Below are 60339 nucleotides of genomic sequence, written 5' to 3'. Positions count from 1 at the left end.
GGAGATCATGTCTCGCTCCATCCACCAGCGCCACGTTGCACCACAGACTGTCCAGGAGTTGGCGGATGCTTTAGTCCAGGTCTGGGAGGAGATCCCTCGGAGACCATCCACCACCTCATCAGGAGCATGCCCAGGCGGTGTAGGGAGGCCGTACACACTACTGAGCCTCATTTTGATTTGTTTTAAGGACATTACATCAAAGTTGGATCAGCCTGTAGTGTGGTTTTCCACTTTAATTTTGTGTTACTCCAAATCCAGACCTCCATGGGTTGATTTCCATTGATAATTCTTGTATGATTTTGTTGTCAGCACATTCAAATATGTAAAGAAAAAATTATTTAATAAGAATATTTAATTCATTCAGGTCTAGGATGTGTTATTTTAAGTGTTCCCTTTATTTTTATGAGCAGTGTATATATAGTATACTACAGAAATACTATCTTATTACATCAAAAACAAATATCTTGTTGTTTTTGTCTATTACTGTTCTGTCATGTATTTGTACATTTTATGTGGATCCCAGGAAGAGTAGCTGTGAGCTGTTGGTCAGAGCGCATGTCTCAAGACCAAAGCAGGCACATTCGCTATTTAATGCAACAGTTTTTGTGATAAACCTCATCGGTAGAGTTGAAAATGCTATGGAAACAAAACGTTTTATTTGGTACACGAAAACTTAAGTGAAAAGGTACATTTTGTGTGCACTACGTCATCACACTGATATTTTTCCCGTCCAAAATGACCATGTTTTATTTCTGCAGATTCTAGAATATTCACATGAAAATCTGTCACCAATTGGATGGAAACATCGCTAGTGACTGACATAATAGAAAAATTGTTGATGCACAACCAAATTTGGAACTTGCAAATTGACAGCTGGACTGAGTTTATGCTGCTTGTGCCTGGAGCCGCCCTGAAGATAAATCTAGTCATTTTAAATAAAAATCCGTGTCCCCACCTCCTCCACACTACCAAGGAAATTTGTAATGATAAATTGTAAATCAAAGACAGTTATACATACTATGACAGGGAACATTACGAGACATCTCATCACATTGAATTACTCAAGGCTGCATTATGATAGTGTCTGGTGAGCTATACTGTCAACCAGTACCAGTAGATCTAATCATATTTGCCAATAAAAACATCTCAGCAAGGCCTCATTGCACTGTGTTACTGTCTATATTAAATAAAACAATTCAGTTATTGTATCATATGACAGTAATGAAGAACTGACCCAGATAAGACATTCAACTATAGACATTAGTAAAACTAGACATCTTATACCAGATTTCTAAAACAATCATGAGATACACTTGCAGGCACTTTCATACAACAATCAACCCCCCCAATAAACAATCATTATGTAAATATATTTCTGATGTTTCACATTTGCAATTGCAAAGTTCATCACCCTCACCAGCATCATCTCAATCTTGGTCACTGTTTTTATGGAATTAACTTTGAAAAGTGTTGGTGCAGAATGTCAGAGTATTCTGTATGACATGTACATCTCAGTATTTGACCGACACCAAAAACAGGCTATTCACCACTACGTAATTAGTAGAATGAATAGCAATTAAACACTGAGTTCTAATTCTATGGGCACAACAATTATGGTTACTACATATAGGGTGCGTTCGTAAATTCACTCTGACTATCTACTCCGATTTCAGAGCACTCTGGTCTGAATGTGCCACAGAACAGAATAACTGACAAATTTACGAACGCACCCATAATAGCATTCTACCATAAAGATATCTCTGAATATAACAATCTATAAGGCATTGTGATGTAATAGCACTCAGGTATGTAAAGCAGCTAAAACATTTCAGACCTGCATTAAACCTGGACATTAAGACTCATATGACCCGTGAACAAACAGACATGTCTGTTATACTGCTATTAGGGGAAAACGATGGTCTCTACCAGACCCATTTCACCAGGTAATACCATTTCCTGTTAAATATACACCTAGGCCCTTGGAGTTAAAAGCCTCTGAGATCCTCCTCTGTCATTTCAAGTGTTTTCTGTTGATCTACATCACATTATTTGGGGTTTTATAAGTATCATTTCATTTTTGATTAAGTCAAGTATGTTAACGTATAACATAAGATGATAACAATAGCCATTAGTGAACTGAAGCACCGTCCGTCTACGACACAGTGTTCCCATATTTCAGTCACGGAGGCCCAATCCCTCACCCTACCCCCTGTGCCCTTGCTAAATCCCCCTTGCGGATCTTAAGAAGATCAAAGACAGTAGGTATAACCAATATGATAGTAGTGTCCCTGATAAGATCCTATAGCACCCTAGGTGAAGTACACTCAACCATAAAAGTAAACAAGGGTAGGGGACAGAACAACTTTCTGGAATAAAATACAGAGAGCCGTGTCAGATCTGTGAGGAGGTTGCTAGTCATAGTAAACCTAAGGAAAGGGCAAAAGGACTGGGTTTGGAATCAGGCCATAGTTATGATGTCAACAGGCCTTCCAGGCCGTTCCCTGCTCCGCTGGTCGTCACAGAAATGTGGTCTTAGTCCGTCTTCCAGACTTTGTTGAGGACTTTCACCACCTCCTCATAGATGATGAAGACGATAGCTACGTCCATACACACCCTGCCCAGCCTGGGGACTGTACCCTTATAGAACCTGGGGAGAAAGGGAGGAAATAATGAAGGAACGAAGGAGGCGAAGGGCAGACAGGGTCAATACCATTATCAGTCTGATAGAAATAGATGAAAATGAGACAGGTCACAAAGTTAGTGTGTACAGAGATACTTACGCTTTAGGTCCCTCATGCTTCATGATCTTGACGGCACAGTCCATGGTGCTTTTGTACTTGTGAGCCTCCAGACCCTGTTAGAGAAGAGACAGACGGGGTTCACTTAACAATATGATACAATACATGTATAGCGAAATATCTACAATTCACTGCATGTGACCAGGTCATTAATCATGGCAGTGTCTACCTGCATCCTGGTTTTGATGACATCAAGAGGAGTGTTTCCAAACACACTGACAGCTCCAGCGAAGGCTCCGAATGCTCCCGTGACCAGAGGGTTAATGGCCTTGTTAGGGTCATCACCTAGGAAACAGACAGGGAGAGAGAGCAGTAAGACTCTCTGGATACACACACAGGTAAATAACACACACATACACACAGGAGACAAGGATTCAAACTAAGTCGGTCACACACACACACACCTTTGTACCAGTTCCTTAGAGAGGTCATAACGTAGAAGCGGATGGCCTGGTTGGATCCCTGTTTCAGTACTGTGGCTGTCAGACCCTGGTACGTCCCCCTCAGGCCTGGAAGAGATATTGACAGCACAACATCAACACACATCAACACACAGCCAATAACCATCCCACAATCTTCCGTCCAATTACCATAAAATAACCATCCAACGGCCATGTCAGTTATGGTGAGACCAGAACAAATAACTGTCCAGCAGATGGCAGTAACTACTCCCTCATCCCTTCACTAGTCTCTTTCAACCAGTGGAGAAAGACTCCCCTCTCATTGAAGCCACGGAAGTTCAAGGCCAAACTTAGTACCACAGATAGAACAATGAGTCAGATATTTCACCTGATGTATAAGTGTGAAGCATCCGCTTGGTGTTTCCACACATTACCAAATATGGTGATGAGAGGAAGGCCAGTGGCCGGCAGTGGGAGAAGACATAGCGAGATGGATTTTGGCTGACATAATGCTAATTTTCTCATTGAGGAAACATTTTATCTCAATACAGTTTTTTGTTCCCAAAACCAGAATCTGTTACGAATAGACTGGACAAAGTTGTGTAGATTTTACCATTTTCCAAGGGGGGAAAAAATGCAGTTGTTTAGAAAGAGTGCAAGGGCTAATTGAGTTACTGCACATCACAGAGTAGACGTTCCTTAATGGAAATATGCAAATACATGCTAGAACGTGCCAATAGGATCTCGCTAGCTCATGCTTGGCTCTGCACCCCTCCTTGCTTGTTCTGCCCACTATGACTAATTTGTTCCCATTGGAAACGACAGGCTGTGATGTATCTTGGATTAGTTATAGAAATTGGCGGTACTGCAGGCATTGTTAGCAGAAAACAGGATCCCCCTATTAGATGAATGGAAAAATGTCAATCATCCTGTTACCTTCGGTTCTGATGATCTCCCCGACTCCATGGAAAAATCCCCGGTACTTTGGGTTGGCTGACGACTGGTCATGGATGAACTTTACCTGAAATGACACAAGCGGACGACACGGATTCAAATTATATGCAGATCTTTATTGATATCGACACCAACACACATGCAAATAACTGTTTAAGATTTCCTAAAACATTTTAAGACACACATACCTTGACCGTCTCCATGGGGCAGACCACCACCACAGCCTCAGCCATTCCTGCCCCCAGACCACAGAAAAGACCCCGGGTACTGTCCAGCTTCCCATTCTCATCACGCATCTTATTACTGAGGAACTCAAACATACCAAACCTGATAGAGAGAGCGGTTGTCAGGGACATAGAAAAGATATACAGAGACAAATAAACAGTGTGTGGTGTAGTGTGGTTGTATGTCTGTGTGTAGTACCTGACAGCTGCTTTGGGTATGGAGCCATAGAGCAGTGAGCTGAGCCCTCTGTACAGACCCCTCACCCCATGACCGTCTACCGTCTGCTTCACACAGTCAACTACAGGGAGGGAAAGGAAAAGGGACAGAGAGAATCAGGGTGAGAAATGACAAACATACACAGTCAACTGCAGATATTTCAACTCGGCTTAAGGTATTTTGTGCATAGTGTTTTGTGCACGTTACATGTGGAACATTCAATAGTATCACCAAAAAGTAATGCATGGATATAGGAAAGTGTTAGTGACAGTCATGGTGCTTGCATCTATGTAGGTTGGCATTTGTTGTCATGACTCATGTACTGGAGGCAGCTCTGCAGAGTGGTCACTACCTGGCACAGTCACAAAGTCAGCAAATCTGATGTTATCCCGAGTGGCGCAGAGGTCTAAGACAATATATCTCAGTGCTAGATGCGTCACTACAGACCCTGGTTCGATTTCAGGCAGAGTCCGCATAGGGCGACGCACAATTGGATCAGCTTCGTTTAGGTTAGGGGTTGACCGGGGTAGTCATTGTAAATAAGAATTTGTTCTTAACTGACTTGCCTAATTAAATAAAGGTTAAATAAAACACATTTTTAAAAAAGCGTTTTGCCACACTGCTAACCTAAACTTAAATTAAGACGAAAAAGCGAACTTTTGTCTTCATAAATGTTTACAATTTAAACAATTTTGACTTTGAAGCCGGCACATCTAGCAGAAGGCGATGAGTTTTACCCTGAAGGCAGAACTGATGACAAACATCAACTTGCAGCTTCTACAGTTAACAGTTCATGAGTATGAACTCAGAACTGACTGACAAACATGTTGCTCAGGAGCGACTCCAACCAAAGTCCACTGACTCTAAACACACATAACACAGCTAGGCGCACACACACACACACACACACACACACACACACACACACACACACACACACACACACACACACACACACACACACACACACCTCAGGAAAGTGTAGACCCATTTAGTACAGATCCCTGGTTCAAGGCTTTTCATTAATCAGGTCTACTGCAAACAGCTATCTCTGTTTCAATGTGTGCCAATGATGGACTGTTACTGCTATTACTGGTAACAATATAGGAAATCATGTAAAAGTACCAAAATAATTCCCTTTCCTGTTTGGGAGAAACTGTTTGAACAGATACCCACCAATGCCTTTATATCTGGGAGGGTTGGCCTTCTCATCCAGCTGCAGCTGAGTCTTCACATACTCTGTAGGGAATGTAATACAGATCTCTATTCCTCCAGCAATACCACCTAGAGAGAGCGAGAGACAGAGAAAGTGTTAAGGTTGGGCTGATCACTATACCCCCTGCTCAATCTGAAACAGTCACAAGTTCTCAGTTAAAGGTACAGTGCCTCCAAAAAGTATTCATATCCTTTGACTTATTCCACATTTTGTGTTACAGCTTGAATTCAAAATTGATTAAATAAAATAAAATTCTCACCCATCTACAAACACCCAATAATGACAAAGTGAAAACATGTTTTTAGACATTTTTGCAAATGTATTGAAAATGAAATACAGAAATATTTAATTTACACAAGTATTCACACCCCCAAGTCAATACTTTGTAGAAGCACCTTTGGCAGCGATTACAGTGGTCTTTCTGGGTAAGTCTCAAAGAGCTTTCCACACCTGGATTGTGCAACATTATTCCATTATTCTTTTCAAAATTCTACAAGCTCTGTCAAACTGGTTGTCGATCATTGCAAGACAACAATTTTCAAGTCTTGCCATAGTTTTTACTTAAATCTACTTGACAATCTAACTAGACCACTCAGGAACATTCACTATCTTCTTGGTAAGAAAATACAGTGTAGATTTGGCCTTGTGTTTTAGGTTATTGTCCTGCTGAAAAGGTGAAGTCAACTCACAGTGTACGGTAGAAAGCAGACTGAACCAGCTTTCCCTCTAGGATTATGCCTGGGCTTTGCTCCATTTAGTTTATCTTTTTTATCCTGAAAAACTCTTCCGTCCTTAACGATTACAAGCATACCCAGATCACAATGCAGCCACCACTATGCTTGAAAATATTGAGAGTAGTATTCAGTAATTTGTTGTATTGGATTTAACACTTTGTATTCAGGGTAAAAGTGAATTGCTTTGCCTCATTTTCTGCAGTTTTATTTCAGTGTCTTGTTGCAAACAGGATGCATGTTTTGGAATATTTTTATTCTGTACAAGCTTCCTTCTTTTCACTCTGTCAATTAGGTTAGTATTGTGGAGAAACTATAATGTTGATCCATCCTCAGTTCTCCTATCACAGCCATTAAACTCTAACTGTTTTCAAGTCACCATTGGCCTCATGTTGAAATCCCTGAACAGTTTTCCTTCCTCTCCGGCAACTGAGTTAGGAAGAACGCCTGTATCTTTGTATTGACTGGGTGTACTGATACACCATCCAAAGTGTAATTAATAACTTCATCGTACTAAAAAGGGTATTCAATGTTTTTTATTAATCCATCTACCAATAGGTACCCTTCTTTGCAAGGCATTGCAAAACTTCCTTGGTCTTTGTGGTTGAATCTGTGTTTGAAATCCGCTGCTCGACTGAGGGACCTTACAGATACAGTGAATCCAATCGAGAATCTGTGGAAAGAACTGAAAACTGGTGTTCACAAATGCTCTCCATCCAACCTCAGAGCTTGAGCTGTTTTGCAAGGAGGAATGGGGAAAAAATTCAGTCTCTCGATGTGCAAAACTGATAGAGACATGCCCCAAGCGACTTACAGCTGTAATTGCAGCAAAAGGTGGCGCTACAAAGTTTTAACTTAAGGGTGCTGAATAATTTTGCACGCCCAATTTTTCAGTTTTTGATTTGTTAAAAAAGTTTGAAATATCCAATAAATGTCGTTCCACTTCATGATTGTGTCCCACTTGTTGTTGATTCTTCACAAAAAAATACAGTTTTATATCTTTATGTTTGAAGCCTGAAATGTGGCAAAAGGTCGCAAAGTTCAAGGGGGCCGAATACTTTCGCAAGGCACTGTAGATAATTGTATGCGTGGGGTACAGAGATGAGGTAGTCAATCAAAAATCATGTTAAACACCATTACTGAACACAGAGTGAGTCCGTACAACTTATTATGTGACTTGTTAAGACATCCTCCACAAACTTAAGGCTTGACACAACAAAGGGGTTGAATACTTATTGACTCTAGACATTCCAGCTTTTCATTTTTTATTAAATTTCAAAAAACATTCTACTTCGACATTATTGGGTATTGTGTGTAGGCCAGAGACAAACAAATATATAATAAATTCAGGCTGTAACAACAAAACATGGACAAAGTCAAGGGGTGTGAATACTTTCTGAAGGCACTGTAGATGGGTCTTCTCTGCTAGCTGAATGATGTCATCCTTTTATGTGTTATTACCGCATTCACAAATAAAATATGTAATAATATTATAAAGAATCAAAGTGTTTCAATAACTTAACAATTCAAAAAGATGAACAGTGTAGGACTTCTCTGTAACTGTAGTTTTATTGGTAACCTCATAGTTCCACCTTAACAGCAGTAGCTCCACACATCTGCAGTTGAACAGCAAACAGAAAGAAGGTCTCTGATTGGTTCAACTGGGATTCTGCCCACAGGATACTCCCCTCTGTGCTGTTCCTGATCAGTGGGGGTGTGACTAGTTGTCTCTAGTTACCACAGCCACAGTCATACCTGCCTATTTCTACAATGCATCATCTTTAAATGTGATTTTAAACCTAACAATAACCTTAACCACACTGCTAACCTTATGTCGAAGCCTAACCTTAAATTAAGACCAAAAATCTTACGATAAATCCAATTTTGACTTTGTGGCTGTGGTAAGCGGTGTTCTCCACTGGAACAGAGAAAGTAGTACACACATAGGGTGCGTTCCTCTTGCCTGGGCATTAGTGACGCATGCCAGATCTTACAATGCCGGATATGTATTTTACATATCAGCTAACCACATCATGCTGTATGTTATAGCAATCTGGCGCCCGCGGCACAGGCAATGATGTGGCACACAACCAGCAACAGAGCTTCATCAACCTCAGGAGGCTGAAGAAATTTGTCTTTGTCCCCTAGCCACAGCCTCTTCCCCCGCTATCATCTAGAAGGCGGAGACAGTACAAGTGCATCAAAGCTGGGACCGAGAGACAGCTCCTATCTCCAGGCCATCAGACTGTTAAATAGTCACTACTAGCCAGCTTCCACCCAGTACACTGACCTGAACTTTAGTCACTGTTACTAGCCAACTACCACCCGGTACTCTACCCTGCACCTTAGAGACGCCTGCTCTGTGAACATAGTCCTTGAAATGCATTCTAGTCAAGGCTTATCCTGTATAACTACTGCTGTATACAACTTTTCTATTCATATACTTCCAATATCTGTCTATACAAACCATCATATACATAATACAGTTGAAGTTTACAAGCCAAATGCATTTAAACTCAGTTTCACAATTCCTGACATTTAATCCTAGTAAAAATTCCCAGTCTTAGGTCAGTTAGGATCACCACTTAATTTTAAGAATGTGAAATGTCAGAGTAATAGTAGAGTGATTTATTTCAGCTTTTATTTATTTCATCACATTCCCAGTGGGTCAGTAGTTTACATACACTCAATTAGTATTTGGTAGCATTGCCTTTAAATTGTTTAACTTGGGTCAAACGTTTTGGGTAGGCTTCCACAAGCTTCCCACAATAAATTGGGTGAATTTTGGCCCATTCCTCCTGACAGAGCTGGTGTAACTGAGTCAGGTTTATAGGCCCCTTTGCTCGCACACGCTTTTTCTGTTCTGCCCACAAATTTTCTATAGGTTTGAGGTCAGGGCTTTGTGATGGCCACTCCAATACCTTGACTTTGTTGTCCTTAAGCTATTTTGCCACAACTTTGGAAGTATGCTTGGGGTCATTGTCCATTTGAAAGACCCATTTGTGACCAAGCTTTAACTTCCTGACTGATGTCTTGAGATGTTCCTTCAATATATCCACATAATTTTCCTTCCTCATGACGCCATCTATTTTGCAAAATGCACCAGTCCCTCCTGCAGCAAAGCACCCCCACAACATGATGCTGCCACCCCCTTGCTTCACGTTTGGGATGGTGTTCTTCGGCTTGCAAGCCTCCCCCTTTTTCCTCCAAACATAACGATGATCATTATGGCCAAACAGTTCTATTTTTGTTTTATCATCCCAGAGGACATTTCTCCAAAAACTTCGATCTTTGTCCCGATGTGCAGTTGCAACCGTAGTCTGGCTTTTTAATGGTGGTTTTGGAGTAGTGGCTTCTTCCTTGCTGAGCGGCCTTTCAGGTTATGTCAATATAGGGCTCGTTTTACTGCGGATATAGATACTTTTGTACTTGTTTCCTCCAGCATCTTCACAAGCTCCTTTGCTGTTGTTCTGGGATTGATTTGCACTTTTCGCACCAAAGTACGTTCATCTCAAGGAGACAGAACGTGTCTCTTTCCTGAGCGGTATGATGGCTGCATTGTCACATGGTGTTTATACTTGTGTACTATTGTTTGTACAGATGAACGCGGTACCTTCTGGCATTTGGAAATTGCTCCCAAGGAGGAACCAGACTTGTGGAGGTCTACAATTTATTCTCTGACGTCTTGGCTGATTTCTATTGATTTTCCCATGATGTCAAGCAAAGAGGCACTGAGTTTGAAGGTAGGCCTTGAAATACATCAACAGGTACACCTTCAATTGACTCAAATTATGTCAATTAGCCTATCAGAAGATTCTAAAGCCATGACATTTTCTGGAAAATTACCAAGCTGTTTAAAGGCAGAGTCAACTTATTGAATGTAAACTTCTGACCCACTGGAATTGTGATACAGTGAATTATAAGTGAAATAATATGTCTAAACAATTGTTGGAAAAATTACTTGTGTCATGCACAAAGTAGATGTCCTAAACGACTTGCCAAAACTGTAGTTTAACAATGAATTTGTGGAGTGGTTGAAAAACAACTTTTAATGACTCCAACCTAAGTGTATGTAAACTTTTGACTTCAACTGTCCATGTATATATTTTTATTCCGGACTCTGACATTGCTCATTCTAATAATTTGATATTTCTTAATTTCTTTATTCTTTTTTTGGGGGGGGGGGTTGCCTATATCGTCAGGCATTTTCTTTTAAATAGCCTAGCTGTTAGAGCGTTGGGACAGTAACTGAAAGGTTGCTGAATCGAATCCCCAAACTGACAAGATAGAAATCTGTTGTTCTGCCCCTGAAGGCGGCGGTTATCCCACTGTTCCCCAGTAGGCCCTCATTGTAAATAAGAATTTGTTATAAACTGTCTTACCTAGTTAAATAAAAGGTTAAATGTATTAAATTTATTAAACCTTTATTTAACTAGGAAAGTCAGTTAAGAACAAATTCTTATTCACAATGACGGCTTACCCTGGCCAAACCCGGAGGATGCTGAGCCAATTGTGCGCTGTCCTGTGGGACTCCCAATCACGGCCAGATGTGATACAGCCTGGATTCGAACCAGGGACTGTAGTGATGCCTTAGACCACTGCGCCACTCGGCAGCCCAGTGGCACTGCACTGTTGGGCTAGGAACATAAGCATGTCGCTACACCTGCGATAAAATCTGCTAAATATGTGTACGCGACCAATAGAATTTGATTTGATGCATGCAACGTCTTAGCAGGGGACCGCGAGCTAGAGCTACACACACACACTCAGTGAAAGAGTCATCACAGACATAGAGTTTGTTGCTGGTAGCAACCTAAAAGTTATTTGATAACTTAGCATTCTCAACCACTGATCTCTAACCAGTTGTAACTAGGCTAAAACACTCACCATGGAAAAAAATCTGTTAGATTTGGAGTTGGGAAAGCTGAACCTAAACCTGTGTGTTTGGGAAACGTCCTGGTTGAACCTAAACCGCAACCCAATGCTGCGGCATTTGTTGAGGCTGTGAACTCCAAGCATGCATTTCACCTGAACACACAGACATGCTGGTCTGTCAGTCCCACACAGGAATGGACATGCAACAATCTCCACAAACACACAAACGCTCACGCAAATAATCTTGTTATTACACAGTAGGCTCTAAATTCTGCCCAGTGCCCAGCACCTTCCGTCATAAAGTTAGATATTTATAATTAGACATGTCTAACGGTTTCCTCATAACAGGACAGGAGAAAGACAACCAGTTTGTCAGGTCTGACTACTGAGATTGCAATCGTCTCTGGGCTAATAGACAGCTTTGCTGACTGGTCTCTGGTGGGAGGGAAACATTCAAGCACACACGCACTTATATTCTTGCAAAGGAAAGTGTGCAAGCAAAACACGCTGAAATAAGTGATCGTGCAACAATGATACTTCAATATGAGTTGACTTTTTAACTGACCTACTACAACTATCTATGTTGAGAAAGAAAGGCTCAGATTTAAAGATGAGGAGCAAGCCAAAATACTGCATAGCCAGATATAATGTAATCTGTGTAGATGAGGGTGTTGAAGGCCATAGTTTATGCTCAACAACATTACCAATTCATTGATTTACATTGGACACATTTTACTGGGTCTCAGAGTGCTTGCATTCTTTGGGGGTAATCAAGTTTTAAAAAATGCACTAAGAAGTGAACAGTGAAGAAAGAAAATAAAAAATAAAAATGAAAGGACAACCATACCTTCTGCATGCGTCCCTGGCCTGAGCTGGTCGGGTGAAAGGATGTTGTAATCCAGCTGCACGTGTGCATGTGTGTGTGTGCTCTCTGAACTGCAGACGTGTGTGGATTTATGCTGTGTCATCATGGTTCATGGATTCAGTAACACAGCACTGCACTGCAGGCCCCAGCCCCCTGCCAAGCACTCACATTATTGGGTGAATCTCGCTGTATTCCTTTCATCACCTTTCCTTCATTTTGGTTTGACTGTGAAAGCACTATCATATCGCTCTCATCTATTCTGTGAGTTAAAATGAGTGGGCCCCTATAACTCCCGTATCACTCCAGGTGAAAGCATAGTAGTTGACTAACACCGATAGACATTTAAAAAAAAAATTGTCCTGAAAAATGTGCCAGAGATCTGAGAGACAGACAAATTATTTCAAATCACCTAAAGTAGATAGTGATATTTCCAGTCAATCAGGGCATTGGAATGGGTCTGTGTTCACTTGTTCTGAAATAGCTTCTGTAGTTAGAAACATAAGCATTCCGGAAACATTATTTTGTTGAAATATCATTTGATCTCTGAGAAATTAAGCTACTTGATTGCACCCAAATTGGACATATTTATTTACAAGATTTACAGATGAAGTCAGAAGTTTACCTTAGCCAAATACATTTAAAAACTCAGTTTTTCACAATTCCTGGAATTTTATCCTAGTAAAAATTCCCTGTCTTAGGTCAGTGAGGTTCATCACTTTATTTTAAGAATGTGAAATATTTACTTCAGCATTTACTTCTTTCATCACAGTCACAGTGGGTCAGAAGTTTACATACACTCAATTAATATTTGGTAGAGTTGACTTTCAATTGTTTAACTTGGGTCAAACGTTTTGGGTAGGCTTCCACAAGTTTCCCACAATAAGTTGGGTGAATTTTGGCCCATTCCTCCTGACAGAGCTGGTGAAACAGTCAGATTTGTGGGCCTCCTTGCTCGCACACGCCTTTTCAGTTCTGCCCACAAATGTTCTATAGGGTTGAAGTCAGGGCTTTGTGATGGCCACTCCAATACCTTCACTTTGTTGTCCTTAAGCCATTTTGCCAAAACTTTGGAAGTATGCTTGGGGTCATTGTCCATTTGGAAGACCCATTTGTGACCAAGCTTTAACTTCCTGACTGATGTCTTTAGATGTTGCTTCAATTTATCTACATAATTTCCCTTCCTTATGAGGCCGTCTATTTTGTGAAGTGCACCAGCAGCGAAGCATCCCCACAACATGATGCTGCCACCCCCGTGCTTCACGGTTCGGATGGTCTTCTTCAGCTTGCAAGCCTCCCCCTTTTTCCTCCAAACATAACGATAGTCAGTACAGCCAAACAGTTATATTTTTGTTTCATCAGACCAGAGGACATTTCTCCAAAAAGTATGATCTTTGTCCCCATGTGCAGTTGCAAACCGTAAACTGGCTTTTTTATGACGTTTTGGATCAGTGGCTTCTTCTTGCTTAGCGGCCTTTCAGGTTATGTCGATACAGGACTCCTTTTACTGTGGATATAGATACTTCTGTGGTGTTATAGTTTCGTACCATTGTTTGTACATATGAAAATGGTACCTTCAGGAATTTGGAAATTGCTACCAAGGATGTACCAGACTTGTGGAGGTCTACAATTTATTCTCTGAGGTCTTGGCTGATTTCTTTTGATTTTCCCATGATGTCAAGCAAAGAGGCACTGAGTTTGAAGGTAGGCCTTGAAATGCATCCACAAGTACATCTCCAATTGACTCAAATGATGAGAATTAGCCTATCAGAAGCTTCTAAAGCCATGTCATCATTTTCTGGAATTTTCCAAGCGGTTTAAAAAGGCACAGTCAACTTAGTGTATGTAAATTTCTGACCCACTGGAACTGTGATACAGTGAATTATAAGTGAAATAATCTGTCTGTAAACAATTGTTGGAAAAATGACTTGTGTCATGCACAAAGTAGATGTCCTTACCCACTTACCAAAACCATAGTTTGTTAACGAGAAATTTGTAGAGTGGTTGAAAAACGAGTTTTAATGACTCCAACCTAAGTGTATGTAAACTTCAACTGTATATAATATTCAAGAATTATAGTACCTAGCAAAACATTTGGTCCAAATTGGATGTTAACAATGAGTAAGACATGAGGGGTCCAAGGAAGTGGTCAAAAGCCCTACACACCAAGCCAATCCCACCCCAACAATGAGTATATAGTATCATTACTTATCTTTGACAAGTAGTATACAGATGCAGTTTGGAGTATTGTTTCTTTATCCTATGTACTGTATTCTCAGCAACAACAACAAAAATATGTTTTATTCATGTTTAGAGAAATTAGCCATTGAAGTTGTTGGGTTTATGTCCCAAATTACATATTGGTTCTTACAAGGTAAGTCTCTGAACCAGGTATGACAGCAACCCATTGTTTGGTTTTGTTTACCTGGCCACTGCTTCAAATGCTAACTTTAAATAATTTGTGGCACAAATCCAATGCAAGTCAATGGTACCTATGCTAGCATTTTTGTGCTTTATATCCAAATGATCCAAAAGTTACACAATACATTTTTAGATACGTTAGGTAGATTTAGACATGAAGCATGAACAACAGAAATTATTTCACAAGAATCTGATATGTTGAGTGTCAAAATAAAATTTTTTTGGTGCTTTTTGAGGTTGAACAACACTCTTGCAAAAAGCAAGATACAGAAGCAATATAGGCAGTTAGGCACAAATGTATGCCCTCAGCTATCACCCATGAATGCCCCCAGCTATTACCCATGAATGCTCTTAGTTATGATGTAAAAGAGACAAAACAAGTAGTAGAACTGCATTCAAGGGTTCCTTGATTTTTTAAAATCTGTTGCATGTGCTGCAATGTTTCCATCCAAGGACCTTCCTCCCCAGACTGCATAAGAATACATACGTATTTTGCTGCACCTGCGATAACACCTGCAAAATTATGTGTACAACCAATAAACTTTGACTTGATTTACATGTAAACTTAGATAAGCCTTACTATGACTACAAATATCTACACAGCCGTGCAACACAAGGCAATAGCCAGGTTCAGCGTATACAGTCATGGCCAAAAGTTGAGGATGACACAAATATTAATTTCCAAAGTTTGCTGCTTCAGTGTCTTTAGATATTGTTGTCAGATGTTACTATGGAATACTGAAGTAGAATTACAAGGATTTCATAAGTGTCTAAGGCTTTTATTGACAATTACATGAAGTTGATGCAAAGAGTCAATATTTGCAGTGTTGACACTTTTTCAAGACCTCTGCAATCTGCCCTGGCATGCTGTCAATTAACTTCTGGGCCACATTCTGACTGATGGCAGCCCATTCTTGCATAAACAATGCTTGGAGTTTGTCAGAATTTGTGGGTTTTTGTTTGTCCACCCACCTCTTGAGGATTGACCACAAGTTCTCAATGGGATTAAGGTCTGGGGAGTTTCCTGGCCATGGACCCAAAATATTGATGTTTTGTTCCCGAGACAGTTAGTTATCACTTTTTCCTTATGACAAGGTGCTCCATCATGCTGGAAAAGGCATTGTTCATCACCAAACTGTTCCTGAATGGTTGGGAGACGTTGCTCTCGGAGGATGTGTTGGTACCATTCTTTATTCATGGCTGTGTTCGTAGGCAAAATTGTGAGTGAGCCCACTCCCTTGGCTGAGAAGCAACCCACACACATGAATGGGCCCAGGATGCTTTACTGTTGGCATGACACAGGACTGATGGTAGCGGACAAGCTTTTTGACACTAAGCCATCTTCCAAAAGTCTTTGCCTCACTGTGCGTGCAGATGAACTCACACCTACCTGCTACCATTCCTGAGCAAGCTATATACTGGTGGTGCCCCGATCCTGCAGCTGAATCAACTTTAGGAGACGGTCCTGGCGCTTGCTGAACTTTTTTGGGTGCCCTGAAGCCTTCTTCACAACAATTGAACCGCTCTCCTTGAAGTTCTTGACGATCCGATAAATTGTTGATTTAGGTGCAGTCTTACTGGGAGCAATATCCTTGCCTGTGAAGCCCTTTTTGTGCAAAGCAATGATGACGGCACGTGCTTCATTGCAGGTAACCATGGATTTATTTATTTTTTATTTTACCTTTATTTTATTAGGCAAATCAGTTAAGAACAAATTCAGGGTTAACTGTCTGTTCAGGGGCAGAAAGACAGATTTGTACCTTGTCAGCTCGGGTATTCGAACTTGCAACCTTTCTGATACTAGTCCAACGCTCTAACCACTAGGCTACCCTGCCACCCACAGAGGAAGAACAATGATTCCAAGCACCACCCTCCTTTTGAAGCTTCCAGTCTGTTATTCGAAATCGATCAGCATGACAGAGTGATCTTCAGCCTTGTCCTCGTCAACACTCACACCTGTGTTAACGAGAGAATCACTGACATGATGTCAGCTGGTCCTTTTGTGGCAGGGCTGAAATGCAGTGGAAATGTTTTTTTTTTGTGATTCAGTTCATTTGCATGGCAAAGAGGGATTTTGCAATTAATTGCTGATCACTCTTCATAACATTCTGGAGTATATGCAAATTGCCATCATACAAACTGAGGCAGCAGACGTCGAAAATTAATATTTGTGTCATTCTTGTGTCCCACCCACCCGCCAACCCTTCTTTTACATTACTGCTAATCTGTTCATCAAATATGCATAGTCACTTTAACCATATCTACATGTACATACTACCTCAATCAGCCTGACTAACCGGTGTCTGTATGTAGCCTCGCTACATTTATAGTATCGCTACTGTATATAGCCTGTCTTTTTACTGTTGTTTTATTTCTTTACTTACCTATTGTTCACCTAATACCTTTTTTGTACTATTGGTTAGAGCCTGTAAGTAAGCATTTCTCTCTAAGGTTGTATTCAGCGTATTCGGCGCATGTGACAAATAAACTTCTATTTGATGTGATTCTCAAAACTTTTGGCCACAACTGTACTCCGAGAAAGGGATAGAACAGCCAACCATTATCTGTGATGGCACCAAGTGTTCTACAAAATCCAAACAAACTCTTTCCTATGTTGGAACTTTGTAAATGTTTTGTGTCTGAAACCAAGTTGGCCAGATTCTGTAACTTTAGTGTTACGACACACTCCACTCAGCCCCCATTCCTGTGAGAGGAAAGCCTGCCTAACTTCCATTCATAAGCCATGTTAACCAAGATCTGCTGGACTGAGGAGAGGGGGATTCAGTAGGATCATGGGGTCAGTAATTATCAGAGAAAAAGGACCACCACATGCATCTAATTAACTTTATACACCCTGGAACTTTCAGCCAGAGCATGTGTCCTTGATTAGAACAGACACACAGCTCACTCACACACACATTGAAGTAAAGGCTCAAAGGGCAAATTGATAGTAGTAGTTCAACGGATGGAGCCAGAACCAAATTCAAAGTGAGTAGGATTTTGCTGAATACTTCGAGGTTACTACAGTTTAAAGACAACCCAGGCTTAGACATAGTGGATTCTTATTTTAGGTTTAATTTCCAAACAATTCAATACTGTCTTATATTCTTTCAGTCTCATATGCGTTCAATAATCGGCACCCTGCCAAGAACAGCACATGTGGGTTGCTATATTGTAATCAAAGTCTGACTCTCGAAGATGCCGTCATGAACTGACGCTAAAGGTGGTTAGCGTCTATGAATGGGCTACTTACTCCCTAGCAACTGAATGACATGTAGTTCATGACTAAATTAAGAAGAAAATGACTGAATGGTTTAGTACTCTCAAATAACTCACTACACTAACAAAGCTCACCTCACACCCCCCCCCCATAGCAAGCACTATAGGCAGGCAATCGTGTTTAAATATATTGCTACAATATAACACTCGACAAAAGTAAAAAGAAACCCATGTAGAATACCAGGCATTGTCACAGTGACAATGACTTGCAGTGTTAGAATGTAGCAGGGTGCTGGAATGAACACTATGAAAATGTGATACAAAGTCAGCAGCTTTACACAAGGGAAGAGGAATGACTTCATCCTTACCTGCAAGAATGGCTTTGCCCGGGTGGGTGAGTTTGGCTTTCCCTGCTGGTGCGGCTGCGGCCAAACAGCGGGGTCTGTGGAAGGGACTCACAAATGTGGGATTCCCGGACATATTGGCAACAATCGCGCCCCAAAAAACAAGCTAGAACTTGTTCTATTCTACGACGACACTCGTTCTCTCTCCCGATCGTCAGCCTCCGTGCACTCTACTGCTCTGTGCACGAATTGCTGTGCGATCATTTACAAAGGCGGTGTTGATCATTGGACTTGGCACAGTACAAAAGATAATGTTGAATCTGCACTTTTGACAGACGAAGTTTCCTCACTCCTCCATTGCCAGTACTCTAGTGCATCGGCCCATCGTGGTCAGTGTTTTTAGGGCGGGGCGCGGTGTTTTCACCCTCATCAAAGCGCCATATTTTTCACAAACGCAAATCCGATTTAAGGTGGAACGGGACTTGGTTTTATATTCAACAGACATTCAACAGACATTCGCCAAAAGCCGAAAGACATTTAAAAGTGTACAAATCTATAACTAATTCACCGTTTGTCACATAATCGTCAAACTAGATATGATTTATTCTATAAATGTCTAGCATACTTTTACAACCTATGTTTTGAGTAGAAATTCCAGTTTTGACTTGATAGAAATACATAAAATATATAAATGGCATTTAAAGCAGTATAAATCAATAACTAATTCACCGTTTGTCACAGAATCGTCAAACTATGTATGATGTATTCTATAAATGTCTTGCATACTTTTACAACTTTTGTTTTGAGTAAAGAAATCCAGTTTTGATTTGATAGAGGGCATGTAGTCCGTCTAAAGGGTGTGTGGTCAAAGTTCTAACCATTCTGTTATACCCTATTAGAAGGGGCCTGGCATAAACTTCTGCATCTTCAGTCATTTTAAAATAGATAACTGGAATAAACTACGGGATGAAGGGGTCAGGCCTGACTAACAAAGACAGGTGGATGTACCAAGAGGATCAACATGGACATTCCACAGGGCCACAGAAGGTCACAATGGAGATAAGGAAAACTAAGATTGAACCATAACATACACTACCGTGCAAAAGTTTGGGGCCAATTAGAAATGTCCTTGTTTTTGAAAGAAAATACTAGTTTTTGTCCATTAAAATAACATAAAATTGATCAGAAATACATTGTAGATATTGTAAATGTTGTAAATGACTATTGTAGCTGGAAACGGCTAATGGAATATCAACATAGATGTACAGAGGCCCATTATCAGCAACCATCACTCCTGTGTTCCAATGGCACGTTGTGTTAGCTAATCCAAGTTTATCATTTTAAAAGGTTAATTGATCATTAGAAAACCATTTTGTAATTATGTTAGCACCGCTGAAAATTGTTGTTCTGATTAAAGAAGAAATAAAACTGGCCTTTAGACTAGTTGAGTAGCTGAAACATCAATATTTGTGGGTTCGATTACAGGCTCAAAATGGCCAGAAACAAAGGACTTACTTATGAAACTCGCCAGTCTTTTCTGGTTCTGAGAAATGAAGGCTATTCCATGTGTGAAATTGCCAAGAAACTGAAGATCTAGTGCAACGCTGTGTACTACTCCCTTCACAGAACAGCGCAAACTGGCCCTAACCAGAATAGAAAGAGGAGTGGGAGGCCCCGGTGCACAACTGTGCAAGAGAACAAGTACATTAGAGTGTCTGGTTTGAGAAACAGACACCTCACAAGTTCTCCCAACCAGACTGTAAAAATAGCTCCCAATGCTGCCTCTCCAAATATCCTGCTGTAATCTTTATCAGGGTGGCCACTGGCCTAAAGTGCAGGTGTAAATGACAACAGCTATTGTGTTTTTCACCACTGTGGCCCTCACACAAATTATACTTTTGACCCTAACACAGCTATTGGGCCCTTTGTAAGCATTACATTCCCCATTTCCTATCCCAGTGAGCACAATACTATTTTCCACGTTTTTTCAACGTATTTTCGACGTATTTTGCTCATAGGGGGGGCTACAGTGATGATGATTTATCTTTCTCATCTTATTATTTGGCACAAAAAAATCCATTTTCGTCCGAATATAATGATGTTTCAAACTGTAGGCAGTAAAAAAGGCTGTAAATTGCTGACATTTGAGATGCACTTCGACTAATATAAATACAATCATTGAAACTACTACTGTTTTAGAAAATGCTGGAATTCATTGAAGAAATTTGGATTATGTACCCGCAGGTAAATTGCATATTTCTGCAGTCGTTCAAACAGTCGCCCCTGTGAATTGCGCATGCTCCCTGTGTCTCCTTCACTGTGCCCTATCTTTGCCAGGCCGACAGATGCTAGCTTTGACAGGGTGAAAAAGGAACAGACGCTTTGCAGATATCCATCTCTCCTTGCTTCACATCATAAAATCGGTAGCTATGAACATTTAACTGTTGATGTAGCTAATATAAAACATGAATGTTTTTTTTGTTTTTTTAATAATGCCATTCATGGCATGAATGAATCATTGACAGTAAATGTCACTACACTAGTTAGCGCGGTTGTCCAAGGTTAGCCACTGCACCAACTGAGCAACTAGCTAATGTTAGGTAGCTCGCTACAAGGGCCTATTCCAATGTCCATCTGTTTTAGCTAATGTGGTTAACATGCTAACCTTTTAGCTAGCAGCTATTACATAATGTTGTGCTGTATAATCCCAGGTAGAGTTGTGTTGCAATTAACGAGATGAAACTATTTAACGTTATTTTAACGTTTTAAAGGATTAACCGTTGGTTTTTAAAGAAATAAGGGGCGTGTACCATGATTTTTCCACTATTAGTTACTGTTAGTTAACTAGCTAACGAGGTTCACTTGCTGCAATATTTATCAAATTAAGTACTTAACTTTTTATATAATACTTTTTGTCGTTGTTGGCATATTTACTCTTACTGATTCCAGTCATCCCCAATGCATCATGCAGCTGTAACGTTACCTACGCTAGCCAACATTTCAGCTGGCTAATGTTAACCAGTTTGACTAGCCTGGCTAACCACCACAACTGACTCTCTTAAACGGTCCCATCTACAGTCCTTTGTCAGAAATAGACAGTGCACAAAATATGTTCGCCCGCCACTCGTCTTGCAAACAATAGAACAATGAAAATGTAGCTGTGGAAATATATTAACTAGCGAGCCATCTAGGTACTTTCATTTGTGCTGGTGGCGTTCATTTACAGGAGGACCCTCACCTTGGCAACTGATAGCTATGACCCTCACCTTTAAGATGAACACACATTTTTCTGGTTGAGTCTATCTTGCTAAACTAAGTTGCGTAGCTGTCGTTGCGTGCTGAAATTAGAAGATAATCAGCCAAGTGAATTAACCAGTGCCTTACTGTTAGCTGGTTGGAAGGATGACATAACATTACACTTAAAAAAAAAATGTATTCATTATTAGATGCATCTAGCTAGTTATCTACAATTGGCTCATTCATCCCCCACCCTGTGTGTTCTGTCAACTTACCTGGTTAAATAAAATAAAAACAATTATTATTAACCTGACATATATTTAGGCTTTGTGACAGATCAAGGAAACTCAAAATCCACCTGAAAATAAAGTTCTAAGTAAAAATCAACTATCTATTTGTTTGGTATTGTGATAACTGCAAATATTGTTACAATATGTGCCTATGTCCAGTCCTGTCAAACCACAAGGGCCTAGATTTGTAAATACTACAGCCTGTTCTGCAAGCTCCTGTTGTCCTCAGTCAAGAAAATACATGCCACCTCTGACTTCAGTTTATCCTTGAGATGATAGGTTTGGAAACTTGCCTAGAATGGCATGTAAAAGCATCTCCTTACGGTTATGTAGGTCAATCAAAGCTATAGGCTAATCCAGTGCTGTGTGTGTGGCCTGGGTGTGATGCTGGTGTCGGCCTAGCTAGCTTCCTCCCAGAAGAAACAATCTGTTCTCCAGCTGAGCTCACTCACTGGGAAACCAGTCACATGACCTAGGTACCCAGCCTCCCAGCACTCTGGTTGCCAAGGATATGTGACAGGGCATCTATTCTACACTGATGATTCACTAGGGGAAAAAATGGCTGCTGCAGGAAAGTCATGCTGCAGAATAGTCCCTGGCACACTGCAGTCCTTCTGGACTGCTTTGCAAAATGGGAGGGTCCTGAGATTTCTAGTGACAACTTCCAAATCAGTCCTGAAGGTATCATGTCAGCTGTATGCAACGTTCTAGAACATCACACACTGAGTCAAGTATTGCAGTGGGACATAGTTACGGCCAAATATATTGGCAGCCTTGCACTTTTCTTAAACATCTCTTATTGATCCATTCCAGGGTGCTTTTTGATTTGTGTTTGGTGTTGCTGTCCAGCTGGAAGAAGACCCACAACATTCAATGGAGACCCAGTTTTTGGACACAGGGTCGGTCCAACATTGGACTACAAAACACCTAATAATCTTCTGATTTCATGATGCCTTTTGCACGTTCAAGGCCCCCCCGTACCAGAGGCAGCAAGGAAACCCCACAGCATTATCAAACCTCCCCGTCTTTGATTGTTGGAGGGTGTTCTTTTCATTGGCTGCTTAATTTGGTTGTCAGTAAACACAGTGCTGATCTGTATTGCCAAAGAGCTCTGATTTTGTTTCATTGGTCCACAGAAAATTTCCCCAGGATTTAGGCTTGTTTAGGGGAGTTTTTGAGAAGTTCAATTAGGCTTTCTTGTGTCTCCTTCAGCAGTGGGATCTCATGTTTACCAACGACTAAATAAAGCATTCAAAGAAAATAACACCCTCCCTAAAATCAAACGTGGGGCGGTTTGGTAATGCTTTTGGGTTGCTTTGCTTCCTCTGATACTGGGGGCATTGAATGTGTGCAAGACATAAAATCAGCAGATTATCATTGTGTTTTGGAGTGTAATGTTCAACCCATTGTCCAAAAACAGTGTCTCTGTTGATGGTTGTGGGTCTTCCAGCAAGTCAACAACCCCAAAAATACAACAAAAGCACCCTGAAATGGTTCAAGAAGTATCACTAGACTGTTCTGGCGCGGCCAGCGATGATCTAGATCTGAATCACACCGATAACCTATGCCGAGAGCTGAAAACAGCACTTGGTGGGCTCCCCTCAAACATAGAAGAATTAGAATTAGAGCAGTTTGCTGCTAAAAAAGTGGGCCAACTTGCCAGTAGAAAAGTGCAGCAAGGTCATTGATGGCTACAAGAAACATTTGTTGGCAGTTCTTTTGGCCAATGGCTGTGCAACCAAGTACCAGCTATGGGTTGCCAATAACTTTGTCCATGCCATTTGTCTTTATTTTCAAAAATCAAATTGTTAACTTAAGTTTACAAAAATAAAAATGCTTCTGCAATGTTAAATCGAATAGCAAGGTAAGGAGGCCATTTTTCTCCCCAACTTATTTTAGAAGAAATGGGGAATATATTGGCAAGGGAACCAATATATTTGGCCGCAACTGTATATGGCTTGCATGTGTTGACCTTCCTGACTTGTCTCCTCCTCTCCAGGTACAATGGCTGTTCCTCCTTCATACTCAGACCTGGGCAAGGCTGCCAAGGACATCTTCAGCAAGGGCTATGGTGAGTTACTAACTATCTTCAGCAAGGGCTATGATAGGTTACTAAATAGTAAAACCATTTGCACACCTGAACAGTTAGCTTACCAAGGAGAAGCCAAAATTCCACACATGACAAAGAATGACAGTCAGAGGAGTTAGCTGAAGCATGTCATAACAGATAAAGTTACTGTTTATAGTCTGGTTGTGGTAGAATTTGATACACCAAAGTCACCTGGGAATCAGCCTTGATCCCTGTTTTAAAATGTTTTAGATGCAGCTGCATTGGTCAGAAAATATATTAAAACGTTATGAATCACTAATTCACTCTTTGTGCTTACTTTCTACCTTCTGAAAATACAATTTTTTTTGTAACACCTGATGCGTCTTCTCCTTCAGTGTGGAACTAAGCATGTAACTGCGTTGACAGTCATTGCTCTTCAAGTCCTTTTACCTGCTGAACAATCCCAGGGACAATCAGTAGCCTTGTCAAACTACATACGGTGTCTGGCACCTTCAGCATTAAAATCCCCAAATGACTAGCGCAATATAAGGTTTTATTTGTAAACTGACAACCAATGCAATTTTCTAAGTTATTATCTATGCGCAGTTGAAAAAATGTATTTTACCAGACTAAAAGTAAGCTGCCGGAGACAACTCTCATCTGGCTATAGGCTCTACCTGCTGAACGGGGCCTACAATGGATTTTATGATTATTCAGTTTCACCAACAGCAATACTTTTGGTAGTTTTGCAATTACTGTAATAGTGTAATATGGTATTATTTTTGATATACAGAGCAGTGGTGATATTAGCATGTAAATCTTGCTGGGACAAACGCAAAACATTTTAGATGCATGCCAGCAAAGCCACAACACGAAACAATACATTCATTGCACTATAACACTGACAAACGGTGGCCATAAACTGTTAGGTACTACAGTACATAAAACTGTGCCAACAGCAGAGCTTTCCTTTCAGCTAGAGGTCAACCAATTAATCGCAATGGCCGATTTAATTAGGGCCGATTTCAAGTTTTCATAACAATCGGAAATCGGTTTTAAAAAATTACACCTTTATTTAACTCGGCAAGTCAGTTAAGAACACATTCTTATTTTCAATGACGGCCTAGGTACAGTGGGTTAACTGCCTTGTTCAGGGTCAGAACGACAGATTTTTACCTTGTCAGCTCGGAGATTCAATCTTGCAACCTTACAGTTAACTAGTCTAATGCTATAACCACCTGCCTCACGAGGAGCCTGCCTGTTACGCGAATGCAGTAAGAAGCCAAGGTAAGTTGCTAGCTAGCATTAAACTTATCTTATAAAAAGCAATAAATCATAATCACTAGTTAACTACACATGGTTGATGATATTACTAGTTTATCTAGCGTGTCCTGCGTTGCATATAATCGATGCGGTGCGCATTCATGAAAAAGGACTGTCGTTGCTCCAACGTGTAGCTAACCATAAACATAACATTGAAGCCTTTCTTAAAATCAATACACAGAAGTATATATTTTTAAACCTGCATATTTAGCTAAAAGAAATCCAGGTTAGCAGGCAATATTAACCAGGTGAAATTATGTCACTTCTCTTGCGTTCATTGCACGCAAAGTCAGGGTATATGCAACAGTTTGGCCCGCCTGGCTCGTTGTGAACTAATTTGCCAGAATTTTACGTAATTATGACATAACATTGAAGGTTGTGCAATGTAAAATTAAAATTTAGACTTAGGGATGCCACCCGTTAGATAAAATACGGAACGGTTCCGTATTTCACTGAAAGAATAAACGTTTTGTTTTCGAGATGATAGGTTCTGGATTCGACCATATTAATGACCCAAGGCTCGTATTTCTGTGTGTTATTATGTTATAACTAAGTCTATGATTTGATAGAGCAGTCTGACTGAGCGATGGTAGGCACCAGCAGGCTCGTAAGCATTAATTCAATCAGCACTTTCGTGCGTTTTGCCAGCAGCTTTTCGCTGTGCTTCAAGCATTGCGCTGTTTATGACTTCAAGCCTATCAACTCCTGAGATTAGGCTGGTGTAACCAATGTGAAATGGCTAGCTAGTTAGCGGGGTGCGCGCTAATAGCATTTCAAACGGCACTCGCTCTGAGACTTGGAGTAGTTGTTCCCCTTGCTCTAACGCTGCTTCGACGGTGTCTGTTGTCGATGTGTTCCTGGTTCGAGCCCAGGTAGGAGAGAGGAGAGGGACGGAAGCTATACTGTTACACTGGCAATACTAAAGTGCCTATAAAAACATCCAATAGTCAAAGGTATATGAAATACAAATCGTATAGAGAGAGAGTCCTATAATTCCTATAATAACCACAACCTAAAACTTCTTACCTGGGAATATTGAAGACTCATGTTAAAAGGAACCACCAGCTTTCATATGTTCTGAGCAAGGAACTTTGACGTTAGTGCAATATGTGCCATGTAAGAAAGCTTTCTTCTGCAACACTTTGTTTATGCATTATTTAAACCAAATTGAACATGTTTCATTATTTATTTGAGGCTAAATTGATTTTATTGATGTATTATATTAAGTTTAAAAAAGTGTTCATTCAGTATTGTTGTAATTGTCATTATTACAAATACATTTAAAAAAAATAGTCAGAATAATCCGTATCGGCTGTTTTTGGTCCGCCAATCATCGGGTATCGGCGTTGAAAAATCCTAATCGGTCGACCTCTACTTTCAGCACCATGGAGTGAATCCTTAACACCGCTACACCTGGCTATCAGCTGAGCCTTGTCTAGCAGCACAACAGTTCATCAAGCCTTATTTACTGCCTTTTTAAAAACTATAGCTGATATGACTGACTTGCTTAAACAAATGTGGTTACTACTGACTCCTTGTGGATATGTGTAAGTCTATTAGAACTGCATTCTCTTTAAATAATAACAAACGCCAAAATGAGTTGACTTTTGAACCATACACAAACATGATTTTAATGTATGTTCAGTAAATTCACAATGTTTATTCTTATCATTAACACTTAGCCTTAAATATAAGCAAGTGCAAGCAAACAAGGGCCTATCCATTCAGCACTTTCATAATGAACACCAACAGAAATTCAGATATTAGTTCAAATAAATTCAGCAAGATGTTGAGCCCTTAACTTTACTCTCACACAGAGAGGGAGAGCGAGCGAGACTTGGTTAGCCTACTATTTGAAGTATTTTCTTAGGCCTATGTGGTATAAAAAATTTAAAAAAACAGAGACCTTATTTAAATAAGTATTCAGACCCTTTGCAATGAGACTCAAAATTGAGCTCAGGTGCATCCTGTTTCCATTGATCATCCTTGATGTTTCTATAACTTGATTGGAGTTCACCTGTGGTAAATTCAATTGATTGGACATGATTTGCAAAGGCACACACCTGTCTAATATAAGGTCCCACAGTTGACAGTGCATGTCAGAGGAAAAACCAAGCAATGAGGTTGAATGAATTGTCCGTAGCGCACCAAGACAGGATTGTGTCTCGACACAGATCTGGGGAAGGGTACCAAAACATTTTTGCAATTTTTAAGGTCCCCAAGAACACAGTGGCCTCCATCATTCTTAAATGGAAGAAGTTTGGAACCACTAAGACTTTTCCTAGAGCTGGCCGCCCGGTCAAACTGAGCAATTGGGGGAGAAGGGCTTTGGTCAGGGAGGTGACCAAGAACCCAATGGTCACTCTGATAGAGCTCCAGAGTTCCTCTGTGGAGATGGAAGGACCTTCCAGAAGGACTACCATCTCTGCAGTACTCCACCAATCAGACCTTTATGGTAGTGGTCAGATGGAAGCCACTCCTCAGTAAAAGGCACATGACAGTCCGCTTTGAGTTAGCGAAAAGGCACCTAAAGGACTCGTGAGAAACAAGATTCTGTTATCTGATGAAACCAATATTGAACTATTTGGCCTGAAAGCAAAGCATCACATCTGTAGGAAACCTGGCACCATCCCTACAGTGAAACGTGGTGGCAGCATCATGCTGTGGGAATGTTTTTCAGCGACAGGGACTGGGAGACTAGTCAGGATCGAGGGAAAGCTGAATGGAGCAAAGAACAGAGAGATCCTTGTTGAAAACCTGCTCCGGTGCACCTCAGACTGGAGCAAAGGTTTACCTTCCAACAGGACAACGTCCCTAAGCACACAGCCAAGACAACGCAGGATTGGCTTCGGGACAAGTCTCTGAATGTCATTGAGGGGCCCAGCCAGAGCCTGAACTTGAACCCAATCAAACATCTCTGGAGAGACCTGAAAATAACTGTGCAGCGACGCTCCCCATCCAACCTGATAAAGCTTGAGAGGATCTGCAGAGAAGAATGAGAGAAACTCCCCAAATACAGGTGTGCCAAACTTGTAGCGTCATAACCAAGGAGACTCGAGGCTGTAATCGCTGCCAAAGATGCTTCAACAAATACTGACTAAAAGGTCTGAATACTTAAGTAAATGTGATATTTCCGGGTTTAAAAATAAATAAATTAGGAAAAATGTCTAAAAGGCACTGTACTTCATAGACCGACTTCATAGACAAGCATCATTTACACATACCCACAGAAGTTAGCTCAGACAGATTGCGCTCAGGGGTCTTATGAGCTCCATCAGCAGCAGATTATAATTTAGAATGGGTGTACACTTTATTTGAATGGTCCATAATGAACCATTTATAATGTATTTACAATCCAGTTGCTCTCAATTTATTTATCATTACTCACACATTTGTCAATGTTAATATGCTAGTTATTTACACGTGTGTGTGTGTTTGTATGTATATATATATATATCACACACACACACACACACACACACAGTTGAAGTAGGAAGTTTACATACACTTAGGTTGGAGTCATTAAAACTACTCCACCAATTCTTGTTAACAAACTATAGTTTTGGGATGTCGGTTAGGACATCTACTTTGTGAATGACAAGTCATTTTTCCAACAGTTGTTTACAGACAGATTATTTCACTTATAATTCACTGTATCACAATTCCAGTTGGTCAGAAGTTTACATACAGTAAATTGGCTGTGCCTTAAACAGTTTGGAAAGTTCCAGAAATAACGTCTGGCTTTAGAAGCTTCTGATAGGCTAAATAACATAATTTGAGTCAATTGTAGGTGTACCTGTGGATGTATTTCAAGGCCTACCTTCAAACTCAGTGCCTCTTTTTGACATCATGGGAAAATCTAAAGAAATCATCCAAGACCTCAGAAAAAAATATTGTAGACCTCCACATGTCTGTTTCATCCTTGGGAGCAATTTCCAAATGCCTGAAGATACCACTTTCATATGTACAAACAATAGTACGCAAGAATAAACACCATGGGACCACGCAGCCACCATACCGCTCAGGAAAGAGACGAGTTCTGTCTCCTAGAGATGAACATACTTTGGTGAGAAAAGTGCAAATCAATTCCAGAACAACAGCAAAGAACCTTGTGAAGATGCTGGAGGAAACCCGTATAAAAGTATCTATATCCACAGTAAAACAAGTCCTATATCGACATAACCTGAAAGGCCGCTCAGCAAGGAAGAAGCCACTGCTCCAAAACGTCTATAAAAAAGCCAGGCTACGGTTTGCAACTGCACATGTGGACAAAGATCGTACTTTTTGGAGAAATGTCCTCTGGTCTGAGGACATTTTGGCCATAATGACCATAATGACCAACTGTTTGGCCATAATGACCATCGTTATGTTTGGAGGAAAAGGGAGGATGCTTGCAGGCCGAAGAACACCATCCCAACTGTGAAGCACGGGGTTGGCAGCATCATGTTGGGGGCACTTCACAAAATAGATGCCATCATGAGGGTGGAAAATGATGTGGATTTAAATAAAATAATAATTTTTAACCAGGCAAGTCAGTTAAGAACAAATTCTTATTTTCAATGACGGTCTGGGAACAGTGGGTTAACTGCCTGTTCAGGGGCAGAATGACAGATTTGTACCTTGTCAGCTCGGGGGTTTGAACTCGCAACCTTCCGGTTACTAGTCCAACGCTCTAACCACTAAGCTACCCTGCCGCCCCATATATTGAAGCAACATTTGAAGACGTCATTCAGGATGTTAAAGCTTGGTCGCAAATGGGCTTTCCAAATGGACAATGACCCCAAGCATACAAAATGGCTTAAGGACAACAAAGTCAAGGTAGTGGAGTGGCCATCACAAAGGCCTGACCTCAATCCTATAGCAAATTTGTGGGCAGAACTGAAAAGGTGTGTGCAAGCAAGGAGTCCTACAAACCTGACTCGGTTACATCAGCTCTGTCAGGAGGAATGGGCCAAAATTCACCCAAGCTTTTGGAAGGCTACCTGAAATGTTTGACCCAAGTTAAACAATTTAAAGGCAATGCTACCAAATACTAATTGAGTGTATGTAAACTTTTGACCCACTGGGAATGTGATGAAATAAATAAATCATTCTCTCTACTATTTTTCTGACATGTTTTAAATAAAGTGGTGATCCTAAGGGATTAAATGTCAGGAATTGTGAAAAACTGAGTTTAAATGTATTTGGCTAAGGTGTTTGCAAACTTCCGACTTCAAGTGTGTGTGTGATTTGAAGTTTACATACGCCTTTAGCCAAATGCATTTACGGTAAACTCCATTTATATATATATATATATATATATTTATATATATATACATATATAGCAAAAAAAGAAACGTCCTCTCACTGTCAACTGCATTTGTTTTCAGCAAACTTAATGTGTCAATATGTGTATGAACATAAGATTCAACAACTGAGACAAACTGAACAAGTTCCACAGACATGTGACTAACAGAAATGGAATAATGTGTCCTTGAACAAAGGGGGGGTTCAAAATCAAACGCAACAATCAGTATCTGGTGTGGCCACCAGCTGCATTAAGTACTGCAGTCTCCTCATGGACTGCACCAGATTTGTCAGTTCCTGCTGTGAGATGTTACCCCACTCTTCCACCAAGGCACTTGCAAGTTCCCAGACATTTCTTGGGGGAATGTCCCTAGCCCTCACCCTCCGATCCAACAGGTCCTAGACATGCTCAATGGGATTGAGATCCGGGCTCTTCGCTGGCCATGGCAGAACACTGACATTCCTGTCTTGCAGGAAATCACGCACAGAACGAGCAGTATGGCTGGTGGCATTGTCATGCTGGAGGGTCATGTCAGGATGAGCCTGCAAGAAGGGTACCACATGAGGGAGGAGGATGTCTTCCCTGTAACGCACAGCGTTGAGATTGCCTGCAATAACAAGCTCAGTCTGATGCTGTGACACACCTCCCCAGTCCATGACGGACCCTCCACCTCCAAATCGATCCCGCTCCAGAGTACAGGCCTCGGTGTAACACTCATTCCCTCGACGATGAATGCGAATCCGACCATCACCCCTGGTGAGACAAAACCATGACTCGTCAGTGAAGAGCACTTTTTGCCAGTCCTGTCTGGTCCAGCGACGATGGGTTTGTGCCCATAGGTGACGTTTTTGCTGGGGATGTCTGGTGAGGACCTGCCTTTCAACAGGCCTACAAGCCCTCAATCCATCCTGACTCAGCCTATTGCAGACAGTCTGAGCATTGATGGAGAGATTGTGCGTTCCTGGTGTAACTCGGGCAGTTGTTGTTGCCATCCTGTACCTGTTCCACAGGTGTGCTGTTCAGATGTACCGATCCCGTGCAGGTGTTGCTACACGGGGTCTGCCACGGCGAGGAAGATCAGCTGTCCGTCCTGTCTCCCTGTAGCGCTGTCTTAGACGTCTCATAATACGGACATAGCTATTTATTGCCCTGGCCACATCTGCAGATGAGCAGGGACCCTGGGCATCTTTCTTTTGGTGTTTTTCAGAGTCAGTAGAAATGCCTCTAGTGTCCTAAGTTTTCATAACTGTGACCTTAATTGTCTACCGTCTGTAAGCTGTTAGTGTCTTAGCGACCGTTCTGCAGGTACATGTTCATTAATTGTTTATGGGTCATTGAACAAACAAACCCTTTACAATGAATATCTGTGAAGTTAATTTGTAAAAATACAAATATCTTTGAAAGACAGGGTCCTGAAAAAGGGACGTTTTTTTTTTGCTGAGTTTACTTAAACATCCTGTGTTGTATAATTGTTCTTTTACCAGATACAGCAAGAATGTCTACAATTGGCATGCTCATCTTTTTGTGAGAAGTTATACTGGCCACTCAAAACTTAGTAGTTTAAATTGCACTCACTCTAGATTAGGGACTGCAAAATGCTTTACTAATGGTTAGTAAATGGTTTGTTTGAGTTGTGATGTAATACATGGGGAATACCCAATTTATAATTGGTTTATTATGGACCCTTCAAGTAGTGTTACCAATGTGAGGTAACTGGGTTTATGCAGCATATGTTAGTGCATCGAATCGCATGGAGCTGAAATGGCACCGAATTGATTCAAACTAAAGCGTATCGTTCCTGTATCGTGTTGGAGCCCATGTATCTGGATACGTATCGAAACGTCTTGAAAGGGAAAGATGCTCATCCCTAAATGCAAACCATGTTCTAACTCAACGCATCATAAACAAATTGTCATTGTTCTTCAAGTCTGCTCAAATGTACACTTAGCTCGTCAACCTCTTGTTTAACCCTCAAGGCTTCGGCATCGTGAAGCTGGACTTGAAGACCAAGTCTCAGAGTGGAGTGGTGAGTCTTCTGTTTCTGCCCTCCCCTTTTCCACTTCTCTCTCTCTCCCCCCTCCACTGTACCACCTGCACTTCCTCGGTTGCTCTTTCTCTCTCTGTTAATGTTAATCAGTCATTAACATTTCTTCTTGCTTAGTAGAACATTTTTCTTTCTTTGAGGAAAAAGTATATTGTGATTCTGTGACTGTAATTTTATAAATAACCCTTCTCTCTCTGTTACTGTAGTAACGACCCTTCTAACGGTTTGTAATTCTGAGCTCTAAGATTCACAGGTTGCTAGGTGATGTTGCTGGCTCTGCTTGGCTTTATGCTTCAGGATAAAGAGATATGACAGGCTGTGTGTGTGTGTGTGTGTGTGTGTGAGGCAGCTTGTGTTTAAGACTGTGTGGGGCCTGTTTGTCTCCATCTGCTTATCCTAACCCTTGCTCTGTCCCCATGCTCTGTCCCCATGCTCTGTCCCCCTGCTCTGTCCCCCTGCTCCGTCCCCCTGCCTCTCCGCTGCCTCCTGGACCGCGCTCTATTTTAGATGGTAAGACTCTCTCCCACAGTGTGCTGATGTCTCTATGTATGTACAACATGATACGTGCTGGAAGATGCATCGACAGACTGTCTGATTTCACTGTTAAGTCTTGTTTTAGAATCCTTGTGTCCAGCAGATGGTACTGTTAGTCTGTTTTCATCTACATCACTGTCCAGTGACTATTATAATTCTGTCCAACTAATTTACATATATTTCACATCCATTTCTTTGTCCATCTGGATTGACTGGTGTCAATGTCTCCAACTAATTTCATTTTGTCATCCATTTCTTTGTCCAGCTTCAACCACTGACTGCCATTCACTGCTTTGCTGCACCTACACTACATGAACAAAAGTATGTGGACACCTGCTTGTCGAACATCTCATTCCAAAATCATGGGCATTAATATGGAGTTGGTCCCTCCTCTGCTGCCTCCAGTCTTCTGGGAAGGCTTTCTACTAGATGTTGGAACATTGCTGCCTCCAGTCTTCTGGGAAGGCTTTCTACTAGATGTTGGAACATTGCTGCCTCCAGTCTTCTGGGAAGCTTTCTACTAGATGTTGGAACATTGCTGCCTCCAGTCGTCTGGGAAGGCTTTCTACTAGATATTGGAACATTGCTGCCTCCAGTCTTCTGGGAAGCTTTCTACTAGATGTTGGAACATTCCTGCCTCCAGTCTTCTGGGAAGGTTTCTACTAGATGTTGGAACATTGCTGCCTCCAGTCTTCTGGGAAGGCTTTCTACTAGATGTTGGAACATTGCTGCCTCCAGTCTTCTGGGAAGGCTTTCTACTAGATGTTGGAACATTGCTGCCTCCAGTCTTCTGGGAAGGCTTTCTACTAGATGTTGGAACATTGCTGCCTCCAGTCTTCTGGGAAGCTTTCTACTAGATGTTGGAACATTGCTGCCTCCAGTCTTCTGGGAAGCTTTCTACTAGATGTTGGAACATTGCTGCCTCCAGTCTTCTGGGAAGGCTTTCTACTAGATGTTGGAACATTGCTGCCTCCAGTCTTCTGGGAAGCTTTCTACTAGATGTTGGAACATTGCTGCCTCCAGTCTTCTGGGAAGGTTTCTACTAGATGTTGGAACATTGCTGCCTCCAGTCTTCTGGGAAGGCTTTCTACTAGATGTTGGAACATTGCTGCCTCCAGTCTTCTGGGAAGGCTTTCTACTAGATGTTGGAACATTGCTGCCTCCAGTCTTCTGGGAAGGCTTTCTACTAGATGTTGGAACATTGCTGCCTCCAGTCTTCTGGGAAGCTTTCTACTAGATGTTGGAACATTGCTGCCTCCAGTCTTCTGGGAAGCTTTCTACTAGATGTTGGAACATTGCTGCCTCCAGTCTTCTGGGAAGGCTTTCTACTAGATGTTGGAACATTGCTGCCTCCAGTCTTCTGGGAAGGCTTTCTACTAGATGTTGGAACATTGCTGCTGCCTCCACTCTTCTGGGAAGCTTTCTACTCGATGTTGGAACATTGCTGCCTCCAGTCTTCTGGGAAGGCTTTCTACTAGATGTTGGAACATTGCTGCCTCCAGTCTTCTGGGAAGGCTTTCTACTAGATGTTGGAACATTGCTGCCTCCAGTCTTCTGGGAAGGCTTTCTACTAGATGTTGGAACATTGCTGCCTCCAGTCTTCTGGGAAGCTTTCTACTAGATGTTGGAAAATTGCTGCCTCCACTCTTCTGGGAAGGCGTTCTACTAGATGTTGGAACATTGCTCCCTCCACTCTTCTGGGAAGGCTTTCTACTCGATGTTGGAACATTGCTGCAGGGACTTGCTTCCATTCAGCTACGAGCATTAGTGAGGTCGGGCATTGATGTTGGGTGTTCCAATTCATCCCAAAGGTGTTCGATGGGGTTGAGGTCAGGGCTCTGCAGGCCAGTCAAGTTTTTCTACACTGTTCTCAACAAATTATTTCTTTATGGACCTCACTTTGTGCACGGGAGCATTGTCATGCTGAAACAGGAAAGGGCCTTCCCCAAGCACAGAATATTCTAGAATGTCATTGTATGCTGTAGTGTTAAGGTTTCCCTTCACTGGAACTAAGGGGCCTAGCCCGAACCATGATAAAACAGCCCAGACCATTATTCTTCCTCTACCACCAAACTTTACAGTTGGGACTATGCATTGGGGCAGGTAGCGTTCTCCTGGCATCAGCCAAACACAGATTTGTCCATTGGACTGCCAGATGGTGAAGCATGAGTCATCACTCCAGAGAATGCGTTTCCACTGTTCCAGAGTCCAATGGTGGTGAGCCTTTGGTTCACTCCAGACCTGACTGCCCTTGACCAGCACAAAAACATCCTATGGCGGACTGCAATAGCATCGAACAGTCCCCGCGATATGCAACTGTTCAGCGAAGTCAGGATCCAATACACACAGTCAGTCAGGAAAGCAAACGCTAGCTTTTTCAAACAGAAATTTGCATCTTGTAGCTCTAACTCCAAAAAGTTTGGGCACACTGTAAAGTCCATGGAGAACAAGAGCACATCCTCCCAGCTGCCCACTGCACTGAGGCTAGGCAACACGGTCACCACGGATAAATCCATGATAATCGAACATTTCAATAAGCAATACTCTGGCAATACTACGGCTGGCCATGCTTTCCTCCTGACGAGCCCAACCCCAGCCAACAGCTCCGCACCCCCCGCAGCTACTTGCCCGAGCCTCCCCAGCTTCTCCTTCACCCAAATCCAGATCGCAGATGTTCTGAAAGAGCTGCAAAACCTGGACCCGAACAAAACAGCTGGGCTAGACAATCTGGACCCTCTCTTTCTAAAATGATCCGCCGCCATTGTTGCAACCCCTATTACCAGTCTGTTCAACCTCTTTCGTATCGTCCAAGATCCCTCTTCAAAGGGGGTGGCACTATAGACCCAAACTGTTATAGACCTGTATCCATCCTGCCCTGCCTATCTAAAGTCTTCGAATGCCAAGTTAATAAACAGATCACTGACCATTTAGAATCCCACCGTACCTTCTCCTCTGTGCAATCTGGTTTCCGAACTGGTCATGGGTCCACCTCAGCCACACTCAAGGTAGTAAACGATATCATAACCGCCATCGATAGAAGAGAGTACTGTGCAGCTGTCTTCATCGACCTGGCCGAGGCCTTCGACTCTGTCAATCACCGTATTCTTATCGGCATACTCGATAGCCTTGGTTTCTCAAATGACTGCCTCGCCTGGTTCACCAACTACTTCGCATACAGAGTTCAGTGTGTCAAATCGGAAGGCCTGTTGTCCGGACCTCTGGCAGTCTCTATGGGGGACCACAGGGTTAATTTCTCGGGCCAACTATTTTCTCTGTATATATCAACGGTGTCGCTCTTGCTGATTGTGATTCCCTGATCCACCTCTACACAAATGACACCATTCTGTATACATCTGGCCCTTCTTTGGACAGATGCTTGCCATTGGGCATGGTGATCTTAGGCTTGTGTGCGGCTGCTCGGCCATGGAAACCCGTTTCATGATCCTCTCGACAAACAGTTCTTGTGCTGCTGTTGCTTCCAGAGGCAGTTTGGAACTCTGTAGTGAGTGTTGCAACCGAGGACACACTATTTTTGCGTGCTACGCTCTTCAGCACTCTGCGGTTCTGTTCTGTGAGCTTGTGTGTCCTACCACTTCGCTGTTGTTGCGCATAGATGTTTCCACTAAACAATAACAGCACTCATTTGACCGGGGCAGCTCTATTAGGGCAGTAATCTGACAAACTGATTTGTTGGAAAGGTGGCATCCTATGATGATGCCATGTTGAAAGGAACTGAGCTCTTCAGTAAGGTCATTCTCTTGACAATTTTTGTCTATGGAGATTGCATGTCTGTGTGCTCGAAGTGAGGGATGCAACTGGTGTGTCTGAAATGGCCGAATCCACTAATTTGAAAGGGTATCCACATACTTTTGTGTGTATATATAGTGTTTGTCTATACTTCCTCCCACCCACCTATCCACCCTCCTTACCTTGCATCCCTCACTTTCTTGACCTTTATTTTCGTGGTGAACCTTTTCATGCCCTGTAATCTGTTTTCTGTTTTTTTCTCCTTACATCGTTCATTAATCATACAGGGTGTCCTCTTTTGCTGTAAGCAAAAAACTTCCCTTTTCAAAAATCTGCTTTACTAGATCTCACTCACACACTTTAAACTATTTGACCAACTCTCCTCTCCACCATCTCTTGCCTCATACATTTTCCTCTTTTTCTCACTCTCTCCCACCCTCTCTTCTCTCCCACTCAGGAGTTCAACACATCAGGTTCCAGTAACACAGACACAGGGAAGGCAGCTGGCAACCTGGAGACCAAGTACAAGATGAAGGAGCTGGGCCTGAGCTTCAACCAGAAGTGGAACACCGACAACACTCTGGCTACAGAGGTCACTGTGGAGGACCAGCTGGCTCAAGGACTCAAGCTGGCTCTGGACACATCCTTCGTACCAAACACTGGGTGAGAGAGGGACATCAAACTGTTAATGACATACCACGTTATTCCTTTTGACAAAAAAAATATGAAATGATTTAGGATTTATTAATGAAATATGTTATTGCCTTTTTCTTTTTTTGGAGTGTGAAGGATCAGATATGAAAGGTTATTTGTTGGGTGTCTAATTTTCCGGTCTCCTCTCCATCTGTCCTCAGCAAGAAGAGTGGCAAGCTGAAGACTGGCTACAAGCGCGACTTCCTTAATGTGGGCTGTGACGTCGACTTCGAGGGTCCCATCATCCACGCAGCCGCAGTGGTGGGCTATGAGGGCTGGCTGGCCGGGTACCAGATGGCCTTTGACACGGCCAAGTCCAAACTGGCCCAGAACAACTTCGCCCTGGGATACAAGGCTGGAGACTTCCAGCTCCACACCAACGTGTGAGTATCTCAATGTAGTGGATCTTGCCTAGAAACACTGGTTTTGTTTTTGAGTGAGTCATCAGAAATGTGGAATGTGTTAGATGGTAAAGTTTAGGAACCGTGGCTGCTGTTGCCCCGTGTCTCTCAGCAGTAATGCTATGGAGGTTAGAGTAGGAAGGAGTTTCTGTGTTACCTTCTCTCTCTTTCAGTAATGACGGAACAGAATTAAGAGGGTTCCACCCACCAGAAGGTGTCTAGGAGTATGAACGAGGGGTTGATTTGGGCATGTCTGTTAACTGCTCTCTCTCCTCTCTCAGTAACGATGGGACTGAGTTTGGGGGTTCTATCTACCAGAAGGTGGATGACCAGCTGGAGACGGCGGTCACTCTGGCCTGGACGGCCGGCAGCAACAACACGCGCTTCGGCATCGCAGCCAAATACGCTCTAGACAAAGATGCTTCCCTGTCTGTGAGTAACACACACTTCCATTTACACACACTTCCATTTACACGCTTTACCCTGGTGGGCCTTCAGCCCTTTATTTTATTTTATTTTTTTAAATTTGACCTTTATTTAACCAGGCAAGTCAGTTAAGAACAAATTCTTATTTTCAATGACGGCCTGGGAACAGTGGGTTAACTGCCTGTTCAGGGGCAGAACGACAGATTTGTACCTTGTCAGCTCGGGGGTTTGAACTCGCAACCTTCCGGTTACTAGTCCAACGCTCTAACCACTAGGCTACCCTGCCGCCCCTGGCGGGACTTCAGCCCTTTACCCTGGCGGGACTTCAGCCCTTTACCCTGGCGGGCCTTCAGCCCTTCACCCTGGTGGGCCTTCAGCCCTTCACCCTGGTGGGACTTCAGCCCTTTACCCTGGCGGGCCTTCAGCCCTTTACCCTGGCGGGCCTTCAGCCCTTTACCCTGGTGGGCCTTCACTTCAGCCCTTCACCCTGGTGGGCCTTCAGCCCTTCACCCTGGTGGGCCTTCAGCCCTTCACCCTGGCGGGCCTTCAGCCCTTTGGTGGGCCTTCAGCCCTTTACCCTGGCGGGCCTTCAGCCCTTTACCCTGGTGGGCCTTCAGCCCTTTACCCTGGTGGGCCTTCAGCCCTTTACCCTGGCGGGCCTTCAGCCCTTTACCCTGGCGGGCCTTCAGCCCTTTACCCTGGCGGGCCTTCAGCCCTTTACCCTGGCGGGACTTCAGCCCTTTACCCTGGCGGGACTTCAGCCAGCTTTACAGACTAACACACATTCTCTGGCTGTCTCTAACTGTGTCTCCCCCTGCAGGCCAAAGTGAATAACGCCAGCCTGATTGGAGTCGGTTACACCCAGAGCCTCAGGCCAGGTGAGTAACAATCACAGCAGAGAAGGTTATGATCTAAGCACAACCGTCATGTTAGGTCTAGCTGTAGAGTTTAACACCTCCAGTAATATTATTCTCCTCTGTGCGTGTAGGTGTGAAAGTGACTCTGTCAGCCCTGATTGATGGGAAGAACTTCAACACCGGCGGTCACAAGGTTGGCCTGGGCTTCGAGCTGGAGGCATAAAGCAGGATGAAGACCCACCAACCAAGAGAAGAGCTCAGAACCAATCACACCTCCATTCCCAACCACATGCAAACCCTACCACAGCCCTTATCCAAAACCATCTTCATGTAGCCTCTCCATTCCTGCACCTCTGTCTCTCACTCACACACACACACACTAAGTGTTTAGGCAGGAATAGTCAAACCCGTGGCAGCCATGTCCGTCATGACTGAAGTAGCTAAATAACCTGAATGAATACTGAGAGACATTCTGTAATGTCATGGCCATTATATATTCTATCTCCTTTGGTTTAGATAGTTAGCTACCACTACCGTTCATCTTGTTTTAAAGAAAGTGTTTCAGTCTTCGAGGGGAAAGGCGGACACATAAGATGGATACTTCTCCTTTAACTGACGTTGTACAGAAACGCAGGGGAGTTTTGTCATCTGACTGGTAACTGAAGAGTCACATCTCAGTAGGGGTTTGGGGGAGTAGTCCTTTGGGAAACTTGTAGCTCGTATGCTTATGTACGTGTATATATTCCCCTTCGTCTTTCATTGTAAACATGTCTGAATGAATATCTGGAGTAGAACGGAAGGCTTGGTAAGAATGGAAGCCTCATGCATTTGAAGTCCAGTGTTCCCTCTGTCTGTTTCTTTTGTATTGGTTTGAGTATCAAATGTTGTATTTTGGTTGTGCTGTTGTCAGTCGTGGACCATGGTATCAGTTAAACTAGGTGTGATCATAGGATGTTTTAGTGATGTTGGACATTATGTACGACTCAATTGTATGTTTTCATATCACGGATGTAAACCGTTGTTGGTTTTGGTCGGGCTGGGTGGGTGGGTGGAAAGAGACCGGTTCAAGCCATAAGAAACAGGGTTGACGTAAGAACTATCTCATTTCAGACAATTTATGTTTTAATTCCTCATTTGACTGAAGTGAGATTTTAATTGAGTCCAACCTTGAGAAGGAATCCACCATTTGACCACTGCTCCCATCTGCTGTTACTGTAACCACTGAACAATAGGGGAGTCTGCAGGAGAGTTTCAGTAAGATTAGTATCGTCCGCTGAATGCAGTTCTACATGTGTCCCGAAACACTGAAATATTTTCCTCTCCTTTGCTCGGTTGCCACGCTTCTGTATATGCAAGCTGGTAGGTGAAAATAATATGGTGGAATCTTCCAGTAGGTTAGAATAGGTGGCATTTCTACAGTGTTGCTTTCATCTATCTAGTTAAGATCTGTGGTCACGTGAAGAGGGACGTGGACATGGCGCTATTTGAGAGTATTTTGAGCGACTCATGAGTTAGAATTTCTGTTCAGGGATTTCATTTAGTCTGTTCTAAAATGAGTGTCTTGGTGCCATTCTAGAATGTTGTTGTTGCTCATGCTACTTTGGACCGACACCCCTTCCTGGCTGCCATTGGTCCCATTGGGAGCCAATCAACACTCCCTGTCATTCCCACTCTCTGTACATAGTATACATATTCTCCTCTTAGTTTCACCACTCCTCCAGTCAGAAAACACTTGAAGGAATCATGTCAGAGGCCGTTGTGTGGAACTCAACTGTTTCCTTTACCAAGTCATAAACCAGTTATCCATTTATCTTTGTTTTCTTTCCATTTGTTGACATTGAATCACTTTGATTTTGTGTGTTTAGACACAGTACCACATTTTTTCCAACTTCAAGTAATGGAATTCTAATAAATAAACACCTTGACTTGATCATGTCGTTTTCTGTTTCTCAGAAGATATTTTCATTGTCCATTAACGCTGAAGTGAGAATAGTAGTGATAATTGCAGTATTTGGTTGTTGTAATAGTTTCCATATGTATTTAGAATGTCTAATTCTGGGGTTTCCAGAGAAATCTGCTTCTGCAGTCTGTCCCAAACCCTTGGTCACTGTCGACCAGACAGACTAATCATTTAGACAGGATGATAGTTTAATCAATACATTATTTTTGTTCACAAAATGCATCAAATACTGCATTACATTTTCCTGATCTGCTGTTGTCAATGCCACAGCCAGACTAATTTGGTCCAGTCATATATTACTTCTCTTGTCCTCTATCAGGAGTGGGTCTGTCTATTACCGTCAGTATTTTGACTAACAGCATCGTGGGAGAAGGGCACAGCCGTGTCTCACCATAACATCTGATTGTGACTTCACTCTGTACATGTGCAGGCTAGGATATTATCTCAACATCACCTCTTTTCCCTCTCATACCAAAATGGTAATTATCTATTCATCCAGTAATCAAGGGTCTTGTTTGGGAGGTTCAGTTACAGAACGTAGAAAACATGATTAGCCGTCATGGAGATACTCCTCATTCTCAGACATATACCTTTTTATTTAAAAATGTTTTTCAAGGATGGGTTCTGGCTTGTAACGTTGGTAATGTTTGCTTGGTGGATCATAAGAAACACCAAAAGGATGGAAATAGACCAGAACTGTCTTTTCTCAGGAGACATCTCATCTAATCACAACATTCCCCTGCAGTTCTAAGTCTCTCATAGCAGGTTGACCCTAGCAACCACCTGTTTACAACCTGTCCGGGCATACACGTGGCCCCCTACCACAGGGTAGTACTCTATCTCCCCCGCCAGCCTCTCAACGTTGGTACGGTCCGGGTAGAACCCCTCCCTTGTCATCTCATCCAGGAAGCACTCCATCACATTACCTTTCTCCAGCAGGGTCATTGGTAAGAGTTCAGCTTCTGCCCACAGTGGGTGGAGCTTCACCAGAGTGTTGCGCAACATCGGATTCAGCTCCTTGACGAGTTTGCCGTGGTGTCCAGATGCGGTCATCATGGAGTCGCTGGAGGAGTTATACAGCAGGTGCATGGTGATGTGGGTGTGTCCTTGGTTGCTCAGGAACAGGTAGACTGCGTTCAGGTATTCGTTGGAGCGGTTTGAGCGGACCAAGTCACTCAATGCATCAAGAAGCTCTGGGTAAAGGTGCTCTGCTTCGTCAAAGATGAAAAGAGGAATTTTCTCCTCCTCCTCTGCTCTCAACACTGTCTCTGACACTAAGATCGACAGGGCTCGGGCGCAGCGCCAGGCTTCGTCCTCCAGGGGGCAGTGGTGCAACACAAAGTACTGTAGAACCAGGGGCTCGCCTACCACCGAGCGGAAGTGGCCAGCCAGGAGTCGCCCTACGTGGCTCTTCCCCACGCCACTGGGTCCGTGTAAGGAGAGGACCAGGGGTTTACTGTGGACGTAGGTAGAGAGGTAGTCTCTGAGCTGGGCTAACAGAGCATCCATTGCTCCCTGCTGACCAAATACCTCCCTACACAGAGTCTTCTCTAATCCCCCCAGGTCATACTTCAGGACATGGTCATCAAGGTTCTCTATGGCATTATACACCTGGAGTGAAGGAGGGAGGGAGGATAGAAAGTACAGAATGAGACAAACACAGGCAAAGAGGATGACGAAGATGAACCACACACATTCACTCATTACCTGGAAGAAGAGGATGGTGCAGAGGAGGAAGAGGCAGATCTTTGCTCGGCTGTGTTCCTGTACGACGGGGGCCTTGCGCCCCCCTCCACTGGGGAACATGACCCGCCGCGACTTCTTCTTCTTCATCTTTAGGAAGAGCGACGATAAGGCAGAGGGGGAGCTGGAGGGGGTCTCGAAGGTGAAGATTTTGGGGCTGCTGCGAACAGGGGCACCAGTGTGGAGACCAGCCCCTAACACTAGCCCTCCTCCCCCCAGCCCGGCCAACTCCAGCCGTCGTTTCTTCATGGCCTGGTACTTCTGTTTGATGCGAACCACAGTACGCAGAGAGGACGAGAACTGGCAGAAACTCTGAGCGCCTTTCCCCAACCCCCTCGTTTCACTTTCTCCTTCATCTTTCTCCTTGTCCATCTCTCCGTCTATCTGGGACCCAAACATTCTGTCATAAACATCCTGGTCGCCCATCTGAAGGAGGAAAAGATGGGTTATTTATTGAATTACAGTCAGGATCACAATCTGTTGGTTTTTTTCCTCAAAAGAAAGAAAAATATGTTCTACTAAGCAAGAATGAATGTCAATGATTATCTTCTCTTAGATGCATTGGTTATAATATGATTTATTATTATTATTCATATCTTATTATTAAACATGCTATATGTGAATGCTAATGTTTAGCCGAGGTTATGATTTACTGTGGTGGTAAAGTTTAAATGGAAACCCAGAGGGTTACAGCTTGTCTGCTGCAACTTCCTTCTTAAACTTGACTTGCTAAACTAACTGCTTGTCACTGAACAGGTAGACGGGTGGGGAATATCCAATAATACACAATGTTAGTCAAATATGTCAGCATCGCATAGTACCTGATATCGTGACCTGGGAATGTAATTGTGTAAATATCTTTGACAAATATCCTTTTCAGTTCAAGTTGTGACATTGCACTTAGTTGCGTAATCCTTTCATTGCTGCTCAAACAGTCATTATATGTAGTCAGACTTGGTGTGTGTGGTTAATACTACCCTCAGCCATTTCCCCTAATCTGATAAAGGGTCAGATACTGAGACATACCAGACTGTGAGAACTCAGTTCATGTAACGTTTGACTCAAAACATTTCAATTGACCTACAAAGGTATCAGAGCATTTTCTCCCCTGATTGACAGATAATGATTACAGGAATACAAGTGAAGCTGTTGATCATGCCTTGCAGTTGCGACGATAGTTCTGTGTGGTATGAAATTCAATTAACACAGTTATTTCAGCACAGTTTTTAAACACAAAACACTTCAAAGATATATTGTCCTGTGTCACGGGAGACGATGCTTGGCCTGTATTACGGGAGACGATGCTTGGCCTGTATTACGGGAGACGGTGCTTGGCCTGTGTCACGGGAGACGATGCTTGGCCTGTATTACGGGAGACGATGCTTGGTCTGTGTCACGGGAGACGATGCTTGGCCTGTGTCACGGGAGACGATGCTTGGCCTGTATTACGGAAGACGATGCTTGGCCTGTATTACGGGAGACGATGCTTGGCCTGTATTACGGGAGACGATGCTTGGCCTGTATTACGGGAGACGATGCTTGGCCTGTATTACGGGAGACGATGCTTGGCCTGTGTCACGGGAGACGATGCTTGGCCTGTGTCACGGGAGACGATGCTTGGCCCGTGTCACGGGAGACGGTGCTTGGTCTGTGTCACGGGAGACGATGCTGGCCCGTGTCACGGGAGACGGTGCTGGCCCGTGTCACGGGAGACGATGCTTGGCCCGTGTCACGGGAGACGATGCTTGGTCCGTGTCACGGGAGACGATGCTTGGCCTGTGTCACGGGAGACGATGCTTGGCCCGTGTCACGGGAGACGATGCTTGGCCCGTGTCACGGGAGACGGTGCTTGGCCCGTGTCACGGGAGACGGTGCTTGGCCCGTGTCACGGGAGACGATGCTTGGCCCGTGTCACGGGAGACGGTGCTTGGCCTGTGTTACGGGAGACGGTGCTTGGCCTGTGTTACGGGAGACGATGCTTGGCCTGTGTTACGGGAGACGATGCTTGGCCCGTGTCACGGGAGACGATGCTTGGCCCGTGTCACGGGAGACGATGCTTGGCCCGTGTCACGGGAGACGATGCTTGGCCCGTGTCACGGGAGACGATGCTTGGCCCGTGTCACGGGAGACGATGCTTGGTCTGTGTCACGGGAGACGATGCTTGGCCTGTGTCACGGGAGACGATGCTTGGCCCGTGTCACGGGAGACGATGCTTGGCCCGTGTCACGGGAGACGATGCTTGGCCTGTGTCACGGGAGACGATGCTTGGCCTGTATTACGGGAGATGATGCTTGGTCTGTGTCACGGGAGACGATGCTTGGCCCGTGTCACGGGAGACGATGCTTGGCCTGTGTCACGGGAGACGATGCTTGGCCCGTGTCACGGGAGACGATGCTTGGCCTGTGTCACGGGAGACGATGCTTGGCCTGTGTTACGGGAGACGATGCTTGGTCTGTGTCACGGGAGACGATGCTTGGTCTGTGTCACGGGAGACGATGCTTGGCCCGTGTCACGGGAGACGATGCTTGGCCTGTGTCTGTACCGGTATGTTATCATTATAGTGCATTTATTTACAAAGTCTGATCAAGGTCTTACAGCTAATTACAGGAACTAACCCAATTACAACCCAAATAACACTGTATCAGTAATACAAATGCAATCTATACGTATTGTTAGGTTCTAATTTTTCAGAGTAAATAACTCACAGACACTAGAGAAGCTTAACCAAGTTGAATTCTTCCCAAAGGGTCGTTACAGCTGTAATTCAGACACCGACATGGTTTCCCCTGTGGTGGTATTCATACCCCACTTTGGATGGAGTCTCCTCCTTATCTCTAAACATTGCATCCTTCCTGCTAAGCAGGGAACTAAGTGATATGAGCCTTCAACGGTTTCTCCACTTATCAGTACTGTCACAAATGATTTCCCTGCACTCATCCCCTCATTATGGCACCCCTCATGTCTCTTGTGTAACTAATGTTCCTATTCTCTGAGTATAACAGTGTTCAAAGTTTACTCCAGAATCCAACAGTAAACACAACAAAAATATATAGTAAAAAGTAGATGGCAGTAGATATATTACAATGAGTGATGTCAAGAATCCAGTATATGAATACACAGTGTGAAAAACAGTATAAAAGAAACAGGAAGTGTCCAGTGTTTAATGTCTCTATATACATGGGACAGCAGCGTTGTCTGTGTGTGTATGTGTTTTGTGTGAGTGAGTCTTACTACTGGAGATGGGGTGATGGCTGGAGGTAGAGGCTGTTTTTCAGTCTCTCGATCCCCGCTTTGATGCACCTGTACCGTCTCTGTCTGCTGGATGGTAGCAGAGTGAACAAACCATGGCTCAGGTGGCTGAGGTCCTTGATGATCTTCCTGGCCCTCTTTTGACACTGAGTGCTGTAAATGTCCTGGATGGCAGGTAGCGTTCCCCTGGTGATGCGTTGGGATGACCGCACCACCCTCTGTAGAGCCATTCGGTTGAGGGCGGTGCAGTTGCTAGACAACATGTTTTCAATCTGTGCATCTGTAGAAGTTAGTGAGGGTCTTAGGGGCCATGCCGTAATTCTTCACCCGCCTGATGTTGTAAAGATGCTGTTGTGCCTTCTTCACCACGGTGTCGGTGGTGAAGAAGGTCCTCAGTGATGTGGACGCCAAGGAACTTCAAGCTTTTGACCCTCTTCGCTGCAGCCCCGTCGATGTGGATGGGGGCTTGCTCCGTCTTCTGTCTCATGTAGTCTACGATAAACTCCTTGGTTTTTCTAAGTCGAGGGAGAGGTTATTTTTCTGGCACCACTCCGCCAGGGTCCTCACCTCCTCCCTGTCGGCTATGTCATCACTGTTGGTAAACAGGCTGTCGTGTCGTCAGCTAACTTGATGAATGAGTTGGAGTCATACATAGCCAAGCAGTCATAGGTGAACATGGAGTACAGGAGCCCTGCACAGGAATACATTTTAAACCCAAGCCCAACACATGCCCGCGACGATCAGGCCCTACCCTACCCAGGCCCGATTGCTTCTAACAGATTTAAGGCTCGGCCCAGCACTGCCCGAAACATCAAATAAGAAATAACTTCCTCCGTTAGTAAATCCATTAGCTGCTCCTCTCTGTCTGTCATTCACTCCCTGCGCACATCTCGCTCTGCATGCACTCTGCTCATGGCAGCTTTGAGTCTATGAGTATCCATAGCAACTGCTCTGCTTGGGCTGCTCTGCTCAATGAAGAGAAATTAAAGAGCAGTTAGCTGTTAGCTACTTTGTCACTGAAAACTGACAAAACTCAAGGAACATTATTACTGTTTTCTGTGAAATAATCTATCCTGTTTTAAATGACGAAGTTGAAGCACTTCTGACACCATGTTATAATCTTAGTCAGATATGACTGTGCTGTGCAGATGGCTCAGCTTCAAAATGTTCCTGATCAATTTAGTAACTACCAAAACAAAGAAAGTCGCACACTCCATGTATAAACCCCCAGCAACCTAATGGGTATTTACCAACGTTTGGGCATCACTGTGCCTTCCTCAGGGTAATGTCATGAAAACTTGAACCAGGTTATGTAGACAAACAGTGCAATTAGTGCAACCAATGACAATAGTGAGGGGTGTTTCATAATGATTAAGTTAATTCAAATTAATTAGTTCAACTGTTAAAAAATATTATATGGCATATTAAATATATTACACTATTGCTATCATTTAGAAACATAATGGAATATTGTACATCATATTAGCATCAACATACATTATTGTTTCATTCAATTTCACATAATTTCATGTTTGTTACATGTAATCTTTTGGTTCAACCTTAATGTATAATGAGCATCATCAACAGGGGGAACATATTAGTTGTACGCTAATAAGCTGTAGAAATAATATATCAATTTATAAGACTTGTTTATAAAGGAAAAATATGTTCATAAGAAGGGCCTGAGATCAAAGTCAATATTCAGGCAACTAGGGGTCAATGTTATTAGATAGGATATCCAGTAAGCCTCCCTTTGTAGTAGTAGAATCTCGATGTTACCTCCTCTCCTTGGTAGAGCAACATGCTCAATGCCTGTGTATTTGAGGGAGGGGATTGGATGGTTAGCTTCAACAAAGTGAGCTGCTACTGGATAGTCAATGTTCTTACACCTGATTGAGCTGCGGTGTTCAGCAATGCATTGTTTTAATTGTCTTTTGTTTGTTTTACGTGGGCTTTTCCACATGAACAGGTGATGAGATTACTCCCTTGGTCTTGCATGAGATGATACCCCAAACAGGGATATTTCAAGCTGTATATGAATGTATGAAGAAAGATGTTTTTATGGTGCTACTACACTGTGCGCATGAGCCACAGTTGTAGTTCCCATTTGGGACAGGTGTTAAGAGTGTCTGAGTGGGCTCAGGGGGCATGTCAGATCTCACCAAACTATCTCCAGTATTGTGACCACGCTTATAGACCACCAGTGGCGGTTCCTTGAAGAGATGTGCATTTTTTTTGTTGATTTTTAATCGTACCCATTAGGTTGCTGGGGGGTTTATACATCGAGTGTGTGACTTTCTTTGTTTTGGTAGTTTGTAGTTTGTTCGCCGTTGGTCAGCACCTTCACACAGGCTAGTTTTTCTGGGTGTGCGCCAGCTCATGTTTTTTAATCTACTACGGATCAATTTAGTGACACCCAAGCCCTGCCTGTACCCTATTTATTGATGAAAAAACAGTCCTTACCCGGCCCTAAAGGCTCGTCGGGCTCGGGTCGGGTAGCAGAGCTCTACCCCCTGTTGAGGATCAGTGTGGCGGTGGTGTTGTAGTCTACCCTCACCACCTTGGGTCAGCCAATCAGGAAGTCTGAAACCCAGTTGTACATGGACGGGTTCAGACCCAGGGCCCTAAGCTTAGTGATGAGCCTGGAGGGCATTATTGTGTTGAAAGCAGAGCTGTAGTCAATGAACAACACTCTCACATAAGTTTTCCTCTTGTTCAGGTTTTTCCACAGTGGATCACACAATGCAGAATGAGGGAAGTGTGTCAGAGGAAGGCCCAAAAATGGTCAAAGACTCCAGTCACCCAAGTCATAGACTGTTCTCTCTGCTACCGCACGGCAAGGAGCGCCAAGTCTAGGTCCAAAAGGCTCCTTAACAGCTTCTACCCCAAGCCACTGCGGAACAATTAACCAATTATCTGGACTAATTGCATAGATTCTTTTTCACTGCTGCTACATGTACATACTACCACAATTACCTTGTCTAGCATATAACCCCGCACGTTGTCTCAGTACAGATACCCCCTGTATATAGCCTTGTTACTGTTATTTCATTGTGTTACTTTTTAAAAACTTTATTTAGTAAATATTATTTTCTTAACTGCGTTGGTGGTTAAGAGCTTGTAAGTAAGCATTTCACGGTAAGGTCTACACCTGTTATATTCGGCGCATATGACAAATACAATTTGATTTGATGATTTGTATGTCCACTTAGAGTTAGTCATCATTACTTTAAAGTGTGTTGTGATGTGTGCAAATCAGAGCTAGAGAGAGAGGGGAGAGAAAGAGAAAGGGGGATTACAGTGTGTATAAGCTCTTATACAAAGTGTGGATCTAATGTGAAAGTTGATTGGTTAAAAGCATATTCCAGCCGGTGTCTATTCCCGCAAGTTACCATCAGCTAAATCTATGACCTTAAAATGCCTATTTGCTCTGTTCCACCTGACTGCGCAATCCACTGTCTCATCAGCCCAGCCAGGCAATTTATAAACTCACATTTCTTTTAGACAGACAGGTAAAGCGTGCATATATTTTGCTGTCTTTCAGTTTGAAGTGATTGTGTTAGTTGTGTTGTTGGCTTGCTCCTTGAACAACAGTGTCCAGACGAGAGAGCACATTTTCTATGCCAGGCGAAATTATGCATCATTTGCTCATTGTTATGGAAGTATCCAAATAAATGTCACTAGAAAACAGCTTAAATTTATGCAATGCAGCTACATTACTGTTATTCTGACTTTTTGATGTGACTGTAAGTTAGCTGTAGTTGGCTAGCTAGCAAGCAAGGGATAAGAACATTGCCAGCCAGTATGGCAAGGGAACATTTAGGACGGACGACTGGGGCGTGTCCATAGATATGGAACAAAAAGACTGAAGGACTGGGTCACATCTCTGGCAACCGAACCGATAGAAGGAATGAACGACCAACCAGCCGGCTTGGGTAGCAACCCTAGATCTTGTGGAAGGATGAAATAGTATGAATAAATTCATCAAAATAAGTTTTTATCTCCTTTTTCTCCCCAATTTCGCGATTACGATCTTCTCATCGCTGCAACTCCACAACGGGCACGGGAGAGGCGTCCTCCGAAACATGACCAGCCAAGCCGCGCTTCTTAACACCAGCCCACATAACCCAGAAGTGAGCTGCACCAATGTGTGGGAGGAAACACCGTTCAACTGACAATCGATGTCCTGGCCTGACCAAAAGGTGTCGCTGGAGCACGATGAGCTAAACCCTCCCCTAACCTGGATGGCACTGTGCCAATTGTGTGCTGCCCTATGGGACTCCCGGTCACGGCTTGTTGTGACACAGCCTGGGTTCAATCCCTGTAGTGACGCCGCAAAACTGCGATACAGTGCCTTAGGCCCAAAATAACGTTTTTAATTAAAATATGTAAATCATTATTTGAATATGTTGGTAACTCGTTGTATAAAATTGATAATGCCCTCGATACCGGTGTTTGGAGGATATATTGGCAAGGTTTGCCGGCCAGAGAAGAAACAACACCCGTGCCAATATATCCTCCAAACACAGGCTTCTCGGGCATTATCACTTAAACATGATTCATGACACACCTGTTTGTTCTCAGATTAGAGAGTGTATGATCAAACACCTTTGCCAGGTGGGAGTGAGTGATGGCAGATTACAATTACATCATGGCCTTTCCCAGATATTAACAGCCTCTTATCACCATGTTAGTCATGCTCCACTCCAATATCAAACAGATACTGTAGATAGTGTTAATGACAGGATTTAGTCATGTTCTGAAAGTAGCGCTGACACCTCTGTGTTGCCATTCACACTGTATGTAATGTCACTCAGTTACTACTGATGAAACAGCTATGGCACATTTACGGAAATATTGATTGGTCCTTGTAAAATACATTTTATAAAGCATGTGTGCTGGCACCAACTTCTCCCTATTCCTTGCAGCACTCCAACCCCTCACACAAGACTGTTCATCATAAGGATTCACTGTGTAATAAATAAAGGAAACCTTTTCGATCTTTGCGGCCTTCGCGCAAAAAAACATTGTGAGAACTACCAAAGTCAAAGACCTCCAATATGCTGAAGACTGTGCCATTGTTACACACTCCAAAGCAGACCTCCAAACTGCTCTCAAAAGCTCCTCTGAAACATACAAGAGCCTGAACATAAATAAAACAAACCACCAAATCCAACAGTGACCTATGATGAATGTGAACCACTTGACAACGTGGAACACTTTGCCTACCTCAGCAGCCATCTCGCCTAATGAGTCACCACTAAGGAAGAAATGCAGCACACGATAGGCTGCACAAGCACAGCCTTTGGAAAACTAATGGATTTTCAAAAACCACGATCTCAGAACGTGTACAAGGCTGTCATAATCTCAACCATCTCTACGGCTGTAAAACGTGTACAAGGCTGTCATAATTCCAACCATCTCTATGGCTGTAAAACGTGTACAAGGCTGTCATAATTCCAACCATCTCTATGGCTGTAAAACGTGTACAAGGCTGTCATAATTCCAACCATCTCTATGGCTGTAAAACATGTACAAGGCTGTCATAATTCCAACCATCTCTATGGCTGTAAAACGTGTACAAAGCTGTCATAATCTCAACCATCTCTATGGCTGTAAAACGTGTACAAGGCTGTCATAATTCCAACCATCTCTATGGCTGTAAAACGTGTACAAGGCTGTCATAATTCCAACCATCTCTATGGCTGTAAAACGTGTACAAAGCTGTCATAATTACAACCATCTCTATGGCTGTAAAACGTGTACAAGGCTGTCATAATTCCAACCATCTCTATGGCTGTAAAACGTGTACAAGGCTGTCATAATTCCAACCATCTCTATGGCTGTAAAACATGTACAAAACTGTCATAATCCCAACCATCTCTATGGCTGTAAAACGTGTACAAGGCTGTCATAATTCCAACCATCTCTATGGCTGTAAAACATGTACAAAGCTGTCATAATCCCAACCATCTCTATGGCCGTAAAACATGTGCAAAACTTTCATAATCCCAACCATCTCTATGGCTGTAAAACGTGTACAAGGCTGTCATAATTCCAACCATCTCTATGGCTGTAAAACATGTACAAAACTGTCATAATCCCAACCCTCTCTATGGCTGTAAAGCGTGTATAAACAACAACACTTTCTGAGAAAGATACTAAACATCAGGTGTGAGGATCGACGGACCAATGTCAGTGTCCTGACCCATGCCAACATCCCCAGTGTAGGATCCAAAATCATCTGGCACCAACTCTGGGAAGCGTAAACCTTATCAGTAAACAATAGTCAATAAGCTCATTTTTGTGTTTTCACCTCTAATTGTTCAGGTCAGGATTTGGGGAGGGTAAACTGATCATAGATCTGTGCCTACTGCCTAAGGAAAAGAACACAGCCACATACAGTCCCAGCTAAATATTTCATCTGATTTCTCCCACTAAAGAGTGTGAAACAAACAAGATAACCCATAAACATATAGCTCACCTACTTTAACACCACTGCATTTACCTTGGCACCAGTCTCACTCACCGGCCGTGTGCAGGCCTGGCACGCAGAGCTAAAAAAACGCACATCAAACAAGCCACTGGAGATGAACCGAAGGCTGAATGTTGAGAGTAATTGCTTTCTAGCTAGTCTGGCGAGCTTGTTTACCTTGGCACTAACTTTAGCTCTGCTGCTGGGAAACCTTACTCACTTAGTGTCAGCCATTCTCTGACCAAGTGCAATAGAATTAGACTAACTACACCTTAGTGTGTCCTGCAGCCAGGTGAGCTGATATCATCTTAACCCCCTCCTTCACATTTTGTGTCCTGAGAGGGGCTGGCTGGCATTCCACACATTCTACAGCCTTTCCAGGTGTCTTTCCCTGGCTGCATTCTCGAAGTTCTGTATCCCCCTCTCTCTCAGACCTCCACTGCTCTCTGCTGACTACATTTCCTTCCTGGAAGGGTCCTAGCTGCTAGGTACACACGTGAGCTTTTCTGACCCTGAGAGTGAGAGAAAGAGAGGGAGATTGTGTAGGACTAGAGACCCAGCTGCAAATATGTCACCCAAAAAACAGTGTAAGCAAGAAGAGAGAGATAGGAGCGGGGAAAGAATCAAAACAGTATACAGAAAGAGAAATGCAGAGTAATCAGTTACCTTAAATGTATAGGTAATATCAAGCCTCCTATAGACTGATAGGTCTTCACTCGGCTCGCACCAAGATTTTTGTTGGGAGAGAACAATAAAGTAAGTCCTTCTCTTGAACTTCATCAGCATATAGTGAGTTGCTAGACTAAGACTGCTATACAACCACTCCTATCATTCTATCTCACCCTCCCCATTCTCGCTTATGTCCTCTGCAGTCTCCTCCTTCCTCTTTCTCTCTCTGTCTGTCCTTCCACCTACCCTCTCCCCTTTCCTGCTCTACATATCCTCCATCAGGGCCGGATCAAGCCTTTTGGGGGCCCTAAGAGAAATGTGCTCGAGGGGCCCCTACGCTCAATCATTGGACTCACTGAAGAGATGAGTCTTAAGACTTTTACTCCCAGCCTGCAGGCATGCACTCTTATAAAAAATGTTCCAAAAGGGTTCTTTGGCTGTCCACATAGGATAACACCTTTTGGTTCCAGGTAGAACTCTTTTGGGTTCCATGCAGAACCCTTTCCACAAAGACTTCTACCTGGATCCCAAAAGGGTTCTACATGGAACCAAAAACAGCTCTACCTACAACCAAAAAGAGTACTCATATGGGGACAGCCGTAGAACCCTTCTGGTTCCAGGTAGAACCCTTTTGGATTCCATGTTGAACACTTTCCACTGAGAGTTCGGAGACAGCTGAAAAGCCCTTGTAGGTTGTAGATAGAACCTTTTTTCTCAGTGTGGATAACTTTGTTTAATTAATCCATTTGCTTAGTTAGAGGTACTCTACTTAGCGGAAAACTAGGCGGTGTGATAAATGTTTGCATATTTAGTGTGTCATTTGCTTCACAGCATGTATGAGAAGAGGAAACCCACAGCCAAGCAGTGGGGAAACTGATAGGGCTGGTTTAACATAATATCTATGTACAAATGATGATTGGTAACCAAGAGTTCAAGGAGAGAACTTGTCATATTATCCATCATAACAATAGAGGATTGTTGTTGTGAACAAAGACAACCTTTAATGCAATATGGGCTCTCCAATTCAGTTTGTCCTGCTATTGTAAGTATTTTGTGTAAATAAACAATAATGAAACCATCACATGATTAAGTTCCCTCGAAATCCTTTTCATACACGAGGTTACATTCTACAAATGTTTGACCTTCTTTGTCCTGTGATTGTAATTACTTTGCACTAGCCCAAGGCAGAATAGCTCTGCGTCAATGTCGCAATGATGCTACTGAAGAGAACAATTCACAAAACGGAGTGTTATTAATGGCTGAGAGGGTGTGAGTGTTTTATTTCTGAGTGTGGGTGGTAGGAGAATGTGTGTGTGTGTGTGTGTGTGTGTGTGTGTGTGTGTGTGTGTGTGTGTGTGTGTGTGTGTGTGTGTGTGTGTGTGTGTGTGTGTGTGTGTGTGTGTGTGTGTGTGTGTGTGTGTGTGTGTGTGTGTGTGTGTGTGTGTGTGTGTGTGGGCGGGCTTGGTGTGGTTGATTTGAAAGAGTAAATATCTCACGGATGAGAGATGAGAGAGAGGAGGCTCATCTCCGTCATGGTTGGGGTCAATTCAGTTTTCAATTCAAACTTGAGATGGTTGTCTCAACATGGACCTAAGTTTAGAAGAAAGTTGACATAAAAGTACTGCAGAGCCATGTTCATTATTGCATATCTAAGCATACCTCTTGAGCTTTCTGTATCCTACTGAGTGGTGCTTCTTTTTTTAAATAAACTGAATATGCTTCTCTGTTTCTCTGCTAAAATCTGGGTATAAATAAGATAGAGAAGAATACATGTAGTTATTGTTTGCTTTTCTAAAGTCTACCAACCTTGCCAGCAGGCAGGCATGCCAGATAAGATAGTTAAACAAGCGAGCTACTCTAACTTAATTGTTACCCTGAAATGGCTTCTTGGTAACTAGTTTTCTTAAATGTATTTTTACTACGTTTGATTTATTCAGGGTAGCCCAATTGAGACCAGGTTCTAAATCCCAATGGTGCCCTTTGTATAAAAAAAATATTACAATTAAAAGAAGATTATGAGGCTGGGAGATTGGTAACCTATCTGGGCTAAAGCCAATTTCATCAAATTGTTAGGTGGCTAGTAGTATTACAGAAAAATATATAGATATGGAAAGTATTCAGACCCCTTGACTCTTTCCACATTTTTTACGTTACAGCCTTATTCTAAAATGTATTAAATGTTTTTTTTCCATCAATCTACACACAATACCCCATAATGACAAAGCAAAAAGGTATTTTAGAATTTTTTGCACATTTATAAAAAAATATATAACTGAAATATATATTTTACATAACTATTCAGACTCTTTACTCAGTAATTTGTTGAAGCACTTTCGGCAACAATTACAGCCTTGAGTCTTATTGGGTATGATACTACAAGCTTGACACACCTGTATTTGGGGGGTTTCTCCCATTCTTATCTGCAGATCCTCTCAAGCTCTGTCTCCAGAGATGTTTGATCAGGTTCAAGTCCGGGCTCTAGTTGGGCCACTCAAGGACATTTAGAGACTTGTCCCGATGCCACTCCTGTGTTGTCTTTGCTGTGTGCTTAGGGTTGTTGTCCTGTTGGAATGTGAACCGTCACCCCAGTCTGAGGCCGTGAGCGCTCTGGAGAAGGTTTTCCTCAAAGATCTCTCTGTACTTTCTCTGTTTATCTTTCCCTCGATCCCGACTACTCTTCCAGTCCCTGCCGCTGAAAAACATCCCCACAGCATGATGCTGCCACCACCATGCTTCTCCGCAGGGATGGTGCCAGGTTTCCTCCCGACATGATGCTGCCACCACCATGCTTCTCCGCAGGGATGGTGCCAGGTTTCCTCCCGACATGATGCTGCCACCACCATGCTTCTCCGCAGGGATGGTGCCAGGTTTCCTCCCGACATGATGCTGCCACCACCATGCTTCTCCGCAGGGATGGTGCCAGGTTTCCTCCAGACATGATGCTGCCACCACCATGCTTCTCCACAGGGATGGTGCCAGGTTTCCTCCCGACATGATGCTGCCACCACCATGCTTCTCCGCAGGGATGGTGCCAGGTTTCCTCCAGACATGATGCTGCCACCACCATGCTTCTCCGCAGGGATGGTGCCAGGTTTCCTCCAGACCTGACGCTTGGCATTCAGGCCAAAGAGTTCAATCTTGGTTTCATCAGACCAGAGAATCTTGTTTCTCATGGTCTGAGAGTCCTTTAGCTGCCCTTTGGCAAACTCCAAGCAGGCTTTCATATGCCTTTTACTGAATAGTGGCTTCCGTCTGGCCACTCTATCATAAAGCCCTGATTGGTGGAGTGCTGCAGAGATGGTTGACTTTCTGGAAGGTTCTCCCGTCTCCACAGAGGAGCTCTGTCAGAGTGACTTCTCCCTCAGTTTGGCCGGGCGGACATGCTTTAGGAAGAGTCTTGGTGGTTCCAAACTTCTTCCATTTAAGAATGATGGAGGCCACTGTGTTCTTGGGGACCTTCAATGCTGCAGAAATGTTTTGGTACAGATCTGTGACTCAACACAATCCTGTCTCGGAGCTTACGGACAATTCTTTCGACCTTATGGCTTGATTTTTGCTCTGACATGCACTATCAACTGTGGGACCTTATATAGACAGGTGTGTCCCTTTCCAAATCATATCCAATCTATTCAATTTACTACAGGTGGACTCCAATCAAGTTGTAGAGACATATCAAGGATGATCAATGGAAACAGGATGCATCTGAGCTCAATTTAGTCTCATAGTAAAGGGTCTGAATACTTATGTAAATTAGCTATTTCTATTTGTTTTGTTATTCTATAAATTTGCTAATATTTCCAAAAACCTGTTTTCGCTTTGCCATTATGTGGTATTGTGTGTAGATTGATGAAAATGTAAAAAAAATTAATTCATTTTAGAATAAGGCTGTAATGTAACAAAATGTGGAAAAGGTCAAGGGGTCTGAATACTTTCTGAATTCACTGTATATATATATATATTTAAATAGCAGAAATCTGAGGGGGCATGTGCCCCTGTGCCCCCTATGGGCATGACGCCTCTGCTTAAGTACATATTTTGTCTTAAATTAATGTTAAGTCTACCTATCTGAAATCTGAATCAGGCTGACATGAATTATGATATTGAAATATCTTCCTATAAAGTTTACCACACCTTGTTAAATGTGTCCATCAACAATGAAAGAGCCACAGCTTCTGTATTATAGTTCGCTCACCCTCAGCAACCATACTTTTTTCAGAGACTGCATTCAGGGTAAACGCTGCATTTCCGGCTCAACCAAAAATGACCTTTACATTTCCACCGGCCTACAATGCTGATGTTCGGAGCTACGTATTGAATCCAGCTCATAGACAGGGGATTTAGGGGTGCTGAGGGTGCTGCTAAAAAATAATATCATTTTTTAAATAAAAATGACATTAAATTAGTGCTCTAGGCCTTTATGACTGCTGTATGAGAGAAACACTCATCAGCAGGGCACCACGAAAAATCCCCCCCTTGGAGCAGGGAGAAAAATACCCCAGCCCTAACTCTCTCTTTGACTCACAGCTTATGGTTTACTCTCTTTAAAGTGACTTATAGCATAGTTTACCATCTTTAACTTCCCTTTACACAGACATCACACAGAAATGACTGGGCAGCCGTTGTGGGTGGTAAATAAAGTATTATTTAAAAAGAGGCCTTTTCTAGGAAGTCTTCATTTTGACTATCATGAACCTTCATAGAGGAACTTTTAAAACAAAACCATCACCCCGAGTACAAATGGTAACACAATTTCTTGAGCACTTTAACATGTTAACAAAAAACACAGTGAATAATTAAACTGCTTTAAGTTGACATTCAGGAAGGTAAAATGAAATATGACTTGTTCACAATAGGCTAAAGGTGGGATTCTGCTGCTGCTGTGTACTATTCTAACATCTGCGTTGACCTAGATACAATACCATGCTATGACAATATTGATGCTATATTATAGTGGAACGCTGTGACTGAGCAGAAAATACCAGTAGCCTTTCAGCATTTCAACACAAACACACGCATGTACACAGTGTCTGATCTGGTCAGTAGTGCAGTATAGGCAATATGGTGCCCTTTCAGGCTTGCCACAGATGTGTTGTCAGTGAAGAAAATGGTGGTCACATACACACTGTTAAGTGCAGGGAAACAGGAGTCAAACTGTTGTATGATATTGTATTTGTAGAGTATTGTATTGTATTACAGGGATTGACATTAAAGTCTGAAAGGCACTTGCCCGAAAATGTAAATTAGCTATTTACACACAGAAGTGCCATATATTGCCTGTCTTTCACCTACACATAGGGGAGGAACCAGAAAGATCACTACTGGAATTCTTTGTATTTTGGTTGTTATTAGCAAGTAGAACAGGCTCAACTTGCCCAACTGCCATACATTGTCTGTCTTTCATTTAAACAATGGGGAGGAACCAGAAAGATCAGTTTTAGGCTACTGGAATTCTTTGCAGTTTGGTTGTTTTTACTTTTTTTTGTCAAAAATCACCTGCCCAACGTGCAACCTTAGGCTTAACTTGCATGACCCTTGACATCAGATGCACATCCCAGATTAGTGTAGGAATGCCAAAGCATCAGCCACATATACCTGTGTCCGTCCGTTAAGTCTACACACAGCTAAATTGAGAAATTAAATATTTCAGCATTTGACTTAATCTCTCAGATAAAGTGATGTTCAGTTTGTTTTCTGTCACATATTAAATGATCTCAATGAAAAATAAATAAACATTCTCACGATAGAACTGAGTCATTCCGTTTCCTGAGAACAGATTGGAGTCAGAAGTTCGATAAAACAGAGATGACAAACGCTGACAACCAGCTGGTAGTGAACCTCGGAAGCAGACTTTCTAAACCCATTTATAACAACACACATACCTACAAAAACTGACTGGACAGTTAGTTAGAAAAGCCAGCATATTCAAACATGAGGTATTCGTCCACTTCTCACTTCCTTATTCACATGAATCTCTCCTCCTTTCAGGAAGAAAACAAGGTGACTTTGTTTTATAGAAGGATGGAGGGAGAAGTCAAAGTGGGCACCTTGAAGCAGAGATATACACTTAACTTCTGATCCCATCCTCTTAGAGTACTGTCAAAGGAGCCAAAGTCCATTTGAAAAGCACAAACACACACAATTGCGCAAACACGCACGCAAGCACACACGCACACCACACACACTTTAATAAGGTCATTTTGGTGGGGCATTTCAGGCATCTGACATCTCTGGTTTTACCACAGCCACAAAGTCAAAATAGGCTATATCATAGAACATTTATGAAAACAAAAATGTTTGGTCTTCATTTAAGGTTAGGAATTAGATTAGCAGTGTGGCTAAGGATAGGTTTGAGGTTCGGTTTAAAATCACATTTAAAAAAAAGAAATTGTAGAAATAGGCATGGTTTATGACTTTGTGGCCTTGGTAATTAGTGAAGGCCGACATCTCTTCTTCTCTCCACTTCCTGGTTGTGCCACTTCCCCAGAATTAGGTTCTAGTCTCTCCCTCCCCCAGAATTAGGATCTAGTCTCTCCCTCCCCTTTTTGGACCGCCCCCTGCGGGCCTCAGCCTATGGCGGCGGAGGGTCCTGGGGCGGGATTGGCTGCTGCGCCTATGTTGATGTGTCCTTCCTGTATCTTAGTCCTGGTCTCTGGAGGCAGACCTATCTGCTGCTGAGTCTCCAGGTAAAACATGACATCTCTCAGCTGCTCCTGGAGCTCTGCTATCACCCCGTCCTTACGCTCGCCTGGAGGGGGGAAAGAGAGGTTAAAGGCATCAAGGATAAGATAAAATGTTGTCATCCATTTAACTTCTAGATAGAGACTACGTCCACAATGGAGGGTTCCCCCAGAATTAGGTTCTAGTCTCTCCCTCCCCCAGAATTAGGCTCTAGTCTCTCCCTCCCCCAGAATTAGGCTCTAGTCTCTCCCTCCCCCAGAATTAGGCTCTAGTCTCTCCCTCCCCCAGAATTAGGCTCTAGTCTCTCCCTCCCCCAGAATTAGGCTCTAGTCTCTCCCTCCCCCAGAATTAGGCTCTAGTCTCTCACTCCCCCAGACTCACCAGTCTCTCTAGCCTTGTGCTCCTCTTCAGCCA

General features: G+C 42.9%; 3 protein-coding genes across 5 annotated transcripts; 1 reads left to right on the top strand and 2 right to left on the bottom strand.

The window, feature by feature from the left end:
• Nucleotides 1-634: 634 nt before the first annotated feature.
• On the bottom strand, nt 635-18656 carry LOC135548256 (tricarboxylate transport protein B, mitochondrial-like). Of its 2 annotated transcripts, none has more exons than XM_064977655.1 (9): nt 18287-18656; nt 5771-5878; nt 4577-4676; nt 4342-4480; nt 4136-4220; nt 3203-3307; nt 2968-3083; nt 2781-2854; nt 635-2647 (listed from the first exon to the last, which is right to left on the bottom strand). In XM_064977655.1, the coding sequence occupies exons 1-9, from the start codon at nt 18396-18398 to the stop codon at nt 2533-2535; spliced, it is 954 nt and encodes a 317-aa protein (XP_064833727.1). In that variant the 5' UTR covers nt 18399-18656; the 3' UTR covers nt 635-2532. The 2 variants fall into 2 exon arrangements, with proteins under 2 accessions (XP_064833727.1, XP_064833726.1); XM_064977654.1 differs by lacking the exon at nt 18287-18656 and adding an exon at nt 12264-12402.
• A 1914-nt stretch (nt 18657-20570) lies between these two features.
• LOC135548255 (voltage-dependent anion-selective channel protein 2-like) lies at nt 20571-41081 on the top strand. The gene is made up of 8 exons (XM_064977652.1): nt 20571-20685; nt 23789-23860; nt 32426-32475; nt 37232-37437; nt 37629-37850; nt 38150-38300; nt 39115-39172; nt 39283-41081. The coding sequence occupies exons 2-8, from the start codon at nt 23794-23796 to the stop codon at nt 39372-39374; spliced, it is 846 nt and encodes a 281-aa protein (XP_064833724.1). The 5' UTR covers nt 20571-20685; nt 23789-23793; the 3' UTR covers nt 39375-41081.
• On the bottom strand, nt 40315-53456 carry LOC135548254 (torsin-4A-like). Of its 2 annotated transcripts, XM_064977651.1 has the most exons (4): nt 53245-53456; nt 46086-46710; nt 42819-43280; nt 40315-42722 (listed from the first exon to the last, which is right to left on the bottom strand). In XM_064977651.1, exons 3-4 carry the CDS (start codon nt 43278-43280, stop codon nt 41868-41870), a joined length of 1317 nt encoding a protein of 438 aa, XP_064833723.1. In that variant the 5' UTR covers nt 46086-46710; nt 53245-53456; the 3' UTR covers nt 40315-41867. The 2 variants fall into 2 exon arrangements, with proteins under 2 accessions (XP_064833723.1, XP_064833722.1); XM_064977650.1 differs by lacking the exon at nt 46086-46710.
• Between the last annotated feature and the right edge of the window lie 6883 nt (nt 53457-60339).

The sequence above is a fragment of the Oncorhynchus masou genome, chromosome 11 (assembly GCF_036934945.1).
Source record: "Oncorhynchus masou masou isolate Uvic2021 chromosome 11, UVic_Omas_1.1, whole genome shotgun sequence".
In the NCBI taxonomy this organism is placed as follows: domain Eukaryota; kingdom Metazoa; phylum Chordata; class Actinopteri; order Salmoniformes; family Salmonidae; genus Oncorhynchus; species Oncorhynchus masou.
Note: the sequence above shows the minus strand (reverse complement) of the source record. Positions and strands in the feature narration are given on the sequence as shown.

Coding starts and splice junctions, on each gene's coding strand:
- LOC135548256 (XM_064977654.1), bottom strand. CDS start 12,387: ATGATGACACAGCATAAATCCACACACGTCTGCAGTTCAGAGAGCACA. Junction 3,308..4,135: donor GGAGATCATCAGAACCGAAG/GTAACAGGATGA, acceptor TATCTCTTCCAG/GCCTGAGGGGGACGTACCAG. Junction 2,648..2,780: donor AAGCATGAGGGACCTAAAGC/GTAAGTATCTCT, acceptor CTTTCTCCCCAG/GTTCTATAAGGGTACAGTCC.
- LOC135548255 (XM_064977652.1), top strand. CDS start 23,794: ATGGCTGTTCCTCCTTCATACTCAGACCTGGGCAAGGCTGCCAAGGAC. Junction 32,476..37,231: donor CCAAGTCTCAGAGTGGAGTG/GTGAGTCTTCTG, acceptor TCTCCCACTCAG/GAGTTCAACACATCAGGTTC. Junction 38,301..39,114: donor ACAAAGATGCTTCCCTGTCT/GTGAGTAACACA, acceptor CTCCCCCTGCAG/GCCAAAGTGAATAACGCCAG.
- LOC135548254 (XM_064977650.1), bottom strand. CDS start 53,364: ATGCTGATGAAGTTCAAGAGAAGGACTTACTTTATTGTTCTCTCCCAA. Junction 43,281..53,244: donor ATATTACCTATACATTTAAG/GTAACTGATTAC, acceptor TTCCTCCTTCAG/ATGGGCGACCAGGATGTTTA. Junction 42,723..42,818: donor GCACCATCCTCTTCTTCCAG/GTAATGAGTGAA, acceptor CCTTCACTCCAG/GTGTATAATGCCATAGAGAA.